The following is a 60,948-nucleotide window of genomic DNA, read 5'->3' as shown; positions in this document are numbered from 1 at the left end:
ACAGAATCAGGTAACTGTCAATTAGGGCACCTTTTGAATACACCAACTATTACAAAAACCCTTCATTGTTAAAGCAGGCTTGGGTAAAAATCCACACATCTTTTTGTATTCATTTTATGAACATTTAAGTTAAAAAATTAAACAGCCTCAGCATATGCAACAAGGGTGCATAATAAACATGCCATTTTACTGAGGCCACGAGCTTTCTGAACACTGTTGACAGGTCTGTGTCAGTAAAACACAAGGTAGTGAATATCTTTTTCAACTGTATGTAAAACTGTATCAGAAAAATGCTGAATTTCTCTACAGGATGCTGGCTGAATGACCAAAAATATCCTCTTTCTAGCTAAGTAGAGAGAACAAGGCACATTAAGACACAAGGAGGCTACTGCTGACCATTATTGAGTTCAAAGGGTCAGCTCCTCAGATGGAGGCTCAGAGATCTTTCTAAATCATGGAGAGAAAAATCACATCCCTTGTTCAAAAACTGTCCACTACTAACATCCAAGGAAGCAAACATTCTTCTGAGATCACCCTGTGCATGCAGGAAGACAAAAAGAATTTCTCAGCTTAAGATGGTCAGGCAGGTTAGACAGTTGTCATTTTAAAAAGCAGAACCTACTAAAGAAAAAGCAAATTAATTTGTAACAAAACCCTACAGCAAGCAATTAAGGACTCCACAAAAACTAGCTAATGAAAGATGTCTCCTTCTTTAATATTGTGTAATACTTTTCACAGAAACATAGTATTTACAAATATACACATATAGACTGCTGATCATAAAATGTTACTGAGGAATTAGTCAAAAAAATCAATTTACAAAAACCAAAAACTTTCCAAAGATATTCTGCCTGAAAAAAATTCCATGAAATTTCAAGGAGATGCTTCTGTACAGAAAGATAGGTTTTAGCTCCTTGAGTTCTGGTAAATCAGACGAGTTGTGAACCAAGTGAGCCAAGCTCAGCTGTACATTTGAGATGAGGCAGTTTTTTAATTGTTCTTTTTCACACAATTTCTTGATGATCAGTTCAGCAGGTCTCAGGAGGCACTAGTTTGGATGTTTTTGGAAGCTGCAAGCATTGCTCTCACTTTGGCCATAAGATCCTGTAGAAAATAGAAGGAAAATGGTCAGTGGGTGCCTGAGCTAAATCATGTAATTGCAAAAATCTGCATGAAAGGGGTAGTTTATGTTCCAGTCACACTGAAAACCTGGATTCCTGATCATCAAATGTTAACAGTCCCTAGGCTAAATGAGTGAAGTAATTTGGAGAAAGTTCCTATGACAGCAACTGAAGTTGGGATTTACTACAATGCTACAAAGTGCTCTGCATAAATATTTAGAGCAGTTTCTACACAACAAAACACAGAAATCGCATCAACTGAGATGGAAAAAAATCTTTAAAAAACCTCCCGTAATGAACACACAACTAACCACTGGAGGTTTAAAAAAGGGGAAAAAAAGAAAAGAAAAAGCGAAAGAGAGATGCTAAGAGGTGAATGTCACAACTTCTCCATAACAGAAAGCTTTCTTTGCTTGCTTTGTAAATCTGAACCAAAAATCTACACAGCAGAGGCATTTTCACACATGACAGTGACATATTCTGAATTTGTCTATCTGTACCTGAGTGATTTTACTCTGCACTGAAGACACGATTGCTGAAGAGATTTGGCCATCTTTTTCCTGAGAAACTCCCCTAAAAAATAAAAAAGGATTAGGAATTTAGAGTAAATGTTTTAAAAATGCATTTCACTCACCACCACCACTTTGGGTTTTATTGTACACCTCTCTCACATGTGAAGTCAACCATTCTCTCATTCAACTAGAAGCCATAAGTCAGAGTCAGAAGAGTCACTTGTACAACTGATCAGGCACATCTGAAGAGCAGGCTGGGAATCTTTTTACAGGACTGTTCTATATTCTGTAGAAATAATTTAATTATGAATCTTGTGCATGCATTACAATTCAAACCACTCTATTAAAGTTCTACTTCAAAGAGTTATCCCATTTAGAGCAAGTTTCCAGTTTCTAACTCAGAATGAGGTTGCAGAATTTTCTGCACCAGTTTTACTGTAAGAGCACGTAGAGATGTTTACTCCATTAGGTGACAGAGATCCAAGATGTTCATCAGACTGATGCACACGGTGCTGTGCTCCCAGTGCCTTCTCCTTTAGATATGAATCCACTGCACACACACCAGGTTTGGTCAAAGGACACACTCACAGCCAAGAGACAGCAGCACTGCAGTGGTGCAGTAACAGGGCACGGTACCTGGAGCGTTCCTGGCTGGATTCCCTACTCTCCACAGGAGAGACACTAGCTGAATGTACAGAATTTTTGTGTGTGGATGGTTTGCCTGGTGACGTGGATGGCGAGGGAGACCTGGCTCTGGATTTGGTACGTGATCTGGACCGCCTCTTCTTCTTCTTTTCGTGGGGACTTCTGTGAGAAGAAAATATTATATTGAAGGATATTTAAAGCAATATTACACTGACTCAGCTCAAGACACTTTTCACACTTCTGAAAGATGATGTAACCCTCTTCCTCAGGATATTCTCATGCATTCAGCAAGCATTAGTCTCACCCCTCCCAAATCTTCGTTCGCAAAGCCTACCCATGAGTCTCACCCCAGTGCTCCACTTCTACAGTTGTGCAAAATACTTTCTCAGAAGCTCTTTTTAACATATTACATAAGGGAACTACTAACTCCTGAGGTTCTCACTTGGAATGCTGCTTCATGGTACACAGGAATTACTGGCTAGTATTTGACAGCTTGGAGGCTGACAGCAAAAAGCCTTTCACTGGAGATTTGCAGAATAACTTGGTTAGAGGGAAGTTTCTTCCCAAAAAACATCAGACACTGAGAATGTAATGAGAATTATAAGAGCTTATATCCCTTATAATTTTCCTAGCTCATAAATAAACAAAACATGGAACCATAGCTATGTAAAATGTACCAGGCAAATCCATGGTTTGTTTGGTTTTGAAAAGAAATGGCTCCTTTCCTTGTGATCCAGACTCCAATGCAACAAACCACAGGCTCAAAATTATCAACAGCCTGCTGTACTGCACTCAAACCAACGTGGACCTGGCAACATGTCTCAAGTGCAAAATGTTTGCAACTTGGAAATGAGAGACACAAATATTTGTCACTACAAGAGCCAAAACAAAGGGGTTATGGGCACCTGATGTGTTCATTATTGACAGAAAGGGAACAGAGGTATCCACCTCACAGGCACTATTAAGCTTGAAGATAATTCAATTAGTAATATATTAAAGACAGAACTATCACAATTTTTTACCTGGTTATGAACTAATGTCTGTATGATTTACATACCAGTATTGATATTACTATAATTAGAATAACTAGAGTAATGCTTTAATTAGAGTTAGGCAATACCTCATTGGAGGCATCTCTCTCTAGTGTGTACTGCTAGAAGTCTATTCAGAAGAATGGTGTTGAAGTTTCTAGAACATCTTAGAACACTGTAAAACTTTAAGCTATCTTTTAAGTATCACATTATTTGTTCCTTTCTTTTACAACTCAGAGTGACATAATTCTAAAAATACTTTATGATTTAAAATGCTGAATGGTCAAGCAGGAGACACACCAACACTGCATTAAAAATAGCACAGGGCTGTGAAAATAATTCTTTTGTGTGTTTATAGGAGGAGAAACATTTTAAGCTTCCATATCTTTTCTGCTTAACCAAATTTGCATGCTGAATTCCACAGAAGCCTCTATTATCTTCACTTGATGAATGTTAAAAACTGAATCACTGAAGTACACTTATGAAGTTTTCAATTATACCTACAACACATCAATTAATTAGAGGCTGTCAAGAGATGGAAACTTATTTTAAGAAACAATAGGAATTTTTTAATAAAGTTGAAAGTGATCTCTTTGCTTCTTACTCCACAAGAGACAGGCAGAAACAATTTAAAGACTAAATGCCTTTTTGGTAATAATAGGTTAAAACAGACTATACGTAATGTGGTCTCAAAAAAGGTACCTTGATTCATAGTTCATGTTCCACTCTGTCAGTAAAAGAACTGCAAAATGTAAATCAAACTCTTTGCTAAACTGGGGTTACCCTTATTTGTGCAGATATGATGTGATGTCAAGAAAGACGACAGCACACTTGCACCATGACCTGTGCAGGTCATACAGCTTGCACAAGCACAGCATGAGAAAAATGACCCCACAAGAGGGAAATATGACATTCCAAGTAGAACCTGAGCTCCCATGGCCAGGAAGCAGCAGTGTATCAACACTCACCAGTGTGGCTGTACATTTGATGTTCAAACACATGCAAGAACAGGGAAGAAGAACAAGCGCTTCTATTACTATATTTTCTCCACAGAAGTTATTTTCTATCGAACTAAACCCCCAGAACACAGAAAGGTAAGTTCTAGCCAGGGAGTCCACAGCACACCAGGCAATGTTTAAGTCTGCCAGGTCCCAGGCCCATCCAGGCCTGGGCACACTCACTTGGAGCGGGGTCGTTTCCTGCTGTTCCCAGGACTGTTGCTGATCCGATAGGCCGTGGGAACGCTCCTCTCATCCCGCCGCCTCTCTGGGCTGTGAGCCCTTCTCCTGGGCGACCTGGATCGGGACCTGAGCAGAGAAGAAACACTCAGAAGCTTGGTTTTTGTTACTTATTTCATTACTTCTACCTCAGTGGAGTTGTGCTGTCACCAAATGCAAGTAGAACACCTTTCAAATGCCTGTTTTATACCAGCATGGGGTATTAAGTCTCCAAGACTTGTCAGCTGCATAAAAATTTCTTGCCCATCCAAGACATTTTAATCTCCCAACAGGGAGATTAAAAAAAAAAGGAATTATTTTTTTGGTATTGTCTGTAATGACAACTTCTGCATTAGTTCTCCTTTAGTCCAGCCGCCTTTTGTGGCAACAGAGACTTAGAATAAACCAAAAGGTTGTAACGTGTCAACACTTACTCCTGTTAGTGCAGGTAAACAAACAAGGAAAGCACATGGAATATATAAGATGAGAAATTTTGGCACACTGCCATTGGGGGCTGGAAGCTGTTTTTCAGGAAGGAGCATGTGCCAGAGGCATGGCCACAAAGGGAAAGCAGTGTATGATTCCACATGCATCACATACAGCCACAGTGACTGCTCTGTGACAGGGCATTCAGATGTGACAAATTTTACAGACAGCAAACTGTCAAGATGCCTAAACCCAAATAGCTTAGATGCAATTAACAGTATCAATGTAACACAATACATATCATCTTATAGCTGGATAATCAATATAGTGTATTTAATCTCGTTAATGTAAAGAGTTAAGTGGGTTACATTCTTGTGGTCTCTCCCTCATCAACTCTGTTTTCACCCTTCTTGAATTCCTGTCATATTTCTCCTGCAATTCATCCATCATATTTTTTCACATGCCACCCAACTGCTTTGTTTCCTTCTGAGCTTTGATGTTCAACCATCCAGTTCTCTATTCCCTATCTCAATATGTCTAGTTATTTTGCTCCAGCAACAGCCACAAACTTATTAGCCAAGTTCTCTTCTTGCTATCATCACATCCCTGCATATTATCACCAGGTATTTTACAGACTAGAGTGAAGAAGAATTTATGGTACAAGTTTGCACTATGTAATTAGAAATTAACGATTCATTATTTCATTAAAACCACTTTCAAAGACCTGCCACAGTTTATGATATTTATTTATTGCCTTCAAGTTTACTGTACCAATGCTTATGTAATGGAAGAAGTGCAAAGATATTTTAAAGAGATATATAGCAAAAAAGCTTGTTAGCCAATTGATAGCCAAAAGTTTTAAAGAGATATATATCCAAACACAAAGAACATAAACAGTATGTTTGAACATAAAGAACATGTTAGGCCTCCAAACCCACCTTGAATGCCTGACAGTTCTATAGGCAGTGGGAAGTGAGTGCTTTGCTTTTGAGTGTGATCTAGACCTGGACTTGGATGATGAGTGATACTTGAATGGTGATCGAGATCTTGATCTAGATCTTTTCTTGTGTTTTTTCCTTTTCTTCTCCTTTTCTTCATCCCTGGGAAGATCCCTGCTTCTGCTTGAAGGTCTTTCTGTTTGTTTAACCTCCAAGGTGGGTAAAGTTCTGACTGCAGTCACAGGACATGGTATACTGTTGACAGTCTGAAATCAAAGGTAAACAAAGAACTGTTCACTTTTCAAGTTAGTCGTGCTTCATGAGGATTATGTAAAGTGTGCATAAATAAGGCTGACATCTTCAAAAACATCTATCTAGCAGAATTTAACAGAGGCCTGTACAGTTCCCCAAAGATACATATGCAAGTTGGTATATGCATGCTAAGACTGTCAGCTTAACTAGGACATAGTTCTGAAGTTTTCATTTTTAGTTCTTAGAAGAAATGTGTTCTAAAAAGTGGGTGCTATCAGATATCTTTTAGTCTACTTATCCCCTTTATGTAAAAAAGGATGAACCTGAAAATACAATCAGGAACTTCTGACATTCAAAGTTAAGTTTCCTTTCTGAACTCTGCAAAACAAACGTGAAGGGCTGGGAAGACCACAAAAATTATTAATCTCAAAACAGGTCCATGCACAGTTGATGATCAGTGAGTAATTCCAACTGCAGGAGATTAAGCAAAACCACACTGAGACATTTTCAAATTATCAGCTTGTACCCCAGAGAGTTCTGCTCAATACCTTGCTTGGAACAATTCAAGTCAGGCATTATAGATATGCTCCTCATTTCAAAGCCTGTCATTCCCCCAGCTGCCGTTTCAAGGCAACTGGAGAAATCAGTTCCCTCTGTCATAATTTCTGCTCCACCTGGTCTGACACTTTCACTGTTTGATACAAGGATACTCACCATGACTGGAATAAAAAGGAACACATTAAAACCTGAAATAACCAAATTAGAATCAGGTGATCTTTTCCTTTCTTTTTGCCCTTCTCCTACCCTGAATGTATCCAGGTGACAACTGGCCACATCTGAATAGTCAAAAAGCCAGCTCTGCTTCACGTTAGAGAGCTGTGACACTTTTCTGTGCTGTAACTAATAACTGCTGTCACAACACCCACAAAACCAGCAATAAAGCAGCACTAAGGTAGTTTGCTTCAAAGACTATAAACATTTTACAGCAGGATCATTTGAGTGACTGGTTTACCAGAGGCCCATTTCCAATTTCACATATTCCACATGTAACTGCAGACACCTCCTCTCCAAACTTCAGAGTTTCCTAAGAGGCCACCACTGCTGACTTTTGTTCCTTGACAATGTTATTCATGTCTTTATAGAGCACCTAATCCTGTGCTTTGAACACTACTGAATATGTAATAGCCCAGTTTGCCTTGAAGTAGACACCTCTAATAGCTTGAAACAAAATAGCTGTAGGCAAAGTAGAGTTAAGAGGAAAACAAGAGAGGGAAGAAAACCCCAAAGGTTTTCAGTGCCCAAGTTCATTTGGTCGCATAAAACACAAGCTCTCATTAACTTCCTTTTTGGCAGAGGGATAAATGAGTGACACATTTACCTGTGCCTCATACAGAGATTCTCTCAGCAACCTCAACAAAAAAAACCCACAATGCCAAGCCCTGTTATGTATCCACCAAAAGCATCCAGTGCTGACACTGTGGGCTCTCCTTGGCTTTCAGGAAGCTGCCATTAAGGAGTGACAGTGCTGTCCAGATATCCCTGAGAAGCTGCAGGATGGCTGGAGATTCAGACACCACTGCTCCAGGTCACGTCTGGAAAGCCACACAGAAGTTTAGCTACCCCAAGGTGAATATGCAGGTTCTGCAGTGAAATACAACAGGTGACACACAGAGGGAAGTCACCCCCCTTCACCACTGTGTCCAGGACACAGTGACAACTGTCAGGCCACAAGGACGTGATCACCTGAACAAAGGTGCTGCTTCCCTCAGTGGCAACTCTGCTTGCCTTCAAACTAAAAAAGCAGCAGCAAAATGACCTGATTCACCATCAGAGCAGAACAGAGAGCTCAGTGAAAGCACGTCAGCAAGTTGCTAAGCCACAAAGAAAGTTTCTAGGTGTATAAATAATGCCGATGAGTAAAAACATTTGGAAAAAAAAATAAACCGTCTGGAGCGTCTGGCAAAGAGACAAAGTTGTCAGTGGTTTGTATTTTTACTAGTGGAAGCTGATCCAGGCAAAAGAAGGTAATGGGAATTCAAATTGGAGGCATGAATGCAGAAAAAGATAATTTAAAAAAAAAGAGAAAAAAAAAAATCACATCAAGCACAGAAGCATTTCCAAAAGGCAGAAACACTCTGCTTTACTGACCAGGCTCTGCCAACTCGCAGCTCAGCTGAAGAGTTTTGGAAAGCATGGAAACAAACTGGTTACCTGATGAATTTTATTATGCATCTCAAGGGATAAGAGATTGACATTTTTTTCAGAGCTCTTGTAAGAAGTTAAACTGCAAATGTTCAGATAGCATTCACTAAACCTCACTTGTCGGTCCATTTTGGGCAACAGCATATTTTTTTGGCCATTACTAAATGCTACAGTGACAGACAAATTCACTGGCAGAGTTGTTCTTCAGCATTTTATTTGCATGACTGAAGCAAGTCTGACTAAAATAATGCTAAAAGATGATTTAACAACTCTTGTTTAGCAGGAATAGGTTAGGAAAGAGCTCTATAATAAGGAGGATTTATAGCTATATGAGAACAGAAACGACCACTTCAGTTCATTACAAGTCATTTGCATATTTGCAGTATTCATAAGCCCAGAACATACATTAGTTATTCTGGGGTTACACTACTTAATCAATACACAAAGCCAAAATTAGAAGCGAACCAAAATGTGCTCATTGCAACAGAACAAAACACTAGTATGTTCAAACAAAACCAACTGGCAAAGAGCATTGTCCATAACATTACTAACACTTCTATAATTGGCTAATATTTCTTTTCCAGTAATTTGAATCCTATATTAGATCAGCACTGAAAGAGTTAATCAACAATTCTTTTACTTCAGTAAAATCTGAAAAAACTCCAGATTCTTTTCTACCACTGTATCTTTTTTTACTGCAGGTTCCTCAAAGCTTATGGTGAAGTATTCCCTGACTGAGAATTAATAAGCAACTGTCCATCAGAAATAGGAGTGTATTATATTTTGTATTTATTGCTCTGTGCAATAAAGTAAGCAATTACATCTTTTTAGATGTTTGTCAGTTCTAGTCTCAATAAACTGGCCCAAAATTATTAAACAGAAGAGATAAAAATATTTCCTATAGAACAAATTCAATACTCAAAGACTCAACAGTTTCATCAAGGTTAAGGTGCTGCACTGAAACCCAGCTATTGACAGTACACTGACCATGGTAAGGTCTTCAAAAGGAGACAAAATTTGGCATCCTCAGTTTTGAAGAGCCAACTGCAAAGAAATTAGTGGCTGTGAATCAGTTTGCTATATGGATCAATATGCCTTTGTATCTTGAGTGCTTTGAAGACTAAAAATCAACACATAAACATTCTTAACTCCTCACCTATCTTAATTAAAATGGCAGATCCTGATATTTACCTTTTTTCTCCCTGTTAAATTATGATTAAAGAATTTATACTACAAGGAATTACAACTCTCATGCAGTTTTTGGTTATTGCAATAAAAAAGAATTTCCAAATGCCATCAAGTTATCCATCCCCCAAATGCCAAATTAGTATGTGACATTTTATGCTTTTCCTTTATCTTGCTTTTTCAAAAGGACAGACAGATTTACAAGCAAACAAATTCATCTTCCCCTCTCATGCTAAAAAGAAGATATAGATACCTATAGACTCTGAAAAAAAAAAAAAGGTAAAGAAGCATTTTTTCTTTAACTACTTACTGGATGGTTTTCATTAGACAACTACATTTTGCTCCAAAATTAACATAAAGAAAATAGGCAAACATAGAATGGCGTTCACATTATTTTTCCAAAAAGAGGAATGCAGCAGTATCTGCAGTCCACTGCTACAAAAGTAGGATCAACTACAGCAATCAGTGTGAAAGACATGCACTGTCTGCAGTGGTTGATTACCTTGTTATGCTTGACAAAACTAGAAGAGCATCTCATTTTTAAACATGGCACACTTCTATTTCACTCGTAAACAGACTACTTTCCACAGGAAAAAAAAAGAATTGTTACATACAGGACAAAAGTAAGGACAAGCCATCTAAAGAAACAAATGATAAAACAGGGCTTCAAAACAGAGAAGATGAAAGAGGCAAAAGAAGGAAAAGTTTTGCTTTGTGCCACAGAATCTTTATATTCAGAGGCACGACAACAGATGACATTTGGGATAAGCCATTAAAACAATGTCACTTCCAAATCATGTGCTTGTCTGGTTTTGCAGCATCATGACTGTGGATTTCTCTTCTTGTTTAAACTGGACACCAAGGTTTATACAGGGAACAGTTTGGGCATAACCAACTGTCTTTGACATGCCTATCAAAGCACCATCAGCCCTAAAACATTTCTGACTTAGGATAAAATATGAGAGATTAGCAGAATAATCCATACCAAGGCCTACTACCAAGGACATACAAATATAATCTTATAGTTTTTAAAATTTCAATTATTTTTAATAATTTTGAATAATATTTGCGTTTCAGATTATGAAACACCTTCCTTTATTTGTTTTTTAATGAAAAAAAGCAGCACTCCAGATAACCTGGAGGGCTCCAGCTTGGCATGTCTAGAACTGCAGTTGTTGAAACTACAAGTTGCTTGTGTTGTAGGACAAGGAACCTGCTCTCACTGCAGAATGACAGCAGCTCCTCTTTAGTGACACTGACAGATGTGCCACTCGGTGTGATTTTCTTGTTCCAGAAGAGTGTACCTGAATTATACATGTAAACACAAGAAGGGAAATGTCACCCGGTCACTGTTTACCCACGTCCTGAAAAAGGGCACAGACTTCACCAAGCACAAGGTCACTGGGAGCTGCTCAGCTGTGGAAACTGAGCTCAGCTCCACGTTTTCCAACTACTGGTTTGAGGAAATATTCTGCACCACTGTACTGTTGTAATAATGCATGCAAGAACAGTGAGGAGCCATTTGTGAAAAGCTGTGCTGCTTCACTGCTCCAGCTCATTTTTCAGCCTTTTTGTGTCTTTCTCTTGCTTCATTTCACTTAAAGAAAAACAGGAAACCATATAAAAGAAATAATTCAGCTATGGAAAACGTAGAACTGACTATTTTTAAGATTCAGCTGAAGCCAAACCAGCTTAAAAGTGCTCTGTTTTATGGTATTGACTGTCCTTTACCTGCAGTTAGAAGAATCGATTTGATTCAAAGATATAATGTATACCCAGTACCAGCCTTTCTTTCATGAGATACAAGGTATCAGGAAAATCCCAGAGAGGTCACAAAAGCTTTGCACATTTAATGCATTTCTGCACAGTGTGATAAACGGATTCTCAGCACAAATGTACACTGTGTGTACACATAAAGAGCATTACTAGTTTTTATACAGCTATTAGGCTGGGGCAGTGTCATGGAAAAAATGCACCTCCCATGGACATTCTCAACTCCCCTTCACTCTTTATTATACATCCCAGTCATTACTCAGTTTCTGAGACACGTTTTAAGCTACAAAAATCACACCACTACATTAACTCTAAGACCAGAGCATATCAATCTTTTCTTTCCTAGACTCCTCATTGGATGTTCCTTCCCCCAAAACAGGAGATGAAACACAATAAGTGACATCTTCGGTGGATGCAAATATTTAATTTTTCCCTTTGTTTTCAGACTAATTAATTTTCTGATTTAATTTCCCCAACTAGTTCCACTGGCCAAACTACAAAATTAATTTTACACATCTTTCTCTCTTGCCTTTTTACCATACTTCCTTTTTATTACAGCCACTGCAGTCACCCTCTTGTTACTTTTGCAGTGAGTGTTTTCAAATGCATCTTGTTTCTGAAACACAACTGAAAAAGCTTAAAAAAACCAAACCAGTGGTATGGATTTATTTACAAGCTGATTTAGACATCATGATGCTGCTTTCTGGATTCTCAGGGTGTATAAAACAGAGGTTAACAAGTCTGCAATATGATTTCACTCATCTTTCACCAACACAATTTCTCAACTCAAATGGGCTGTTACAAATAGGCAAAAGCAGGCAAGGAGAGCAAAAGGCAGATTATTTGGAATGAATGGAGATGGAAACTTTTTCAAATATGGCAAATGGAACGACAGCTTGAAAAAAACATTCACGTTCCAAAATAAGTTTTTATATGCAAAAATCTATATGCATATATCTACATAAGCATGCCACTAAGCAAACCACACTTAGCAGGAATATTACTTCCAAAGGCATGATGGCATTTTGGACTGTTTATTAAAACAGTACTAGCACTCCCAATGCAACAGCCAATTTTATTTTTAAAAAGCAAGGTCACATCAGAAACATTTAAATATATAACTGAAATTCTAAAAAAGTCCTTTAACAAAGAAAGCACCTCCAAACCATTTCTATTGGTAAGAAGCAGTGAAACAGGTTATTTTAAAATTATCAAATACACTGGAATTTTTTGTGTAAGAAAAACAGATGCCTTCTCTGAAACTGTACATATGCAGGAGATGGAAAAAGAAGTTTCTAGAAAATCAGCTTACTGAGAAGTGGGATAGGGAGTGGGTTTTTGTTGAGAAGTTCACTTGCTTTTTAGTAAGTTCAGCTTAGAACTTCAGTAAGTTCAGATGTGAGCAAGAACATTCATCTGCTCTTCTGAAAAAGAGTCAGCTGTCACTGGTTATTTCAGGCATTCTCTTAAAGAAAAATATCAAAAGAACCTTAGCTTGGAAATATCTGTCCTTGACAAATTCCCTTGAGAAGGAGAGCAGAACTGTGAGTCTGGGGAGTTTTGCATTGTCATTGTCTCTTTGCATTCAGTCTTCAATATATAACTGAGAAGAAGTACTGAACATCTGTGCCAGGGAAAATTGGTCAGCAGTAGCAAAGAGAAACCCAAAGCAGATCTCTTTTGGGATGTGACCACATATAATTCTTACATCTGCTACTCTGTGCTGTTAAGGATCAGCTAAACTGCAGGTATGTCCCTTTCAGTTGTTCTCTTGGAAGTGTTTTCATGGCTAATCCATGATTTACTTGGGGAAAAAAAAGAAAAAATTGAGAACTGGGCAATTAATTATTTGTTAGGTACTGGAATTCTTTCTGTGGAAAAGAAAATTATGGAAAGCCATGTCATTTGTTCTTGTAACCAGTCTGTCACAATCAATATCTAAAGTTTTTTATCTGTATCCAGAGATGACATTTGGCTCGATTAGTGCAACTGGATTCTTTGTTTTACTGCCTTTCCTGGAAGCAATGTAATTCCAAACCCAGGAAACTGAGGTTCTACTTCCCAACAGTGTTTGAATTTGCAACATGCATCAAACTCATCAATATGTACATTAAATAAGCATCACAACTGATATCCCAACACTCTTGAAAGGTGAGCACTCTAATAGATGGACCACTAGTACAGAGCTTAAATGTGGAAGGTCCTTTTCCTTTCTGTATCTGGCTAACTGACCTCAGAATTTGTGCAGCACATTTTTCTACCAGTTCTTTAATGACAGATGACATATGTAAGATAACTGAAAAAGATTAACAGTGTTTAAAATTCAAATTTCTCCCCATTTCGAAAACCTTCCATCTCTTCAGTCAAATCCATAACACGCTGTCAGATTCACACTCCAGAGGAAAGTTTTCTGACAGCTTCTTATGGAAAAGAGAAATTTATTTCCTGCTTACCTCGTTACTGAAGGAATTCTCTTCCATTTTCTCAGTTTCTGCCTCTGCCAGAGGGTTTTTCAGGGTCTGTAAGAACAGTGCAGCTTTCCTTTTGCGCTCTGCTTGTAGCTGCTTCTCCTTGGATTCTTTGGAGGCCTGTGCAAGCTTCTCCCTTGCAGCAGCTGCTAATCTGTCCTCTAGTTTCTGCTTTGCTAAGAAAGACAATTAAGCAGAGAGTGATTCTGGGGGAACTTGGCTTTCCTTGAAATAAAAACATACAAAAATATCACAAACCAGCAAACAGCCTCTCCAGCCATTCTCAAGCCTTTCTAATATATCCATTCAATGACATGATAAAGATATATCAGATTGAAATTAGGAAATTCCAAGCATCTTAATTCACAGATATATCATCTGCTTGATGAAAAGCAGTACAGGGGAAGTAAAAACTTTTCAACTTAAAAAAACCCCAAATGATAGGCCCTGGGGAGGAATGGGGGCAATTTGATTCTTTTAAAATATCTTTTCATTCAAATTCACACAGCATACCCTTCTGTCCTTTCCTAGTAACAAGAAAAACCCACATGAAGACTTAATGGCATTGCATTATAAGAGTAACAAAACATCAACTAGGTGATATTAGTCTATATGGGAGTGCTATATAACTGAAAAATAGCTTGAAGCAATTCATTGTTCTCTGAAGAAAATGAGAAACAGATATGCCTTTGCTTGGCTCTGTTAATGCAATCTGGGAACTAAAAGGTTAGTGTTTTACTCAAGGTTGTAATGGAAAACAAAAAAAATATTCAGAAAGATCAGGCATTAGGGTAAAGCACTTGACAGCAGTCCATTAAAAATCTGATTTTTGCTGAGCAACTAATGAAGATTCGATTCTTAACAATAAGAAGGAAATAGTGGTAAAAGAAAAGAATTCTGATTGCTGTTAACATGACACAGAAAAGATTCAACACACTAAAATGTCACACATTCACATGACAGTTATGCAGTTTCCCTGAAGGACTCAAAGCTTCATTTAGTTTTCAGTGCCACATGGAATACCTTGTTTAGCTTCCAACTCCTCCTGTGTAAGTTGAGGTTTTTTCTCTTCCGGAGCAGCACAAGGTGTGGTAACTGCTGGAGTATGGTTTGAAGCACTGTTAGCAGTCTCTTGGCCTTCCTTTCCCTCCTCCTCCTCCTCATCACTGTCATCATCTAATTTAACACGGTTTTTCTCCAAAGGAAGAAGGTCGTTTTCTTTGGCCTTGATTGCAAAGCTTATTGGAGCAAACGATGCTGTGAATGAATGGGTGAGATTTCACACATCATTAGGCAACACAACCGGGTTTTTTTTGAACAAATTTGTTTTTAAATAAAGGTTGGAAACTTCCTTTGTCTGTAAAGACCTGAAAAAAGATACAGCATTAATTTCTAACCCATTTATCCAACATGAAATTTCAGTGAATAAAGAATGGAATTTCTCACACATTTCAAGCAAAGCAACCTACTACCATATGGTCTGCTGCAATGTATATCTTCCTCAGGATGCCTTTTGCATATATATCCTATAAGATTTAAATATAGTAATTAAATTACATACCAAGGTTTATTAAAATACATGCTTTGATTCTGGTAATTCTGGGTGCAGGAAATATGCTCAGAAACAGAGAACTCAAGCATTCCAAGAGAAGTGATAACAGTGATTTTCCAAATTTTTCACGTGACAAAACAAATCCTAAAATGAGATTTTACTTCCTCAGAGGCAGAAGAAAAATCTAGTGCCAATGTTATGTCTGTCTTGCAGCCAAGTACAGTATTTAGGTTACAATAAAGTGGTATTTGTACCATATTAAAGGAAATGAAAATAAATATTAATAGGAATGAGACTGTCATGAAATGACTCTCACTGGTTATATTCCATCATCCGAATTTGAGCAGATTACTATTATGAAAGCACAGGCTCCAGTTTGCCATTTATTAATAACACAGAAAGAAACAATACCATTTTCTGGTGAACACTGTGTTCCCTTAACAAAGCACCTCTGAAGACAGGGAGAATTGCTCCTTCCCCAAGAAAGCTTCTCAAGCTGCCCAGGGAAGAAAGGGAGTAAGGACAGTGAGGAAACCACAGCAACGAGCCTGGAGCCTGCAGGCCCTGGAGGGAATGGGAGTGCAGTAAGAAGCAGGAAGAGAGAAGAATTCCAAGGGACCACAGGATGTAGATAAACTTAGGAGCAACTAAGTGAGGTGGCAGGAAGGCAGCTTCCATCCATGGAAACACAGGTCAGGAGTGGGTTTTCTGTTTCTTCTTTTTTTTTTTTTTCTCCAATGGCTTTCAGTTCTGGTTAAAAAAATTAAATTTCTAGTTTTTACTGCAAAAAAGGAGAATTTTTAAGGTATCTTTTCCTGATAGGCCAGGAAATCAGTTCCCAGATACAAATAATCTCTACTCAGGGCACTAACAGTGTGTTAGCTGACTTTGTTTGACTGGCTTCCAGAAAGATCTTCCCCTTCTGTCCCCCTGCTGCTACGACTACGAGAGGAAAAACATTCCACTGAGACATGAAAAGGGGTCTTTTTTTCCAGCATGACTAATGTCCAACACAGGAAGACTGAGCAACAAGCCTAAACTACTTCCTCCATATGTATGCTTTCAAATCAGACCACTGCTTTTATTCAGAACAAATGACTTCTTTCTTGCACAGAGCTTGTAACTGCCAAATTCAAAATGACAAAAATAAGATTCTGCTGGGGTCGACGATGAAAGCCTTCAACTTAGCACAAAACCAAAGTGAAACCATTTATTTTGTCAGCCCATAAACACCTGATAGTCTGATAAGAAAGAAATATGAAAGCAATCAAATTACTTATTTCAGTCCCTTTTTGATGCCTTTGGTGCAAATGTATTTTTCGCATGATGAAATTCTTTTCCTCTCTCCCACCTTCTTTTTTTTTCCTTATGTACCTGTTAACAAATACTTTCATGCCCAATAAATCATGTTAACATACCTTTCACCAGTTTGCCATCACTGACAGCTTTAGGAGGAGGAACATCCTTTTTAGTTCCTGGAACTCCTTTAGAGCTTGGCTCAGAAACATCTTCAGGTGCATGTTCATCTGCAAACTGAGTCTCGCTTGGTGTATCGCTGGCAGTGTCTGCTGGAACATCTTCAGAGGAAGATACTCCCTTTTCAAAAGAAATGTGCAGAATTACTAACTGGGTGGTTATGAAATAATTAATGCAGCGTCTGTGGAGCTGCAGTTTTGCCAGCCATTTCAAAAATCACATTATCAGCTAATCACATAACAGCTATTTTTATATCACTGAGCACTCATGACCATAAGTCTGCCTCATGTAAACCCACTGTGGGCTGTAAAATCTACAGACCTACTGTAAGAACATTGTTATTTTACAGCAAAGAAAATGTTCTTCAGCTGATACACTATTGCCAAAAACTGCTTTAAAAACTATATTTTTAAAATTAGACCCTAAAAGCATATCCTTTTTTTCCCAAAGTATATTCTTTAAGGTCTTGACCTTCAGGGTCCCAGACCAAACCCATTAACGTTGATTCCCAGGGACAAAATACAAGCTCACAACACGTTTTTCCTAATGTACAATTGCATGATAACTTCTTCAACAGAATCAAGTTTTACAGGGGTCAACATGGGTTGATTTGTTCCAACATCTTGCTGAAGAACATTGGGCCTAGCAGTGTTTTTTGATACAGTGCAGATGTGCTGAGATTTCTCAAAGGAGTAAAGAATTCCTGGTTGTGCTATTACATGACTGAATCATTCAGGACCATCTCTGAACTCACAGTATAAAAATTTCAAGACGGATATTACAGAACATTCAAAATATTTACATGGTGAGTCAGGTGATGACATTAAGTAATTTAACATTGAAATGTGCCTCTCAATAAATAGTTTGGTTGCATTCCACTGCCTGTTGTTAAGTATGTTTGATGTTGAAATTGAGGCATTGAGCAGATCTTCCCTGCAGCCATTCCCTGACCAACAGAACTAATTTCTGTAAAATCCTCAAAGGGGAAAAACACAATGAAATCAAAGACTTCATCGTGTATTTACTGAGGCCAGTAGTACAATTTCTTATTAACTTTAATGGCCAAAAGGAGAAGCCTCAATTGCATTAGTTGCCTACACATGTATTGCTAAAGCATAAAGATAATATTGAAATCATTATTTAAAAAAAATGAAGAGAATGGCATTATCTACAAAGCCATGCAGTACAAAAATATGCATTGCTACACTTGACCTCGAGGGACTTAAGTCAGCTTCTGGTGCTTCTTAGCTGTACTCATTTGAACATTTAAAATGAATCCTTTATTATTATGCTTTGGTTAGTGTACAATTTCCCCCCCAATAAGTGTTAATAAGTCCCTATTAATTATCTAAGTATTAAGAATTCAACCCACTGGTTTGCAAATAAGACATTCTAGAATAACAGTCAACATTGTGGCACAGGACAATTTTGCTTGCAATTTATCAGCTGAGTAAGATAATATTTACCACAGCTTATCTTTAAAAATAGTTTTTTCACAACATTTTTCACTATTAAAACAAAACATGAGACACAAGTGTTTCAAACAGCAATGAGTATTGAATTTCTTCATTTTCCACAAAGCAATTCCGAGGAGTTTACCCACAGGCCTACCTTCTTCAGTTTAAGGCTCCCCAATCTAAGCCTTGAGATGACAAATGACATAGGGCCTAAAAAAAAAATAGCTCTTTCCCATGAAAAGTTAACATCAGATAATGTAGTTCTGATACTATTTGCAATTTTCTTTTCAGTAAGAGAACAATCTAATTAGCTAGCACGAGAACAGTTAAAGACATGGATGCCAAGGCTGGCTATCATCTTCTAATAACATGGACTAGGAGAAGCAAAGCAAGTAGGAAACTCATGTGAGATTCTGAAGCTCCAGCATTGTTGCAGTCATGACAGGACTCTTAACAAAACCTCCCTCAGAAAAAAACCATGTCAGAAAACTAGTCCAGCCTCTGTGCTACTGTTGTACAAAGAACCATGAGGCACATGAGAAGGTGTGGGTGTTAAAAGCCAGACCTCCCCTTTCTGACAGCACAATGCTGATCACAATCCTACAAAGCTCTAAACCTCCACAAAGCATACATTCCTCCTATAGAAAGCCCAAAGATTTTCAGGTGGTCATTTTATATTGCAACCACAGTGAAGTGGCTTATACTGAAAAAGAATTAAGCACCACGCCACCTCACATATCCTTACTTAAATGCCATACAAAGCTAAAAATCAACAAAAAAAGTATTCACATCCTTTACTGAATAATTTCTCCATAATTCAGTGATCCATTTTTAAAATGTCTCATGGTAACACAACAGATAAACCAGGCCTTTTCTCACTTTCACTGCATTTTTAGTAGAAGTATATACAAACACACATGTACCTGGCAGTTGTCACTGCTCTCTTTTTGAAGGAAGAACTGTTTTTTAAATTCATAATAAGCATTATATTGGTGCCATGGTTGCAGGAACTCAAACCTGTGAAAAGAAAACTGCATATCTGAAAATGCACATGAACATAGTGAATACCAACAATCCTTTACCATCTAATTTTCTCTAGCAAATGAAACATGGAAGGACTCTTATTTATGCTTAAACTTCAGAGGATACATATTCAGAGCATGCTTACTGGAGACATTTTCAATAGGCTGTTTTTTTTGAGAATTTGGGCAATAATGCTTTGATCTTACTTTTAAGTAGATCCCTGAATTTCAAATTAAAAAAAAAAAGACAGTACTTATCTACTTGAAACCCACATGCCCTGGTAATATATTTAAAAACAAAACTGTCAACTTTTAAAATACAAGTTTAAATAACATTTTCTCTTACCTGAGATCATTCTTGGCACGAACACTGGTTTCAAATTTTACCCCATTCCTAGCAACATACTCAGCCAGCTTATCAATGACAGGTTGGATATCTGGAGGTGGAGGTATAATGGCAACCACTGGAGCAATTGTGCTGAAAACATCAAGAGTAAATGGTTTTCATAAATAGAACATAAATATCTTTCAGACTCTTGCTTTAATAACAACAAAAAACTACACAGAGGTTTGTTCTCTGTATGCATTTAAACTTGATTCAGTAACAGAACACTCCATATACTAAATATTCCATACTGAAGTGCAGGAAGAGCCCTCCAAACAATGAAAAAATCTGCACAAGGTACCTTGTAGATGTTGTGGTGGAAGTCAACCCACTGCTGCTGTCACTTGTGTCTGGGGGAGGTGGAGGTGTGGTGCCAGGGGGAGGAGGCACTGTTGCTACCCCTGTAGTGCTGGACACAGTCACCCCTGCAGGCAAGGTGCTGTAGTAGGTGGCAACATCTATTCCTGGAGGTGGAGGTGCCAGGCAATAGGTGCCATCAGGGAGCATGTAGTAGCTGTAATACATGGCTGCCACCGTTGCTACAAAAAGACACATTTAAGAACAATGTTCTGATTAGAAGAAAAACACCCAGTTAGAAAAAAAGTTATTGCATCAGTACTAACACACTGAGAATTCAGATTCACAGCACACACTAAGAAATGGCACCTGATCTCTTGTGTAAAAAACAAACAAACAAACAAAGAAATAGAAGGTGGCTCATGTTAATGCTCTTAGGATGACTGAGAAATATGTGGAGTAAGGGACAGAATGCAGAAGTACTGAAGGTTACAAGTAATAAAGAATGCACCTGCAAAGGCTCAGGAGACTGAGGAAGAATAAACACACAGGATCAAGCATGAAGCCAACGTATTCTCTTCCTACCAGCACCCACACACAATTCATCAAGACACTCCAGCAGCTGCCTAATCACAAAGCACTTACAATCAGAGGAATATTCTGCCTGGGATGTCTGCACAGCTGCCCCGTCTGTCGACTGTGGTGTGGATGAGTTATTATCTGACTGGGCTTTGCGCACCAGTGCTGCAAGGGGGTGATCAGGGTCTACCACCTTCAAAGGCTGGAAAGGTTTTCAGAGGAGAAAAAGAAAAAGAGATTAAAACTGGAAGTCCATATTTAAGGTATAACTGCATCAACATATTTGGGAAAGCAAATTTATGTAAGTTAATAGATCTGGATAATTCTGCGCAAACTTCTAAAAGAAGTTAATCTTTTTGTAGCTCTCATGTCAGAATCAACATCTCTGAAAATTAGTGGAAAACAAACCAAAAGTAATTCCATCTGAACAGAAGTGCATGACATAAAAAAAAAGTGGTTATTACTGTTAGCCATGTACTGCCATGGCTGGGATAAGCCACAGAACCTGCCTTGTCTAAGCATCAGGCAGCACCACAGCCATTCCTCTGAAAGCCTCAAATACATCCAACCATCTGTCAGTCCCAGCCCAGACTCAAAAAATAAAAATAACTAACACATCCAGCAAAATTTACATGTAATGAGTAGTAAATTCTAGTGAAATATTATTTGCTGAAAGTGTCATTTCATGTCAACATTTTATTTACTAAAATCTAAAATGAAAACATTCTCAGCTTATATACAGAAGGCATTAAATACCTTAATCTCTTCTGCTTCAACACAGGTTCTGTGGGATAAATCCTTGAGTGATGCCCTCAATACCAGAGGGCATCAAAAATAGAAATATAATTCTTACAAATGGAAAAATAACAATTTATGTACTAGAGAAAAGATAACTCAAAAGCCTATCAAAACAGACCTCAATGACAGTCTGAAAAAACCCCCAAACCTTTGTCAATAAAAGACCTGAACACCTGCATATTATAATTTTTGTGTCCATGAATCAGGTGTTTTACAAGACAGAAAGTAATTTTAATAGGGTCAAGTACCTTCATGAGCTCTTCAAGCCTACTGCATTTTTTAGATGCAAAGAGACTCGGATGCAGATAATTTCCATCATCGTCGTCGTCATCATCATCATCTTCCTCAGACTTGACTCTCGAGTCTAAACAAAAGCAATGTCTGAATTTTAGCTGGGTTTGCTATGAGTTTGCATTGGGAGAGAAAGATGATACAGCACTAGCATGAATTCTTAAGGAAGCCTCAATTATATAAATCAGTTTATTCACAAATACACAGATACAAGAAGATATTGCCAGACATCAATAACACTAACACTTAAGTGTTGAGTCCTTCTGTTGGGCTTGAGCTTTATGAGTTTCTAAAACCTCCAAAATCACAGCAGCTGCTATAGCTGAAAGCTTTCCAAAACAGCATCTTTTCAAAAAATCTCCTCCAATTTAAGCAAAGTTTTGAATCATCACATCCACCTCAGCTGGGGGTAACACCAAAGAGACGTGGCTGCTTTACCCACGACCCCAGTGGCCGTTTCACTGACTCCCCGCCCGAAGCCAGGCTGTGAAAAGCAACAACTCACGTTTCTTCTCGTCCGCTTTGCTCTCGGAAGGGGCAGCGTATCGCCCCTCCTTCATGGCCTTCTGGATGAACTTGTAGTAGGGGTTGAGGTAGTGGTCGAAGCGCAGGAAGTCGAACTGGGAGTTGCGGGCCTGCTTGGCCTTCAGCATGATCTCGAACTGCGCTCCCTGCTTGCACACGAAGTTGGCCGTCCGCTCGATGATCGCGTGCATTTTCGCTGTCGGCGGCTGTGGGAGGGAAATGTCATACATTTGTGTTTTCATAAGCGGCTTGTAAAGGTGTGTTACAACTCCAAAGGGAATTAGAAAGAACAGGAGCTCCCTGCCCTTCTCAGCTTTCTCTGGCAGCTCAAGTTTCGGGATCTCTCACAACTAGTGAAAGCACGTCAGCACTACAAAATAACCAACACAGTCCCAAGCTGCTCGTTCAGTTCCTTTTGCAAGATCCTCTCCTTCCATCAGCACAACTATTTCTGCCATTGCACATCAAACTGAAAGGGGAACAAATCCGGGGTGAGTTCGGTGTTACAATACCTCAAGGCTATCTGAAGACTCATAATAGATGGTCTTCATCCCCAGAGCTCTCCTTAATTCTGTTACCTCTGAGTGTGCAAATATTGTTCCCCAACTAGAGAAGTTTGTTACTTTGCATTTGCTTGGAGGGAACATGTTGTCTCTCAAGACCAACATAAGAACTATAATTCCTATGTGCTGCCACATTCCCCTAAAGAGTCATTGAACGCCCTAACAATAAAAGAAAAAATAAAATTAATAAAGTTACACAGCATCCATGCATTCCACTCCTGAAATCCCATCTAGGGAGCACTACCATATCAAACCCAAGAAGAGAAGAGAACAGAAGTACAGTAAAAGAATGAATGAACATCATTCACTGTCTTTAATTTCATACTCAGATAGCTGTTTGTCTTGTGCTTACTAACTGTAGAAACACATACTCTGCATGCCTGTAAAGACTGAAGTGTCACACTAATGATTTGTTTTAGCTTTGCAATTTTATTGGTTTAAATACAGAACTATGTTGCAAACCTCAGAAAATGGTTTTCATTAGACTGGAAGCATGGTGCTTCACGTAGGGAAAGACATCTGAATATTATCAAACAGCCCATTTTTAAAGGCTGCTTTCAGACAACTGGATCGTCTACCAGGACAACATGTCCAACATGTAAAATAACTAATTGTTACAAGTTTTACTTGTCCCTTTAAAATCCTAACAAAGATTATTTTAATTAGAGGCAATGAAGTTTTTAATAAACTGGTAACAATTTGTGCATTATCAGTTTCACACCATATATCAAGTTTTTCTGTTTCTATCTCTCCTCAGAAGTTATTAACTGATAATTTCCTCTTACAGTCCACTTTCATAGCATCCGTAGACCTCTTAAAATGCACTGGTGAAAAAGTCATCTCTGCCCATAATCACAGTCTGAAGCAGTGGAAGACCTCCTGCATCCTGGACACAGCTCTCCTATTCCAAGTTGCAGAAGGACATTAGTGCTGCACTTGGAGTTGCCACACAGTGAACCTTCCCCAGCTCACTAGAGCCTCTGGACTTTTTATGCAGTTGTGCTGACTCATCTTCAATATCACATATTTGCATTTTGCATTGCTCTGTATTACAGAAGTTATTTCATATCTGTCTTTGTTGAACTGCACCTTGGAGGTTGTGAGCAAGGTCTCCACATTAGCAAGCTGACTCTCAAATTTTAACTTAGTTCCAAGCAGCTTCCTCTCCAAAATGATTCAAAGTTTACAAGTGACCTTTACCAGGCTTCTATTCCTCCCAGCAGTTGAAATAAAAAACACAGAATGAATATGTTCCCTGGTAAAGCTGAATGACTAGAACAACAAAAACAAATCAAGGCTTGTAAAAAACCAAATTCTCACAATTCTCAATCCAAGGTCAAGTATACACTTGTATACATATACAAGTATATGACTTGTTTTCAGAGCTGCTGTCTAGACATTTTGATGGTTGCTGGTTTTTTTTTTACTCAAAATCAAATATGCCTATATTTGCTTTCTGTTCATGTGAATACACTGGAGTTCAATAACTGACTGGGAAATTACTTTGGTAAGTCCCACACTGCATTCTGCAACATCCACAGAAAATACATCTTAAGTTTCAGAACAAAACCCAAGCCAAGCAGCTGTCTAAACCAACAGTCTGTCACCTCTCTCACCACCAGTTACTGCTTGGAAACAGTATCCAAATGCAAAATAAGCAGCTTCTCTCTGAGAACTCAAGGTTCTTATTATAAGGCTAAAGTATAACTCATTATTTAAAGGCAGCATATAAAAATCTTCCCTGAATTTAGAACTAGGTTGGTAAGCAGCTCACTAATGAAATGCATTATAGATTGTAGAGAAGAGGAAGTAAAATTAAAATAAATTGCACACTAGTTTGGTTAAATAGCTCTTATTTCATGTAAAAAGACCACAACAGGATAAATATTTTTAATTAAAAGCTAATGAAGTAGAAAAACACTCTTACACAAATATCCTGTGCTCACTATTATTCTAGCAGAGTGCTTTGAATCTTTAGTGACCAAGGTTATCAAGCTGAAAATATCAAGTTGAGCCCATATATAAATTAACACTTTCGTGACTACAGTTATAGAAAAAGGAATATTATTTGACTTCCCAGTATCTTCTATAAAAATTGATATAAATTGAAAACCCTCAAGGTTAGAACTGTACTCAAGCAGGTGTCTGTTCAGCAAACTTCAGGAGGCAGAAAAATACGCATGTTGCAATTAAGTTTAAATTATGTAGCAAATTCTGGTGACATCACACAAAGGAAAGAGCTTCTACAAACTTCTGGAAGCTAATACTTTGAAGTTATTTCACACTTAGGCTAGTTTCAAAAACAGCCTTTACACTTGGTCAATTCCTATCCCCTTCAGATTGGGACTCAATTAAAAAGAATCCAGAGAAAACCTCCTGAATAGAAGCAATCTTTTGGTTTAATGGTCCTTTACGTTCAGAATGTCAGCCTTGACATCTCGGCAAGAATCCATTCCAAGAACAACTGCCCTTTCTCTGCATTATCTAAAATAATATCACAAGTGATACTAAATGCACTCTGTACAAGCCCTGCAATCATTTCACTGAGAAAAAAGAAGATTCAACAGTGTTCACAGAACTCAAGAATTCAAGAAAGAACATTTGAAATGAAGCCGCTCTTTTAGAATAATTTAAAATAAACCGCAGTAAAGTTAATGGAAAAAACCCCAACCCAGTCACCAAACAGTAGAGCACCATCAGCTCCCCAAAAGTTGGCACAAGTGTAGCTGCATTAAATGTACACACATACCAGTTCCACATCAGAGGGGACATTCAGTCCCGGAGGGGCAACAAAAGGTTCTTCATTTTCTTCTATATTTTCTGTCTGAGCTGCTTCTACAAGAAATGACAGAAGAAAATATATAAGGTCAAAAACAATTATTAAAATAAAGTATGCCTAAAAGGATGTGCACTCAAGGAATTTATCAAATGCAACTATAACCAGCATTTGCACTGAAGACATTTAAATATGGTTATAAGGAACAATTTGTTTAATGTTCTGTTATTTGCTACAGCAGAAACGTCCCTCTGAAAATATTTTGCTTTACAAATTGTTATAATAATTGAAAAGTTTACTTTAGAAAGTAACTTACTGTATTATCTATTCTATTGGCTTTAAGAGAAATTGTATTCCAGGTTTCCCCTTACAAACTAGACAGGACCAAGTGCATGGACACCTGACCACAGGAACTCTGGGCACAGCAGAGCAGCCTCATCACACATGAGATGTCAAAACAATCACTGCTCACAAACCATGCAACAAAGGGACTTTTTGGTTGCTTTCTGGTAGGTTGTTTTTTTGTTTTGTTTTTTTTTTTTTTTGTAATGAACTTGAATAGTTTAACTCCCCAAAGGCACAGAGAAATTTCAGCATCAAGGAAAGAAGGAAGAAGCAGACAAATCAGAATGGGAGTGCTTCTTTTGGCAGCAGCTCCAGCTAACACTGTTTGGTGATGGAGTCTAAAACAAATGAATTAAACCCCAGAAGAGACAATGCAATTCAGCATCAGATAGAGCACAGAAAAAAACCCTTTGTGGAATGTAACACAGACACTGCCCTGACACAATCTCTCAAACACAGCAGCAAAAAAAATGAATAAGTTTTAGCACCTAAAATGATCCTGCACTGCAGCACACACATCTTGGTAAGACAAGCACATCTCATACCACAGTAACACATCAATACATAGTTAGGCAACCCAACTGTTAATTAAACACTTTACTAAGACATAGTTCAAAAACCATTGAAAGTTTGCTTAAGGCTTCATGCTAAAAATACAAAGTTACTGCAATTAGAGGTGGGAACATGAGAACTTAATTCTGTACTTTTTAGGTCATGGAGTGGGCATACTGTGTTGAAGACAGACTCATTTCTAATAATTAAGATGACAAAATCTAAATTTAAAAAATACATATTCTTATTAATTACTATTCTGTTTACAATTATATTTTCCTTCTTGACTAAGAAACACAGTGTCAACAGACAGCCATGTGAGGAATTACTAGTTTTTTCTGCATAAGAATCTGCAAGACAGCAGAATTAAATTCCCTGACTAATGCAGTATTGACTGTGCTGTAACAGAAAACATTTAAGCTCATCAAGAACAAAGTCTGCAAAAAGTCAGTAACAGAGTCCCATAAAGACTTTGATGAAATGCTTTGAGAATTTTTAATTGCATTTTAATGACACACACATTTTCAGCCTGCAACTGCAAGACACAGAGGTGCAGTGTCCTCCCTCTCAATTAACCCTTGCTATTTTTACCCCTTACCTCTTTGTTTTGCAGGCTGATGCTCCTCCTCCTCAGTGGGTTCTGAAGGGTCATAGTAATCACTGCCATAACGGAATCCCACTGCATTATAGGTACCATCCTCTGCCAAAGCTTCACTCAGTCTTTTATATTCCTCCTCTTGAACAAAAATGCAATTGCCAACATTAGAACATATTTGGAAGCTAATTGATTAAAAAAAAAAATAGAAGTAATAATTCTTACTTTAGTTTTAAAATTAGAAGCTTTCACCTGATCATTTTAGCTTTCATTAAAAACTGAACAGAAAAACACAGCATGTAACACATGCTGACAACTTAATTCTTCTGGAAGAGACACGGGCTGCGGATTAAGACATTCTAATGGAATTATGCACGTAAAGCACGGAATTTCACTTATACAACACTAAAAAAGAAGCACAATGTGTTTATTTTGGGGCATTTGGGGGGGTCTGAAATCCCAGTCTGCCCTCAGAATCTGGGCAATTTCTGTGTGGCTCTACAGTTAAACTATCCTGAGGTCCTCTCACATAGGCAAAGACTCCCGCTTTTCGAATCCACTGGGTACTGTCAAGATAACATCAGAAAAAGAGAGTATAAAATTAGGAGTAAATTTAATTTCGTAATAATTTCTTTAAACATGTGCTAAACCCAGGAAGTTTCCTTGAGCAAATACCTTGCCTTGCCTCCTCCTCAAGCAAGTCCGTATGCAAGGCTAAATACCTCTCTTCATCACAGAGGGCTTCTATTCTAGCCTCCTCTTCGGACAACTGATAATCTCTGTTCCACGTGGAATATTCAGCATCGTATTCAGAAAGGTCATGCAGGTGACCACGCCCATCATACCTGCAGGATGAAACAGCTGGTCAATGCAAAGAACTTAGGGCTTGGGTTTATGTGACTACTTAAAATACTTACCCATTAAAAATGAAAAAAAAAATAAATACTTATACGTTAACGCAAACTGCCTTTTTTAGAAGTTACGATTAATTTTGCTAATCATTTGTCGCCAACTATCGAAAATTTAACAGTCTAGACTCCTCTCAAAGAAACTAATAAATTATTAACAATTAAAGGCAAAAAGGTATCCTTTAATATTTTTTTTTTTTTAAGTGGGATCCATTTCCTTAACAGCTTCTTACCGTACGTGCTTCAACCAACCAATCAATGTCACTTGCAAAATACGTTTTTCTGGAAAGTCAAATAGCTTACATTCACACAAACCCGAGTACATAAATACCTATCCGTAAGAACCAAACGGTCGAAATTTCCTCGCTTCTTTCTGCTAGTCCCGAACTCTCAGGAGAAATCTTCACCATAGAAACTTGCGTCCATTGGAGGTAAAATCATGGCTAGGCTCGGCCCCTAGCCATTTGGCTGAGGAAATAAGTTCTGGGTTATGTGATAGAGAGACACACATACATAGGAACAGTAACATAAACATGCAATTTAAGGAGGTTTCACCGCAAAACCGGCAGAGATCAATGACGGACAGTTCCCGTCTACCAGGAAACGGTTTGGTTTGCAGGAAAAGCACTGCCCTGGGATAATGTTTGTGCACCAGCAAGAGAAACTGATTGGAAAAGTAAAGTGACAGTAAACTCGACTCCGCTGAGGTGTCTTCCCACACACAACTCTTGACTTGTGCCAACTCGCTAGACCAAAAACAAAGAAAGTAAATATTCTTGTAGCAAAAAAGTGAATGAAACACACAGGTCTGGTTAATCAAGCTCTGTCCACAGGCAAACTTCAACCCAAGTCTTCTCATAGCAATGTGCTTTTCTCAAAATGGTGACAATGGAGACTTCCTGCTGCTGGAGATAAAAGGAATCTAAGCTTCCAAAGGAGTTTATAAGATTAGCAATTGCAAGCTGCCTTAACTCACAAACGTCCGTTATTCAGGTGTTTCAGTACCTGTGCACTGACAAGCACATACTCAGTGTTTGCTCCCTACAATTTCTGTGCCACCTGGGAACGGGGCTGCTGCTGCACAGGACCCCAAAACCGGCCTCTACCTACCCACGAGATCTGTCACAGAAGAGATCTGGATCACAGGTGTGCAACGTAACACTTCCATTCTCACGTAACTGAGAACGAAACACAGCTACAAACACTTCTGGTTGTTTTTTCCTGTGTTTGTGCTTATTTCAATTTATCAAACTAATTTCAACGATAAAAAAATCATTAACAGTACAGACACCAAAACAGTGCAAGGGCACCTCTTTTTTCTCCAGTCTAATGGAAGGGAGTGGAAAGACCTTCCTTTATTGACCATTTTCCAAGCCAAATGCAGCTCTTAAGTCATAACAAGAAAATCAAGTCTAGCACCAAAGCAATGATGAAATTGAGGGAACAAATATCTACAGTATGTCATGTGATCCTTTTCAAACCAAAATCCTTCAATCTTTCCCACTGAGGTTTTCAGGGTCAGCCACAACTCTTAAATTATTCTTTCAGTGCTCCACTCAAATATAACCAACCTGACCTCCTATCTTCCCTCTCTCCAGCAAAACATGCAGAAAACTCTTTCTGAATGAATTAATTTCTAAATCCCACCCTGCACTGCTGAAACAACTCAGAGACCAGAAGGAACATCAAGGCAGATTCTATTCCTCTCTCTGGCCACGAACCCGAACCTACTGCATGAACAACCACAAAAAAAAAAGCCACCTCTCACATAAAATTTGAACAGCAAGCATCCAAAATCAACTCCATTCTGACTAATACAGTGACTCATGGCACAAGGAAAAAGTAATTAGGCCAAGAATTACTTTTGGGGTGTCCCACCAACAGCCTGCAGCCAGATTATGTAGGAGAAATAAGAAATCCCCATTTGCTCTGAGGTGGGTAAACACCTCTGCACTGTGTTCTCACCTAGAGAACACACAGCGTGCCTAGCAAGGTATTCCCAAAGCAGTCGGGCTCCCTTGGACTGACTCCAAGTGAGAAGCTGAGAATGTTTGTGGTCCGCACTGAGAAGGAACAGCCCATTCCCGCTCTCCGCTCCGCCCTGCGGGGCACAGGGACCACCGCGCACGGACGGGAACCTCCAGCGCCGCCGGAGCGGGGAAAGCCGAGTTCCCGCTGCCGGGGGGGCCCTGCAGCGACACCAAAGCAGCCCCCGGAGCGCTTTTCCAGGGGGAGCTGCCCTCGAAGAACATCCCCGCTGCTCATCCCCCGCCCTCACCTGCCCACAGCACAAGGGGGGGAACAGAAAGAGGCTATCACAGGAGGAGGGCTCGCAGCAGAGTCTGGGGGGTTGTGTTACACCGACCTATCGATCATGATCTTGGGGTCTCCCATCCAAGGAATAAGGTGTCGCCCCTGTTCCTGGTACTGAGCCTTCTCATCATCCCGAAACAGCTTGCAGGCATAGCCGAACACCAGCAGCTCCACACGGCTATTCCCGCCTCCACCTCCACCTGCTCCGGGGGGCCCGGGCACCGCTCCCCCGCCTGACAACAACATTAGGGGCGGCGGGCCTGCTTCTTCCGAAGTCCGTCGAGACCCTCCGGCCCCTCCGTACATCCCCGGGGGCCTCAGCGAGGCAGCGGCAGCTCGCAGGAACAGCGACTGTCCGAGCAGCGAGTCCCCGCCAGGGCCGGGCCCACGTTAAACCCTCCAGCCCAGGAGCGCCACTGCCGCCATCACCCGAGACAAAATGGCGGCGCTTCCGCTTCCGCTGGCGGCGCAGGGGCAAGGCCGGGCTGGCTCTCGCGAGCAGCAGATTCGCCTCAGGCTCCGGCAGCCCGGGTGTGAAATCCGGGGGAAAACACAGCCCAGCTTGCTCCGTAGCACCGGAGAGGACACGGTGCGTTCGACGACAAGGGTCTCGGGGCTCGGCGAGGTCGGCGCGGGCGGGAGCAGGGGTATGGCGAAAGTGCGGAGCACGGGGGGCGGAGCGGCGCGGAGGCCCCGCCTCCACCGCACGGGGGTTCTGAGGGGCCGCCTGAGGCGGCTCCGGGGGAGGGGTTGGGGGTGTGCTCGGTCCGTGTGGGTCGAAGTGAGCCCGTCGGGGTTAAAAACAACAACCGAGAACAAATTTTTAATAAACAAAAATTCCCCGGAGCCCACAGGGGAGCGGGAGGCTGAGGGGGCTCGGCCCGTTTCGGGGCGGCAGAAAGTGGGGATTTACCTCAGGCAGCACCCGGGAAGCTCAAAGGGAGAGGAAAGCCTGGGAGCCAAGGAGGGAATCGCAGGATCAATTATGTTGGAAAAGGCCTCTGACATCGAGTCCAATCTTCGACCGATCACCACCATGTCAATTAGACCATGGCACTGAGTCCCAAGTCCAGTCTTCCCTTAAAAAGAAGAGGGCACTGAGGGAGATTTAAATATATATATAAACATATATATATATATATATACACATTTATATATATATATATATATATATGTATGTATATATATACATAAAGGACTATTTTTGCTGAAGTTGTGTCACCTGGCTTGAAATTTTCAATATTGTTTACCTCAGGGTGGTTACTTTAATCACTCTTCCAAGAAGTAAGAAGGAACAAATTGCTTTGCATATTTTACATACAATTCTGTCAAGAAACAAGTTTTTAGTGATTCACGGTGGAGGTTATTCCACAGCCTTTGTAACCAAAGGTTGGGGGTGCTCATAAAGGCAGGCAGAGCTGCTGGGGTTTTCCTGTGGGAAAAATTTCCTGGCTTCATTGTACACAAAGGAATGAAACATGTTAAGATAGTGTGGGGAAAACAGTGCAGGAGCAGTGGAAGAGACATGGATAGTTTGTATCAGCATCTAGAAATACCTCCTAGCGTGCGAACTTGCCGAAGGAGGATACTAGAAATGTCCTTGGATGTTTTATTCATCTGGAGTAATGAAATCAGAAATAATAATGTGTGGGAGTTCCTCAGTATCTTTCAGAGTGAAATGCAAAATCTGAATAAGCTTTCTAATGATGCTTTTAGGTAGCTGTGATGCATACACAGTTCCACCTGCCATTCCACAGCCTTGAAAAGATGGTTAAAATTCTACTAAAGTTAACATCTCTATCCCTGAGTGTGTGGAAGGTACTAGTAATCATCTGATACTTCAAAGTTATCAGTGAACAAATCTGCTAAAGGTAGATGCTTCAGAGAGATCTTAGTGTTTGATAAAAATAATGACTAAAGTTGTTTTAACAAAGACAGAAGTTCTAAGTGTAGCAAATGCCTGACCTTTGAGGAACAAATACAGACCTGAACACCAAGTATTACAGGTGAGAACACGCTTGACTATTGTGCAACAATTTTATACCAGCTGGAAAACATTTGGAGCAAAGAAAAGAGCAGGAAAAAACCATGGAAAGAACTCCAAGAAAAAAAAAAATAAAAGTTTTTGATGGGGGGTATAAGAAAGCAATATATGGTGAGGATTTTTTGACTTCCACGAGTCCTCTGGTAACACAAAGGATTCAGCAGAAAGATGGTGAGGCACAAAAAGAGCTCTGTGCAGCTGAAGTGGCAGCGTAATAGGATAACTCCAGACCATTTTAGTGAGATATCAGCGTTTGAGACAAGGACATGAACTGTGCATGAGTCAGATAAAGGACAAAATGGAAAACTTAGTTACAAAAAATGCAATTAGAGAGAGATAGAGGGAGTGATCTCTTTAATGATGAGCTGGCGTTTTCCAGAGCTGAGCCATTTGTAGAAGAACTAAGAGGCAACCAGAGCACTCAGGAAGGATAAAGCACCAGGTGTTGATAATGTTCCCACTGAATTATTAAGAACAGAAGGGGGTAATACTTTAAAAATTAATTTGTGTTGGTTTGGTAGTTTGTAAATAATGTAAAGAAATGGAAAAGGGGAATCACGTGTCTGTTTTTGGGAAAGGGGACAAAATGAATCCTGAGGCCCAGGGCAGCACCTTGCTGTTTTTTACAGCATGGGATGTTCTGGGCTGTTTGTTCACACATCATTAACCTGTAATCAGAAGAGAGATTCAGAGAGACTTCTGAAAGAACAGGACTACAGCACCATAGTTCTTTTCAGATTATTGTGTAACTGGGGAAAAGAAATAGGAACATAAGCAGACAACTTACAGGGATCTTCAATGTCTTTCAGAAAGCTCATCATAGTACATTATGAATTCACATTGGTATAAAAAAGCACCCATCCCTTTCCTTTTTCCTTAGTGTAAAAAATTAAACTTTTTTCCCTTTCTTTTTTACTCTGCATCAATGACTGGGGTGGAGTAGTGGTTAAGGATTTCCAGCCCTTTTTATTTAGAAGTTTGCTGCAATTCGTAGCTTAGTTGCTCACTTCATATGCAGAGTTACTTACCTCTTGCATGAATTGTATAAAGATTCTATTTACCTCTTTCTCTTAAAAAATGAGGTAAATCACTTCTTTTTAACACAGTGTTTTTACCTATTGACCACCTTTCTTATTCTTTTTTTTTTAATTTTCTTTTGAGTTTGTGTGTGTATTTCACTGCCTGCCAATTTCTATGACTAATTTATTTGGTTACTGTCTTTAGACCCAAGGACTCCTTTCTTGAGGGTGTAAGAAGCATAACTGCACTTAAATATAAACAGAAAACAATACACAAAGCTGTCTCTTTTCCCTTCCTGGTGCTTTCCTTTTTTCTGATTTAAGACAATCTCCACTGCTGTACTTTATAAGGCATTTTATTACTGTGTGCTTCAAAAGGGTAAATTAAAGCTTCTGAGTAGCACCAACAGTCGGTGTTGGATTTGCTCTTGAATTCTCATGGCAGTACCTTTGTTTTCTTATAATTTTTCCCCAAAAAAGTGCTTGTGTAAGAGACATTTTCAGCTTAAGTTTGCAACAAGCAATTTCAGTTACTGTACGAGAGGTTCTTAGAAGAAATGTAATAGTCTTAAAATGTAATCATTTTATAATGAACAAATTCTTTATGTTCAGCTCTAATCATAGATTTGGTTGTGTTGTTACTGTGTGAACCCTGACACAGGTTCTATAAGGAATGTGTTGTGGGTTTGCTTGCAAAGCTTAGTATCTCTGGAGAGTAACTTACATTAATCTGGCTTTTAAGTACTGTTCTGTCTTGAAGATAAAATAACCAAAATGAATGGAAACTTTGTTAGCACTGTTACACTTTGCACTGTTTGAGTGCAAAGTCAATGGTGTACCTGCCCTAGGGCAGGGAGGCTTACACTAAATTCCTCATGCAATGAAGCAGCTCACTCTGTGTCACAGCCTGGCCAATTGTATTTAATTTCCTCTTAGCCATTAAGGGGAATCCTCTCTGCAAAAGGAGAAAAGGCTTTAGATGAGCAGGTTTACTGAATACAAAAATAAACTTATTTTACCTACGAGCAATACCATTTGTCTAATGTTGTGATAGCATTCCCTGATAGAATTTCTAACTGAACCTTGATGATCATTGATCTGCTCCTTGAAGAGGAGAGTGCCCACTTGAGACACAAAGAAATAAATGCTTTCTGCTTTTTTTTTTTTTTGTACATTGTATCATTTGGAATACACAGATATCAAAATGTCAAAGTCTGCCCTTGTGTAACAGCCAGATTTATGATAGTGGCATACTAAAAGAACCTGAGACAGATTCATAAGCTTTAATGGGTTGTCAGACTATATTTGTTAGTAGAAACAACAGGGAAATACCGATTATTAAAGACTGTCATTTTATATGACAGAATGAACACAGAAACTAGTGAAAGGCTTACTTGCAAACTTCATGGCTCTGACAATTTGGAGTTTTTGCAAATGAAGCAAATGTTGTTCTTCAGCAGCCACTGCTTTCTTGAGGCTTCTCTCTCAAATGATGCTAAAGCACTCCTGGCCCTCTGTGTGCTTTAGAGAAATCAATACTGCACTCCTGTGTGCAAATAATTACTAAAGATATGGGCTGGGAAGACTACTAATCATTCCTGGAGGAAAAAGGTGGATCAGCAGCAGTTTGTGTTTTTTGCTAGCTTCTTTAATGTTCTGCAATCTTCTGTTCTACAGAGTATTTTTTGAAGATTTTATTTGCACGTAACTTTTAAATGCTTTACCAAAGGTGAGTCTCTCAAGATAACACGTGGAAAAGTTTCACAGGTAGGAGACATCAGAGGAGCTTTTAGGCCTCCTGTGGTGGGGGCTATACTGGGTGGTGATCTTGGTTTGCTTTTCATGCTGGTAGTTTTATGTCAATAAAGTCAGTTCATTAGTTCCTTTAATCCATAAGAAAAAACACAGGGATGTATAAAAAGATAAAACAAACCACCAAAAATTATTTTCCCCTCCCTTTGTTGTCCTACTGTTTGTGAACAAGTTGGAATATGATTTGCTCTCCTTTAGCTTGGATTCTTTCATTATTTGCCTCACAATTACTTTCTAATTCCTGAGAATGTTCTCCAATAGCAATTTCTTAAGTGTATTAGTCTGTGCAGAGTCATTTGCTTGCTAGACTGCCATTCCTATCACTGGGGGGTTTGTTGATCCATAATGGAAAGTAAAACCTTCAGTCCATATTATAGCACAGGAGCCTTGAATACAGTTATAATTTACTTAGGTTTGATGGAAAATTAACTTAAAATTTGACTGGGTTGAGCTGTAATGTTGATTTTGTCAAATAGAAATCAACTGTTCCTTTGTGTGTGGGTGAAGAGGAAAGAAACCTTTTGAAAGGAATTGCTGATGGAGTCTGCCCAGACTGCAAGAATCAGGACACAGGCAGTTTATCTAATAAGTCTGTGGGCAGCAATGTTGCTCTCAAGCCCTTGGTGGTTTACATGAGATTATGTCATCATGTGGACTTTGGAGGAAAAGTTGGTCTGTGTGAGATCCTCAATAAGCAATTGCTGTAACTGTAATATTTCATACATGCTTTTTTTATTAGATCTTACTGCAGCAAAATTTATAAGTCTAACACGTTTGAAAAATGCTTCTGGAAACAAACATTTCTTCGAGTCAGAATATAACTTTTAAAACTGGTAACTTTGGGGGAGACAGCTTACAAATCACAGCAGGCTCCAGTGGACCTATTGGTCATGTAACAGTAATGGCTCTCCAGGAGCGTGACAGCTGTCCCTGAGAGACACATCAACCCAGGGTCAGATGGCACAGTGGGACAAGAGGCTGTTTATGGCTCTGGGCATCCTGAACTTGGTTTTAAAATTCCTTTGTACAGAGGCCTCCAGCAACACTGTCCTTTGTGAGGCCACACAGAGATGCTGAGGATGAAGGCTGAAGTGCCTGCATATTGATATTGCCAGTTCAAGTAATCAAACCCAGTTATTTTTTTTCTCTCTAAGAATTTGAATTTTCTTGGATGAAAAGCCCTGAATTTTTTCTTTCAGTCTTCACTGTTTGGCTTCCAAATGTCTCAGCAGTGTCAAGTGTTTTATACTAAGCAGCTGCTGCTTTCAGAGTGTGCTACACACTGTGCCTTCAAAGCAGGCAGTGTGAAGACATATGTAATTTGCCAGGTCCTTCATATGTTTTTTTTTCTCTAGTGCAACTTGCTGTCATCCCTGGCAAAACTCTTGTCTTTCCTGTTCACACATCAACTGGGATCAAGTGAGGGACATGGGAAGGCAGTGGGACTGTTGTCCTTCCATGGTGGATCTGCTGGGTGCAAATATTTTGTGTTTCCATGATGGCAACACCTAAGACTTGAATCTAAAATATAAAAAAAAGGCTCAATGCCACTCTTCATTGAAGTGTAATTAAATACCTTAACCTCTGCTGTATATGACTGAGATAATGTCCATTCCTGAAGGTGGATGAAATTGGAAAAGGCACCTGAACTTAAAAGTGTATAGTTGGATCCAATGATTTATTTCAAATACTTCACTCTGAGATACATCTGAGTAGAAAATGCTAATTAAGAACTGAAAGAGACATCCTATAGTAGAATTTATTAGTCTAAAATTCATTGACTTTTTTTCCACAGTTGTGCATGTTGTGCATGCATGTTGTGCATGTTTCTTCCTCTATTGATGTCAATTCCCACAGCTGCTTCCTTTTTTTGATGCTGCTTTTGGTAATACATAGTACTATGTGCAAGGCTCAGGATATTATTGCTCTTAGGGGAAAAACCTGAGCTACCAAATTTGGAAGCAAACTCCAAAGAGCTCTCGATGCTTCATAAAGACCCTTCTCTGCTTAATGCAACCATTATGGTTTTTCTAGTTTGAAACTCTCAACTGCATAAGACATTCAGTCAGTACAACTTGTCTGTACAGGAGAAGCCAAGCCAAATACTTCTTTGTGCTGGGTGAGTTATTAAAATCTGCTCAGATTAGTCAAGACACACAGACAAGGCATATTTGCCATCTCCATCCTGTGTGCAGTTGTGACATAAAAGGAAAGTACACACAGTAGGGAGATGAGGTTGATCAGCACGATAAGCTGAAGTCTCAGCACAGAAGCAACCCAAGTCTTGTGATGTTTTTCCTATTTTTGTAGGCTTTCTAATATAAGAAAACTTCAAAGGCAGAGATGTCAGCCTAGTATCTGCCTCTATGCAGCCAAAATGATCTGTGTATCAGTACAGCTGCTCAGGCTCATCTGTGTGCTGGTCTAGTCACAGGACAGGACTTTTAATGGTGTTTTCTTTCTGGCTTGCTGCTGTTTGTCATCCTACATCTTTATTTCTTCACATTTTGTATGGGAGCACACTCATGAAGACATTAAATTATATCTCAGAATAACTTGATTATACTGTCATTGTGGTTCTTGAGTTATCTAGTGGGTCAAAGAAAAACTTTACTGGCAATAATTGTGTTAAAGATCCCTTTGTGTTACACTGAGCCCAAAGGTTTCTGCTGCTCTGAGCCTGAGGCAGAAAAACTCAATAATTATTATTTTGTTGCCTCTATTCTGATCTGCACAATCTTGGTCATGTCCTATTGTGTTAAAAAAATGTCAGACTGAAGGAGAGCCCACCCAAGTGTTTTAACATGAAAAGGAAATAAATACTGCTCATCATTCAGTCATTCCTGCAGTTCCAGAAGTAGTTTACATTCGATATCATGGTGGCTTCTGTTTAAGAACTTAAGGGTTTGAATTATTGGATCAGACAGCTGGTTCCTGTTTCAAAGGAAAATAAAGTAATAACATCCTATAAGGGTTTTTTATGTCTTGGGAAATAGAATTAATGCCTTAGAGATCTAATTTATGGTGCAAGTGGCAATATTTTGGTGACAGGAACTCAAGTTATGATGGACAAGAATAACATGCAAACTGAAATGTGAAACTGCTTTATATCTTTGTTCTAATGATAACAGCGAGGAAATAGAATCAGCCACACAGTGACTCCTAAAATCTGGAGTAATGAACTCCCCTGTGAGGCTCAGGGTTGATATTTCATAGAAAAATTGTTATTTTCCAGGACAGTTTACAAGCACGTTGATTTTTTCAAGTTTCACTCCATGCAGTTTCCCTAAATTCAGTTTCTGGAAGGGGGAGTATCTTCAGAAGATTATAACATACAAAAATATGAAAGGCATGCAATAACTGGGCATGGATTTGCTTAAGCCTTGAGCAGTTTGATCTGACTTCATAGTGACTCTGCTGCCAACAAGAGATTGGACTGATAACCCCTCCTGAGGTGTGTTCTGTTCTGAGTCATGCCGTGAATCCAAACATCTCTTCTGCTGACACATCCTCAGGATGAGGCATAGGGGATCCCATTAATCTCAAGAGGGTCTGTCTGTCTGTCCTTTAGGGATGCAGGCGGTGTTGGGGACAGAGTCAGGACTGTACTGCCATAAACCCAAAATGTGCATTTTGTCCACTTTCAAGTTTTCCTTTCTAGCCACTGTTCCACTTGTTCTCCAGCATTTTGGCTTGGGTTGTGCTGCCCTTTATCATCAGGGTTTCTTAAATGTGTCATGCAGGAAGCTGTCATTGTTGAAGGCTCCTCATGTTTTTCCCACCTTTTTGGTGCAGTTTGTTACTCTTTCCCGGTCGCATTTCCTGGGAACTCATGATGAGATGACAATCTTCAAAAGCCTAGTGGCATTTCATTGAGCAAGACAGACAATACAGCTGTGTGAATCACACTTGCACTCTTGTGCCAAGAGTGGATCAATGAAAAGCTTTTAATTTTAAATAGGATGTGTGGGTGTGAACCTGCGTGTACAGGAGGTTTGTGACTGCCTTGCCAGCAACAGAGAATGAAAAGCAATGGCTTTCTTGAATTTCTGATCTTTTCTCATAATCTTAGAGTAGATTTAAAGGGCCTTGACAAGCAGTGCTAGAGGAAGGCTGTGGGGATTAAACTGAATTAATTATTGACTCTGTTTGACTTCTGTTTGACTTCTGTTCCAGTGCAGAGAGCAGGGAATTGAAGGACTTTGAGCTAATTGAACATCAGATAGTCTTGATCATTGAATTGAAGGTAAGAGACCTGAACCAGGCACAGAACAGAGCTACTATATGCAAACTATAGGCAAGGTGTAAACATTAAACTGAAGACTTAGAAAATATTTTCTTTTAAAACAAAAACTCAGACTAAAAAGCTTTGAAAGCCTTTGTGGGAGAAATTTGACAGCAGAGTAGGTGTCTCAAACATAAGTTTATATCAGTTTATGTAAACAGGACATCAGGATTAGAGAAATCCTAGGACTCCTACAAAGGTAAAATCTTCACTTTGAGCTCAGACACCAATGAACTCACACTGGAAAAAGAACTTAATGCTGTCAAATCTAGCATTTGCTTAGCAAAGCTGAAGGAACCAGTATTTACTGTGCTTAAAAAAGCTACATGGTTTGACAGAGGTGGAAGGGGGATCACCTTCGTGCTGCAGCAGGGCAAAGCCAATTCTTACTTTTTTGGTTATTTATTTTCTAGGTGACTCCTGATGACCCATTGTCTTTATAAGTTTTGTCTCTGAATCACGCTACATTAATTAATTATTGCCCTCATTATATCTGCAAAATGTCAGTGGGGTTTTTTGGAACTTGTTCTGGGAATGTGCTGCTCCGTTTGCAGTAGGTGACTCTCTTCTTCCTGCCTAGTTCCTACTGGTTTATTTGGAGAGAGAAACAGTGCTTATTAAAATAAAGTCAGACTTTCACCTATGTCAAAAATACTCACTGGGAGCACTTCAGTGCTTCGTTCCTCATTGTTTTCCAGGGGTGCTGTTGCTGCAAGAGGAAGCTTGAGAAGGTCCAACACAGTGTTTCAGAAATGCAGGAAGCGAATGCCATTGTGTTCTCAGATGGAGAGTTGTCTGCAGAAACCTCCGTCTAACAAACCACAGCACAGAGTTTTGCTGTTAAACAGGATTTGACCACACAAACCTTTCCCAAAAGCCTGCTCTGGGCAGGATTATTTAGGGCTGACTTTCTCCTGGGACACTTGTGTCAGGGCAGGCTGGTGAAGAAACACTTGCCTTTCCCCCCACAACAACCGATTCTTGATGTAACTTCCCCAAAGTTCACTTTGGGTTTTTTATTGGTAATTTTATTAGCGTTCTTCAAAGGTTTATGCTCAGCAAAAAAATAGGTTTCGTTATCCCAAAGGAAGACTTCTCTCTATTATGAGTCTTAAAATTCAGGCTGCTGGAAATATAATGCCAGAAATGACTCTGTTCTGTGCCTTTCTCATGTGTGATAATCTGCTCCCACCACTTTTTTGAAGTCTAGTAAATTTATTCCTTCTTTGAGACCTGAGCATCTCACAAGGCACAGAAAATGATAATCTTTTCATCCCCCCTCTAAATCAGTTCCATGTTGCATCTGATCTTAATCTTCCTTTATAAGCAGTTTATTGATTAAAAAAAAGTAAAAAAAAAGCCTTAAAATACATCTTTCCTTTGCTGGTCTTTGTATTGTTCTGCTATAAATCCAGTACAACCCACTTGCTCCCATAAGAGCATATCTTGCTCGGATGTAATGAAACCCACTCACAACAAATAAAAATAAAATTCCCAAATGATTCATTGTATTGAACCAACACAATGTGACTACTTAGTGTGAGACAGCACTGTGGGCTTTAATTATTTTCTATGCAATTTTTCTGGCATTTTTACCTGGCTCCCTCCTTAGGCAAAAATCTGTGATGTTATTGAGGTACTGCTGAGAGAAGCCTGTGTATGATACAAGTATAAATAACTTCAGATCTGAATAACTTCACTTAATATTATCTGAAAAACTTTGAAATTCCAAAACAATAAAAAATGTGTTACATTTGCCTTAGACTGCTTAAAAATTTATCCTGAAAAATAATTTTCAGCTTCAAAAACTGTTGTATGAAATTTTCCTCTTGCATAAGATTTCACCCTGAATTTTTGTTACCAGAAAACTGGTTCAAAAAGGGAAGTGGGACATAGGTTGGCAATTTTTTAAAAAAAATATATATTAATTTTTTTCTTGGGTAGTAATATCCTTAAGGTTTGGGAGAAGCACAACTTAGAGTTTGTCAGTGATGTTTCAGAATGGTAAAATATTTTGCTGTGAGACTCATCCATTCTTGCTGTTAGAAGCCCTTGCAAAGCACCTGTTTGTAAAATGGCCTGAATATCCTGTGAGCCTCTACCAAGTGCCAGTGCCCTGCTCCAGGCTAAAGGGAAGATGAACTCCATGATACCTCTTTTGTCTGACTTTAGGAAAAGGACAGCATAGCTCAACGATGTCAGAAGGGCTGAACGTGTCAGTGAAGTCCTGTAATTGGAATATATTGCACATTTAGCTCTGTTACAGAATAATTCCATGCTGGGCAATATTCAGGGCTAACAGCACAACCTAATAAAAAGATCAATGGCACTGATGCTTTCTTGTGATTGGAGAAGAAAAAAATCTGTCTTCTAAGACTATGGGAAAGGGCTTATCCTCTGTCATAGTTTCCCATGTGTTCAGAAGTACAATTTAGTTCTCCTGGGCTATTTTTTCATGTATTATGTGCCCATGATGTTCTGCTGGTCTGGTCAACAAACTGCAATATTGCTGAGCCTTTATTTATGCCTTCACAGCAAATAGCCTGTCCTCAGCCAGATTGAATTAATATATACATTTTCACTCCTGTTTCCTGAGTAATAAAGGGCAGAAGTTAGATGTTTTGGAAGAGAGGAAGGCATAGGGAATTTTAAAACTGACCTGTAAGCTTGAATCTCTGAGATGCTTCTCAAGATTTCACTGCATTTAGTTCAATGGCTTGTCCTTTTTTAAGTTCACTGTGAATCTGCTCAGTAATTAGCAAAAAAAAAAAAATTAAAAAAAAGTTTAAGCATTCATGGGGATTATCTACATTTTCCTTGTGAAACAAATACTTGATTTTCCTTCTGTGTTTCCACAGAAATCCTAAGAGTATTTGTTTCTTTCCGAAGTGTTTGGTAATACAGGATTTCTCATGTGATGATTTAATCCCCTGTATGGGGAGGAGGAAGGCTTGGCTGGATTTCCAGAGAGATGGGAAGCTGTGTAGTGTAGCTGCCAACTCTTACAGTTTTTTTTCTCTCCCCCTCAAACCATTATGTTTCAGAAATATTGCTATAATTTAATAGTGCTTCATGTGGGACTATTTACAGAAGGAGTCAGTATTTCTTCATTTTAGCCTTGGTCAAAGAGGCCATTGAGAAGGTAACCATTGCTTTCAACTTAACAGCATAAAGCAAAAAAAAAAGACCAAAATTGTTTACTAAACTCTGTTATCTAAGAAGAATATTCAAGCTGCTGTCCTTTTTTGATAACTTTCCATATTACATCTAAATTATTCCCCTCAGCTGCCTTTGCCAAAAGCCAAGGTCTGAAAAGCATTTTGTCAGCTTCAAAAGAGAAAACTCAAGGTACGTTTTTTTCCCTCATATCTCAGAAGAAAGGCAAAAGTCCTAGACAAAATTAAACGTTAGTGTTCCTCCACCCTACCCCCCTTTCTTTCTTTGTTTCCTGGGTGAAAGTTATTCAGTTTTAATAAGAGCCAGTTCCTGTGTAACAAAGGATACCATTGTAGTCTTCAGTATAAAGGAAGTACTGCTACTAGAGTGTTTTCTCTGTATCAATGAATCAGTTACTCTTGGATTTCTTTTTAACTGTTAAAAAAATAAAGCTCTTAAGCAGAACACACCTTTCTAGAATGTGTTGATAACTTTTACTGCAGGAGGAGGAAAGCTATTAAAGAAGCACTTTTTCTGTGTCACAAGGTTAAATATTAAGAACTTGCTATTGTTTTTGTGCTTTGAGGGAGTTTCAAGCGGCCTGTTTGATTTTTGGGCTATGTGGGCCCTTCATATTCTCTTCTCCAGACCTTAGATGCCTAGAAATGTCCAAAACCTTATCCAGATGTGGAGAAACTTGCTAACTTAGAGGGTTAAATTATTTTGCCTTGACTGTGGGCTGATCATTGATGCTTAAGAGGGCAGAAAAAGCACTAATTTGATCCAACATTCCTGTGCCTGGAGCACACAGCTGTTGGGATTGCACCAAAAGTTTAAAAAAATCAACCAACCAAACAACCAAAAAACCCCCAAACCTGACAACCCCACCCAAGCAAACTAACAAACCCCAACTCAAGTAATGCACAGAAAATACCTGGAAAGTAACTTAATTTGCTTCATTTTGTGTTTCTCTGAAGAGCTCTGTTAGCTATTTGGGTAGGTCCCAAAAAAACCATGTGTCCCTATAATTAGCTACTTCATTCTTTGATGTTTTTTCAATTAAATGTAAATTTAAGGGCAGAATCAACAGTGTTTTCAATTCAATTAACATTTGTATAGCAAATATTTTCATGATCATACTTCAATGTATGCAGAGCCAAATTTCAGCGTAAATTTTTTAAAACACCAGATAAAAGTTCCCAACTAGAAAGGAGTAGTTTATTAACCAGTCATGGCTTCTTTTGATTTTGGAGGAGTAGAACTGATTGCATCCTTAATATATTATTATGGAACTGCCCTGTAATTAAATGCTTCTTTAGTGTTTGAGCAATATAAAAGCCTTTACTAAAAAGGCAGATCCTGACAATGTGATGTAAAAAGGTTCTGTTGTTGAGAAAGACTTCCTTTTAAATGCAATAGGTGAGAATTATCCTTTCTTGTCCCTCTAAAAGCCTCCTTTTTACTGTCAGCTCTGGGAGCAGGGGCCATCACACAGCAGCCCACAATCCAGAGCTTTTGGACATAAGTGGGAGGAGTGGCCGATAGCCCAGAGTGCTGTGCAGCCCTTCAGAAAGACCTCAACAGGTTGGTGAGAGGGGCAGAGAACTGCCTGGAGTTCAACGAGGGTAAATGCAGGATCCTGCAGCTCAGCAGGAATGACCCCAGGCACCAGCACAGGCTGGGGGTGACCTGCTGGAGAGCAGCTCTGGAGAAGAACCTGGTGGTCCTGATGGACAACTGGCTGCCCCCGAGCCAGCAGTGTGTCCTGGGGGATGAGAAGGCCAATGGGATCCTGGGGGACATCAGGAAGAGCATTGCCAGAGGGTCAAGGAGGTGACCCTGCCCCTCTACTCGGCCCTTGTGAGGCACACCTGGAGTGCTGTGTCCTGTTCTGGGCTCTTCAGGACAAGAGAGACATGGAGCTCCTGGAGCAGGTCCAGAGGAGGAGAACAAAGATGATGAAGAGACTGGAGCATGTCTGTGATGAGGAAAGGCCGAGGGAGCTGGGGCTGTTCAGCCTTGAGAGGAGACACTGGGAGGGACCCTCACCCATGTCTGTCAGTGTCTGCAGGGAGGTTGGACCAGATGACCCACTGTGGTCCCTTCCAACCTGACCCATTCCGTGTTCCATTCCCATCTCCCACACTGGGAGCTGCTGCTTATGGCTTGAGACCTGCCCTCACACACACACACTTCCTGTGATGCTGAAAGTGGCCCTGTCCAGCCAGTGGTCTGCACTGTTCTACCCCCTTCTCTCCATGGGAAATTATAGGACAAAATACCTCTCTTCAAAGCACCTTTAGCGTGCTCTTACTCACCCTGGATGTTTGTCAATGAAAAAGAGTGGAATAATCAGTAGTTATTTTGCAACCACTCTGCCTTTGTCTCTGGTCAGCTTTAAACATACAAAAAGAATTAAAGGTTTCCCTGAAATTTCCACCAGTGTCTGCCAGAGCAGTAAATGCTGCCAAGCAGCACCATCCCTGTCGTGATCTGTAAAGATAACTGTCAGCTCCAGGCAGGACCTGGTCAATCAGACATGCCCTGGTTAGTGCTCTTTTACCTCCAATCACAGGAGTAACTGCTGGAGCATTGCAGTGAATGCTTCTAAGCATCAACTGGAAACTAGTTGTTTGAGGAAATAAAAACATATTTGCATAATCCCAGTGTGGGTCAGGAGTATGGTTTGGAAATGTGCACAGTCAAGATTGCAAGTGTAATGGGCTGAGATTTTCAATTTTTAGTGCATGTACTTTTTACAGAGATTGAGAGATGTTTCAATTGCAATGAAGTAGTATTTTCATGCGAAAAGAAGTATTGGGTCCTAAATAGTGTTTTTGTAGGGATCAGCAGATGGAAACTGAAGCAAGACATATGCCAATTAAGAAAGATTGAACATACATAACAACTGCTGCAATAAATCCATAGTTCTATGCTCTGAAACACCTTTGAACTGAGCTTAAGTATCTTTTTGGAAGATTAACTTTAGCAAAATATCTGTTAAGCTTTAGTCAAATGTAAATAATTGCACTAAGTCTAAGAGTGATACTTATCCATAAAGCCATTTGATTAGACTTTCTGGATAGCTGGCTCAGGATGCAGAGCAACTGCCTCCAAGGGGGCTGGGAGAGGAGTTAAGGACTCGTGGTGTCAGGGAGATGCATGATTCTGAATTAAAAGTGTGTTTTATATTAGATTTGAGTAAAATGTGAGTGGAAAATTGTGATGGGCCCCAGGATGGTGCTGTGTGTATGAAGCATCTAATCCAAGAGCATTTTGGGGAGGCTGAGCGATGTACATATTGCACACCACGCAGAAATAGTGTTAGTACTGCTACCAGGCTAATAACCTACTGTGAAAACATCTTGAACGTGATGGGTGATGGGAACACTGCAGCTTCACACTTGTGTAAGCTAATGCAGTCCCCAAAACAGGATTCTTCCCCATCAGCCCTTAACGGCGAAGAGCAATCGCACTGTTCTAGAGACTCCTTTTCCCTTTACGAGTGGCAGTAATTGAATGGCAGGCATTTGGAAGACACAGAAGGAATTTTTACAGGTTTGTCTGTGAACCAGGGCACTTGCTCAGCTCTTCTGCTGGTGATGTGTTCAGGCTGACTCAGACTGTACACACAACTCACCTCTGTAAGAGGGTGTAACCTCTGCTACCTCTGCACAGCCTTTGATTTGACTTTTGTGTCCATAGATCTAAATATGTCAAATACATCACTGAACACTATTTATTCACTGATGATTTATTGGTCTGCATCCTCCAAGCTGTACTCAAGAAGGCAATAGCATAAATGTAATAAAGGATCTTAAGGTGCCCACTGGGGCAATTCAGATGCCTCTGTGCTCAGACAGAGCAGCTGAGGTGCTGTGCCAACACCCACTGTTTTGTTTTTATAAAAATGTAATCTTGTGCTCTGAGCTACTCGTTATTGTCTTCAGTGCTGATAGCACAGGGAAAGAATGGTACATTTACCATAAATCAGCACATGCTGCTGGCTTTCTGTTGGGAGGAATATTGTTTATTAGAGGAGCAGTTGGCAACACTTACTGGCAACTTTTCCCATCTGTTTAAGTGATAGATAGTGGAAGTCTTCCTGCATGGCCAGGTGCATCTATAGTTGTGTTGTTTTGTTCTTTGTATAGGAATAATGTATGGTTTGAGTCACTCATGGCTGTGTTGTAGTCATCTATAAAAAACAAATTTCCCAATAGCTGAAGCATATAATTTCTTTTAAGGTTTGTTTCATTGATACCGCACAACTTGTGGGAATTAATGCCTTGTAAACAATGTAGTGATGCTTTGTACAGAGAAATCTGATTGTACAACATGAAAATACAACAAGGCAAATATATTATCTTGGGTAACTCCCACCTGCTTGCTATCAGTGATACAGCAGCTGAAGAGAGTTCTTGTGCTGCAGAAACAAGGCAGGGTCTAACCAGGAGAAAGGAGACTTTTATTGTCTTCCTTGCTCAGAATATGGTGTTCAGACAGGAAAATAGAGGACTAGCTACAGGTTTTAAGTCCTGGTCCAGTAAGGCTAGTTTGGTCAATATTTCTTGCCTGTAAGGGGATGAGCTGAAGGAGATTAGCTGGCAAATAATCAGTACTGAAATGCTTGAGTTATGGGAGACAGAATTAACTGAGAAAGTTTGAGTCTGAATCAGCCAACTCCTTGGAAACGGGAGCATGAGAGTCTCTGCTGGCTGGGGGGAGTCCTCTGGGAGGAAGGAGCTATTAATGAACGTTGAATTGCTTACTAGCTATGGATTTCTTGTTTGGCATGATGCTTTATTTGTGCCTCTCTTACAATCTTCCAGTCAGACAAATTATGATCATGTTGAACCCTCAATCATAATCATTGCAGAAAGAGGGGACTAGTAGAAATTTGCATAATTGCTCTATGTGGTGGATCAGGAAAAGATTTCATTATTTGAAGTACCAGCTGAGGTACAGAATTTTGTGTTATCTTAAAGAGAAGCTTTTGCAATAGGTGTAATCTGTTCCTGTGTATACATTATACATCCATACAGCAGTGACATTTCTTAGGCATGAAGTACCTGAAAATATGCTGATTATAGCAGTATGTTTGTCTGCAACAAAATATTGTACTCTGCCTGGGGGTTACATATTAAAGGACTTGAATTAGAGAAGGTGAATTAATCTGGAAACATGCAGATTAACACTTCAACATGGATGATACAGTGTTTATATGCTGTGGTGCCACTCTGACCCTCCTTCTCAGTTCTAGTCTCTCTCTCCATTGCTGCTTTTATATCTACAGCCTAATTATTGTGTTTGCAATTCTACAACAGGGGCAGAAGCCAGTGGTAATTCATGACAGTATTCTGGAGTAGTTTGAAGCTATCTGAGTTATTTATAGTAAGAATGAAATCCTGATTTCATTAAAGTCGATGGCAAAATTCCCATTGATTAAAGTGGGACCTGAATTCTCATTCCAAATAGGAAATGAGGTGTCCTAAATGGACATACTATGAATATGCAAAGCACCTCTGAATAGCTCAAATGGCATAAGATTGCAAATAAAATATCTCTTTAGTATCTCACGAAAATTATTTGTGTGATACACTTTTTAAATAGCGTTGATTGATAACCTCTCTTTCAGAAGTGTGTGGGTTGTATTTTTCTTTGTTCTGCTTATTAGGTTAAATAACCTTGATGTGATGACAATCCATTCACAATCTCTTCCAAATAAATGGCTTGAAAATACAAAGTACCTTTAATCTCATTAAGGGTGACCACATGGGGAAAAAAATTGCCCTGCCACGTAATGCAGCTGTCAGTGACGTCATGTGGAAGGTGAACACTGCAGATCAATGCAGGTTGTTCTTACCAGCATTCAGGAAACAATTATGTTAAAACCTGGCAGTGAAATCTTAAAATGTAGACAGAAATGAATTGAATTTTGAAGCTATTAATTTCCCTGTCTTCCAGTAACTAGATTTAGCTAGATTTGTACCAAGCCTATCACTAACTGCAGAAGGGAGAGCTTTGAACAGGGACATCGAGTGTCACAGACTGACACAAATGGGAACCAAACTGACATTTTATTGAATTTCACAGCTCCCCAGAGTCAGTGGTAGACCTGCTCTGCTTTCAGGTGCTGTATTGTGCACAGAGTAATTATCAGCCAATAATCACTGTTCACATCAGTGTATAGTGCTCAAATGAAAAGGACTCAGAAAAGTGGCATTAAAAAAATCACATAAGTTTTGTAGCATTGACTTTTGAAGCTTTGTTTCTGTAATGGGAATTTCCTCTCTTCTTATCCTTTACCTTCATAGCTTGTTCTTGAGCGAACTATGGAGTGATTTTCAACACCTAAAGAAAGTACCTCATGATTGAATACTGAATAAATAAGCTTCTCTGAGTCAAAAAGCTCAGAAACCATTTGAATGACATCCTTGGAATAACTGTTCTTGAAATAACTAAATAGAAATAGCAAGATGACTTCAACAAATAAATATTATGACCCTAGAGGTGGAGTCCTTTCCCCCCCCAAAAAGGTGTTTATTTCTTGCATCTTGTACCTATGAAAGAGGTCAGTTGGATTTACACCTTTATCTGCTGTTAGTTAGGTGATATTCCTACTCTCCTTCACATTTGTCTGCTTTGTATTATGATAAACCTCTCATATTGTTATGCTGTAGCTCAGCAGCATTGCCTTTCCCTCTGTGCCCTCCTAGGACTGTAACTGTAGAAGCCACAGCTCAGGAAGGAAGAGCATCTGAGCAAAGTGGGAACTGGCTGATCCTGCAGAGTCCTGTAATGAAAGCAGCAGAATCAGGACTCTGCCTGTCCCTGCGACCTTCAGCAAATGTTCCTAGATGACAAATAGCAGATCCACGGTAACATTTTGCCCTTTAGTTTAAATTGCAAAGGGCTGTTTTGTAAGAGTTTTATCTGAGCTCAGATAAAAGGGTTAATAAAGGGTTCTTTATTTGAAGGAGTGATTGCTGCTTTCAGCTCTGGAGCAGTGCTTGTGTTATAATCACTGTGGTTCAGATTTGATAGGTGCATCTTTGTGCCCTTATGCCAGGGTGATGCTTCAAAAAGTGAAAATAAATAATGGACATGTGAACACAAGGAAGGGAGAATATAGCAGCTAGACACTCCTCTGTTTCTTTGCTAAGGGGGTAGAAATAGATCCACTACAAACATGATTGTGATGCTTACCAGTTTTATATCCAAAGGACTTTGTGAGCTTTACCTGAGCCTATTCACAGGGACAAAGCTATGGTGAAGTAGGCTAGGAGGTGAATTGGAGTATAAACCCTTCCTGCCCTACTGCATTGGAATGCTTTTCCACTGGATGACATCTAGAAGCCCAGCCTGCTTCTACAGCTGATCTGGACAGAGCGTGCAGGATCACCTGAGCCATCGGAATAGTCCTTTTCTGATCCTTGTCTTATCTTGAGACCTGTGTTAAATCCCACAGCTCTGTGGGTTTTCTCTGTAGAAAGACTACAGAAAAAAAAAAAAAAAAAAAAAAAAAAAAAAAGGCAAGAAAGTAGAAACCAAAAGGCAGGGACATAACTGGGACTTCCTCAGCTCATTTTTGCAGTGCCACTCTGGAAGGGATGAGACTTGAAAATCTGCAGGGGCAGGCTTGGCTTCAAATTCTGATATTCAATAACACTGATGAAGACATGGGCTAGTGTACAACTAGAGACCAAACTTCGAGGCTTTCAGGATGTAGCTGTCTGGTAGATCCAGGCTTGAAGACCACCTATGAGCATGGCCAAAGCCAAAGCTTCTTTCTGCCGTGTATCCTTGTTGGAGAGCACTGAAGTAACTCCAGACAGGCTGGGGCGATGCAAAGCTTTCCAAAACAGCAGAAGAAAATGCAGTGCTGTGGCTCAAGAGAAGCAACTTTGCTCTTGTTATTTCAGAAGCAGGATCTACATTCAGTTTGTGCTGGTTTAACCACTTCTATCCTGCAGTGTCTTTAACTGAATTCATGTCAGCACAATATACAAATTCCAGTTGTTGCTGCATTAATGCCAGGAGGAGAGATTGGAATGTGTTGGTTGTTCACGCTGACACCCACACAAACTCACACCCAGGTAGAACAGATTGGCAAAGAGCATCACTAGTTTGTGAAGAGCATCACTGCCCTCATCACTTGTTAAGTGGGTTAATATTTCCCAGGCTTTGTGGTCTGCTCCAGCCTGCTTTCTTCCCTAGGATTTGCAAAATACTTTGTGCACTTTAAGAGTATAGAGGTGATGACTTTGCTATCGAACTGCTGTCACTTGTCAAGCAAAGTTTGACAGCTGCTTAGCTGCTGTTAGCAGTATTGTAAAGTGCCAGGTAGCAGCCAGAACAGCTGCTTACACACAAATGGAAAGCAGCAAATAAATAGCAGGTAAATTTCTTAATTAGAAATTTAAGATCTTGCTAGAAGGAAGTCATACACTGTGATGAACTTAAATGTCAGTGTATGAGCTGTTGCATAAAACAACATAAATCTTTTCATGGAGTACTTAGCTTGATGGATCTACTATTTTTAAAAGTAATTTGAGATCCTTAATGGGCATCTCAAGTATCCCATTCAAAGGGAAACAACATCATTAGCACAACATACAGAATAACCAGACTCGGGTGACAAGTAATTTTACCAGCTATTGTGAGTTAAGAGTTCCAGAAAGTGCTTTACGTGGAGTGTAGGAGCCTCCTACCCATACAGTGCTACCGTCTGACTCTGCTCAGTGGGGAGGTCTGAGTGATTTGTTACCCTCGGCAGTAGGCTGCACGGTTTAGACAAATTGGTCTCTGACTCTCAGAGAGGAATACTTCTTTCCTCCCTGACTGCCAGTTTCTATAACTTCTAAAATGGACACATTTGTAGCCAGGCAATTATCATTTTGTCATTGTGGTTAAATGGAAAACAGCTTTGTATACAAATGACAGCACTCTGTGTGTTTCAGTATTGCTGAACCTAAACAATATGCTTTTCATCTCGTACCCATATCCATCTGTAATCTTCTTTTCCTCCCCTGTCGCTAGAGCAACAACAGAGCAGCTGCTCGCTCACACGTGGAGGGCATGTTGTAAGTCATCTCACTTCTATTCAAATCATGAGATGATGTCCTGCTTGCAAAGCAGAGGGTTCCTTGGGCTGAAAGTTTGCTGCAGGCTCTTGTGTAACTGGAGACAGCACTGCAACAATAGTAAATTTAGGTTGGGTTTATTTTTGTGAGTAGTTATTTTATGCTTATTTGTTCTTAGATGGCAGCGTATCCGAACAAAAACCTGCCATCATAATCTTTACATAATCATAATCATAATCTTTACAAAACCAGCATGCACTTAATAACTAAAGGGCTCTCATCAAATGAAATATTAAGAGCCAAAAATGCTTCGTCCCTGTTGTGATCTAAATTGTCACAGCTCTGACCTTACAGAGCACTGATCAAACAGCAGCAACACATGTGAGACACCTGCTCTAACTACAGTTTAGGCAATATTCAGTGAGGATACTGATGGAATAACTCCAGGCAGGAGCTTGCACTGATGCATGTGCTGTCTGCATCTGCTGTGGCATTTGGAATAGCTGGACACAGTCACACCCTCCACCAGGGTGTTCCAACAGGTGTTAATGACTATTCCTTCTCTGGGAAGGAAGATGCTTCCACCCTGTAACACTCCTTACTCAGTCTTACCTCTCAGCCTAGTGCTTGCATGTCTGAAGGTTGGGTGGGTGGTACAGAGGTGCTGAAGGACCTGGCTTGGAGCAGTAGTGTCCCTGTTCTCACCCACTAATACTGCTGTGGTGCTTTTGGGTGCCAGGCTAGTGCTTGGGCATGCTGCTGTTCTGGGCTGTGCAGGCTGTTTTCTCAGTGGTCCTTGCAGAACCAGACTGGAGTGGCCCTCAGAGGAACAGAGATTTTCACTAAATCTCTGAGTAGCAAATGAATTTTAAATTTAGTAGAACAATTCTCACTTATCCTCATTTTTAGGAGCAGCTGGAGTGATATGGGCAGTGAAGTGTTAGCCTTCCTTTTGACACTTTGGCTTTTATCAAGTTCTCTTGGGAACTAACAACTGCAGGGAGGCAGAATTTATTAAAGCCTTGATGGTTATAAATCCCTTTCCAAAGGTGTGAGCTAAGTGTAAATTAGTTCCCTGCTGTATGTATCTCCTTTCTAATTCTTTTGAATCAGAGAAATGCAGGAGCTCTAAGGAATTATATATATTTTCATGGTCATCAAGAAGGTCAGAGAGAAATTACTTCTCCTCTTATGAGTAATCACTTCAAATGAGAAACCCACTTCAGCTTCAACACTGGCCCCTTAACCATGCAGTGTGGCACAGAGGCAGGAAATATGCTGCTTTGTGGACATGAGAAAAAGAGGGTGGGAGTTCATGGCAGAAGGATATTGGAACTGTTGCACTGTTTAGACCTCTAGATCCATGTTGTGTTCAAGAGCAGATGGAATGGAAGGAGAGCACCAGAAATTCAGTACAGCAGCTCAACTTGGATTAACCTGGATCAAGAAGTATAAAACCCTACAGCCCATATTGGTTATGATTTGTCTGTTTTTACTCTGAGACATATGAACCAATTCTGTCTCCAAAACTCCTTTGAGGCAGAGATGGGTTTAATTTGGTTATCTGTTTTGTAATGCACAATGTTGTCTGAGCATGTATTTAGTTACAAGAACATCCAGAGCAGCATTTTACAATCCTGTTAAGATCTTTCTCCATTCCCTTTTTTTTTTTAAAGCTTTTTAATTAGTAGAGCTATTTATAACATGTGAGAAAGGAGTGTAAAATATCCAAACAAACCACAAGCCCCTCAAAAAGCCACTCAAAACAACAAAAAGACATTGTACGAGGGAAAAATAAGTTCTTGCAAGTTTTGAGTTTTTTAAAATGAAACGTTCAAAGAAGATCTCATGACATTAGAAAAAAATTATAATGAACTATACTAAATTTCCCAAAACTCTGTGATTCCTACTCCTTTTATATTTTTCAATAAAACTGTCATCATGCTGGAACAGCACAGCTAAGAAGCCTTTGGTAAATACCAAGTCTCTTTGTTTCAGCTCCCTTGGAGAGGACACCAGACAAGTGTCTGGTCTGGCTGTAGCACCAGCAAGGCCCAGTCCCTGCCCTGGGAAGGTTCCAGTCTTCCCTCCATTCCTCTTTCCCGCTCAAGGGCGTGGAGGGAAATCACTTCCCTGTGTTTCTGTCATGTCCCAGGCAGTTGGCAGAGGTGGGAATGGACTCAGATTTCCTAATGCCACTTCCTAATGACAATGTCCTCCCCGCTGTGCCTCATTGTGCCTCATTTTGCCCAGGATGTGGTGGGAACGGGCCCTTTGGTTCACTGGGCACAGTTGTTGACCCTACAATCAGCTCAGGGGGTGCAACGTGCCTGCTGAATTCCAGGGTTTGCTTTTTTCATCCTGCTGTAGATATGTCTGTGTAATGAAAACTCAATCAAATTTTAATGGTTAAGAAAGCCCCAGACAACAACCCACCCCTTTCATCATTATCTCATTGCAGGCAGGTCATGCCAGAGTGTCACTGGCCCAGAATCTAAACAGCATCTAACCAGGAGAAGTCATTCTTCAAACACGAATCCCAGAATGAGCCATTGCATTATATAACATTCATGAATTATTCATTGGCTCTGGTTTAACATTCATCCTGCCACTGAGGCTGAAGTCAGACATGCACTTGCTGGTAAAAAAATAACAATTTTCATTACAGTGGATAACAATGCAAATTGTTATTTTATCCTTAACTGAAAATATAATTTCTGTGATAACTTTTATGTGCTGATAGAAATTGTATCACTTCATACTTTGAAGTCCTCTGACACCCAGTAGTCATTCTTGTGAAGTTATTTTATATATGTGTGTACGTGTGTGTTTTTATATGTATTTACACAGTCACACGCAGCAGAGACTCTACCTTTGGAATTTGAATAATACCAGAGAGGCAAAATAAAAGGACTGTGCAAATAGCAATATATTCAAGGAGCCAGTATTGCATTTTACTTTGGGCTGTGTGCTAAGCAATCCTTCATGTCAGCTTCTCTTTCTTTCTCCATTCATTTTTCAGCATGACTTTCCCCTATGCAGCACACATTGTGCATTCAGCACCTCCTTTTTTGCCATTGCAAATGTTACAAATTATATTCTTTGACTTTTTCCCTTTGTTTTTGCATAGCAGTTGAACATATTGACTCTGAGGATAATAACCTACAGTGGTTGGCTGTGTCTGGACTGCTGAATGTATAAATCAATATAACTGACTGGTGGTATTAATTATTTCAGCAGATTTTCCCAGCCCAGTGTTGCAGCTTTCATTCAATTACGTATTATTTAGTTCTCCATAGTTATGTAGGACAGCAGCAACATGGGTTATGTAACATAAAGGACAAGTTCTTTTTTGCTTTCAGAGTAATTAGAGCTTTCTTCCTACAGTGCAAGGGTCAAACCCTCCCCCCCAGGCCCATTAGGCTGATGACAGAAGACATGAAAGGTGTTGCAGTTGCATTGCAGCTCTCTGTATGTTGGTCCCCCAACTTGAAGAGAGATTTTCCAATTTTGGTCTGTTCCATTACCTTATGGGACCAAAACACAATAAAATTAATTCTCTGCAGTCTGCCCATCTGGCCCCATAGCCCACATCCCCTTCCTCAGCACCTCCAAAAAAATTGTAAAAGTCCTTGAAACAAAGGCCTCAGAGCAAAGAACAAAACCCTAATAGATGCAGATGGAAGTGAGGAACAGTGCAATGTTTGCCTTATCAACCAAGATCTTTTTTATTCTAATGCTACCTAGAATTTATCCAAGATCATCTAGAATTTATCCAAGATCCCCAAACACACTTGGTATGACTTAAAAAAATAAAAAATTGACAAATATGGTTGATCAAGGTCTCCGTTTAGTTGTGCTGGTGAGCAGTGGTGGTGAGGGAGACCATCACAGCTGTTTATTATGCTTTTTTCCCTTGCTTTCAAAGCAGCCTACTTGTAGTTTACATCCTGAGGGATTGGTTCCCTTAAACTCTGGAATTGGATGTCGCCAGTGCCTATGCAGACTATCCAAACACACCTTTAGGATTTCAGAAGAGGGCTGGAAAATGGGGAGGATCAATCGTTGTCAGGCATTAGTGAGACCTAAAGTTTAACACTAATGGGCCTTGATGGATGAAGCAGTGAGAACACCCTTTGGTGGCAATTCAGCTCTCTGCTGTTTTCCTTATGAAGTACCTGCCACTTATGCACATACTGTGCATATCCACTGATTAATTGATTTCATTCTTTCCACAGTTTCTTATAATTCTGTCTTTTCATTTCTTTTTTTTTTCATCCTTTGCCACTGGGCTAGACCTAAAGTTAACACGGGGAACTTTAGAGAAGTGATAGATATATTATTATGAATTTAGTCCTGTACTTTACACTTCAGATCAAAGCTATGTCACTGAGGGCGTTGCAGGCACAGTTCCTGTCCCAGAGGACGTGGTGTTACTGTACAGGCTCTAAGCAGGGGGACTGTGATGGGACATTTGGTTTGGTACCCTGCTATAATTTGTTGTCACATCCCTGGCCTAAGGGTGCAGCTTTTGAACATGCCAGATATTGTCAGTGCTTTCAACAAAGTGGAAAAAGTCTTAAAATTTTCCACAATGTTATTCTATGCAATTGCTCGTTATGGTAGGACTATAACTCTTGCTAATTAAAACGGGTATTAGCAATTAAATTAAACAATGCCTTAAAATGCTCAGCTTCACATAATATTCAATAATGGCTGTTTCTGCGGGGAATACTTTCTCATGAGACGATTATGACATGATTTCCTTTGTTTCAGAGCAACAAATTCTTCAAGGGCTTGACCAGAATCTCAACCTCCTAACAAGTATAGCAGAAGGGGAGGAGGGGAGGAAAGAGTCAGCAGGTGGAACAGCTTGGAAAATAAAACCAAGGGGATCACATCCTCAGATTATTGGATAACCACCTCATTTCAGTTTTTATTAAGCCCATTTGATCTGTGAGTCAAGGATATATAGAACATTTTTCTTGATCTCAGTACTTTATTATTCATAAAACAGCCGAAGACTTTTTCTATTATTTCTCAGCTATTATAGTGGGGTATAAAACAGCAGAACATTAGATAATGTGTGTATCAGTATATTTGGAAGTGCTGTAATAACTTTTATGTTATTTCAGATTAGAATCCAGATGGATACCTGCTGCTGAAACATATTTTAACTGGCAAAACTGAAGTTTCTGCAGAAGAGAACACATATTCCAAGCAGGTCTTGGTGTTCCCTTCTCAGTTGTTTCCGAAGTTGCCCACGGAAATGTGTTTTCCCAGTACTGAATAAAATTACATTCCTCCCATCTCTTCAACATACAAAAGGAAGCACACAGTTAGATGAAAAACACAGTCTGACTTGTAAGCTCAGCTTATAGATGAACCATCTGTAGCTACAATTACTTTTTCTGATTGTCTGTCTTCCAACACTGACCTTAGGATTAGACAGTTACTATGGGTTACCCGGTCCAGGTGTCGGTTCACTGATCAAACTCTGCTTTGTAATCTCCTCTGAGTTCTTGCTAACTGTTGCTTGTGTAAATTTAGCATGACTTTTGTGGGTTTAGAACTTCATTAACGCAGGAAACAAAGCTGCAGTTCAAGCCAAGTTCTCCCCTGACTTTTTATGAATGTCACGTAGTTACAGGTGAGAAGATGGTTTACCAAATTTGAACTGAATTTGTGGAAGATAAAAGAGAACTTAGCAGTGTCCATTTTTTTTCAGTACAACTTTCCAGCCTAGACCACCACTGCAAGATGGGGTGAAGTAACTCATTGCTGGGTCCCTCCCTGATGGACCAAATGCTCTGTGTTCTGGGGTTTATGCCAGTATTTGTATGAACCAAACTGGAATTCTGAGTATTGAGAAGTCACTTTCACATCTGCATTTCGCTTCTTCCATTTGTATTGTTTCCTCCTCCCTTTCCAATTGTGTTTGCCCTATAATATGCTGTGTTGTGCCTTCCAGTTCACTGCCATGTAGAATTGAATCCTAGTTACCTTTTTCATATTGCTTTGGAAGCAGAGGCAGCTGCTGCAGCATCCACCAGGAACAACTTGGCACTTGGAATGCACAGCTAGGAGAAACAGTTTCTAAGTGAATTTCTCTACCTTCCACCCCATTTTAAATATTTTGTTTTGTTTCTCTTCTAGATGATCTCCCAAATACACACAGAGTAGAGAAGTTTATGCTAATACTTGCAGTTATAACCTCCTGGGACTCTCAGTATTTCTCTCCTTGCAGACCTGTCCTGAGAAATAAACTGCCCAGCTGGAGTCTCCACTCCCTTGTTCAAAATAGGATTCAGCTCCTGCTCTGAATGCTATTTATTTTAGGAAGAAAAGGCAAAGTTGATGGGTTTTTTATCATTGGGTTTTGTTTTTTTTTTCCTAGATTTATCTGACAGTGAACCCTCTCTTGATTTAGACCACACAGATGAATTCACAGGCATAGCAGCATTTTGCAGAGCTGCACAGCAAGAAAGCAGCTGTCACCCGAGGAAGCTGTTGAAAAGCAAAACCCATCTTTCTGAAGAGTCTTTGCTTTTTGTAAACCAAGATTTTTGTGACTGCTTTCTTGTGCCTTCACTTGCCCAAATTTTCCCCCTCTGTGCTCACTCTTGCACTAATGTAATCGAAAAGCACAACTTTCACTGACTTCACCAAATGGGAATATCAGGTCCAAGAAACTCCTGTCACTGTGGGGGACAGTGCATTGCACACAGTAATTGGGCTGTTGAACCAAGGACTGGGCTCAGCCCTTTTAATCCTGGGAATATGGTGTTGGTAGAGAACGAGGCAGAAGAGTGAGACACACCAGCCTGGGATCTCATTTCATTTGCAGCTCAGGGGTGGGAATGCCAAATGGATTGCAGTGAGGGAAGGTTTCTGGCAGCAGGAATCAGCAAGTGGCTGGTTTTGTGTCTGGCATCTCCTTGGCTCCTCTGCACATTCCACTTTCTGTGCAGTTGCTGGAGAGCTGTGAAGCTGTCTACAGGTGAGAGAGTGTGAATTTACTGCTGCACCATTGCCATTTGTATTTTGGGTATGCCTTCCTTTAATTTTCTATGCCACAAATGCTTGCATCACCCCATCTAGGAATGCTTTATGGTAAAAGCAGCCAATTCTTCCTCTGCTTATGGTTATATTTTTTATAAAAGTGCATTTAGTATGCCATGAATGCCTCCAAGCTGACAAAAATGGTACCCCTTTCATTGCCTGGTGAGTGCTCATTACTGCATATCTTGGAGATGATTTTGCTCTCTGTTTTGTATCACCAGATGAGAACACAACTTCTCCAAGGGAAACATGGATATTAACTCCAAGTATTTGTGCTCTGAATCCCAGAGCAAGTAGCTTGTTGAAAGTTGTGTGCTTTAAACAGGGGTCTGGCACTGCCTGGCAGGGCAGGGATGGGGCCTGTCTTTGGGTTTTACTCTCTGTTAGCTGACAGTTTTTGTTAGGCCTAGAGGCATTCACTTAGAAAACTTTTCCTCCACCAGTTTTATTTGAAACCAGCCAACGGGCTCAGAAATGAGGTGGAAGGAATATTAACAGCACATGAATAGGCAGATGGCACAACTGTATATGTTTAATTTCCTGTGGGAAACCAGACACCATTTTCCATCAGAAACTTGCAGTTTCGAAGCATTTAATGGGAAGTCATTTGAAGCAAACTTCTGTAAATTGCAGGAACTTCAATGTAATGCCCTAATCTTTGTGCATGGTTCAGTCTCGTGTGAATAATACATATACTGAAAAACCCCTGTATCTTAAGTGACTTACATTTTGCTAAATTTATCATTGCCCTGTGCTGGCATTCTCTCTCTGTGAAATGGGAATTGCACTACCTCTTACCTCTTATAGATTGAACTTCACAAAAATCCTGTAAAAAGTGCTCCTGAAAGGCTGACAGGGGAGGAGAATTTTGCTTGCAAACTAGGATTTACCCAAGGTGCAGCAAGAAGGGCCAAATTCTGGGCAATAAAACAAAGATCCCATTCTGGCATTTCCAAATGCCTGAATGCCTGACTTTTTTACTTTACTGACACTTCTGTAAGCTCCTTTGCATGTATGTCAGCATTATAACAGCTGACTTCTTCACCCCCTAACAAAGTACCACCCTGCACAAGAAATACAGAGACATGCTCCAGGTAGTGCAGGAGGTCAGCAGAAACCATCTGATTTTATTCAGCACTTCCATCTCTTTTTCTTTTGTCCTTTAAGGTTTTTCCATGTTCCTGAAGTTGACACATGCTCTGTGATAGAATTGTTTTCTCTGTTCCAGGAAGCAGCCCTTTCCACTGTCACTTCAAAAGGATATATTTATCTGAATCACACCAAGAGCTCTAGCTTTAAATCCAGCCCATCAAGTGACATAATTGGGCAAAACCTTTTAAATCCAGGTGATGAATAGGAAAGAAAAATGGAATTCTTTTAACCCATCTGTGACATATCTTCCTGAACATAAAGCAGTTCCAAATCCAAAATTTCACTGGAACGGTCCAGGAAAAATCTCTGCAAAAGTACCAGGAACACCAGCTGTCTTCTGCTTCCTTATAGCAAACACACTGAAAGCAGGAGCTGTGAGCAGAGTTCTTTTGCATTTCATGGTTGGAAGTGATTTGACACAGCACTGATATGATAAAAATACCTGAGGAACCACGTGCCACAGACACACAGCAGATTTTAGGAATGAATAACTCAGTATTGCACCTGGTTTCTTTATGCCAACAGTTTGTTCAAATCCCAAGACAACCTTTCCAGAAAGAAGTGAAAAAATTAGTTGTTGACTGTGACAAATGGCACGCCATCCTGAAAACACATACTTGACAATTCCCCTGCGTACCTGGAGGGTTACCAAATGTGTCTGCTCTTCCAGGAGAGCTTTGATCTCCCTGGGGCTGGCAAGCCTCATCAACTTTTTAAACCTGAGCCTCATCAACTTTTTAAACCTGGGATTTGGAGATCAGTTTGCTGTGAGAGGAATGATAAACAAGTTCTGACACAGGAAGGAGTTCTCGTGTTCCTGCTCTCATTTGGCTGTCAGCATGTGATGAGGATATCTTGAGAATGCAGGATTTCTTGCAAATTAAATGACTCACCTTTGGCTGGGACCTGGATGGATTATGGACGAGACTGTTCATGTCAATGTATGTCTGTGAAAACTTGTAAGAAGGTTTTCTAGATCTTTCTAGAACATGGTAGGTACAACCTTTCTTACTGATTCAATAGCCAGCTCTTCTGCTGAACACTTCCAAAATTCATCATTGTCTACACACCTGAAAATACGACTGCTGTTTTGCCCTTGAAACAACAGATAGACTAAGTTATTAGCTA

The 60,948-nt window shown here is 39.8% G+C and overlaps 1 protein-coding gene across 3 annotated transcripts; it reads right to left on the bottom strand.

Annotated features, from left to right (window-relative positions):
- Positions 1 to 691: 691 nt before the first annotated feature.
- SFSWAP (splicing factor SWAP) lies at positions 692 to 30,645 on the bottom strand. 3 transcript variants are annotated; one of them, XM_051769131.1, is made up of 18 exons: positions 30,257 to 30,645; positions 27,659 to 27,828; positions 26,987 to 27,124; positions 25,465 to 25,550; positions 22,133 to 22,358; positions 21,585 to 21,700; positions 20,605 to 20,740; positions 19,964 to 20,201; positions 19,624 to 19,755; positions 19,179 to 19,272; positions 16,741 to 16,918; positions 14,794 to 15,027; positions 13,756 to 13,946; positions 5,891 to 6,156; positions 4,491 to 4,616; positions 2,270 to 2,440; positions 1,622 to 1,694; positions 692 to 1,104 (listed from the first exon to the last, which is right to left on the bottom strand). In XM_051769131.1, the coding sequence occupies exons 1-18, from the start codon at positions 30,508 to 30,510 to the stop codon at positions 1,039 to 1,041; spliced, it is 2,895 nt and encodes a 964-aa protein (XP_051625091.1). In that variant the 5' UTR covers positions 30,511 to 30,645; the 3' UTR covers positions 692 to 1,038. The 3 variants fall into 3 exon arrangements, with proteins under 3 accessions (XP_051625091.1, XP_051625093.1, XP_051625092.1); XM_051769133.1 differs by having other exon boundaries at positions 27,706 to 27,828; positions 28,223 to 30,382; XM_051769132.1 differs by having other exon boundaries at positions 27,706 to 30,382.
- Between the last annotated feature and the right edge of the window lie 30,303 nt (positions 30,646 to 60,948).

The sequence above is a fragment of the Manacus candei genome, unplaced genomic scaffold (genome assembly GCF_025592945.1).
Source record: "Manacus candei isolate 608988 ecotype Guabito, Panama unplaced genomic scaffold, ASM2559294v1 h1tg000103l, whole genome shotgun sequence".
In the NCBI taxonomy this organism is placed as follows: domain Eukaryota; kingdom Metazoa; phylum Chordata; class Aves; order Passeriformes; family Pipridae; genus Manacus; species Manacus candei.
Note: the sequence above shows the minus strand (reverse complement) of the source record. Positions and strands in the feature narration are given on the sequence as shown.

Bases quoted from the DNA above. Each gene is read 5' to 3' on its own strand.
- SFSWAP (XM_051769131.1), bottom strand. From the start codon at position 30,510: ATGTACGGAGGGGCCGGAGGGTCTCGACGGACTTCGGAAGAAGCAGGC. The intron at 13,947-14,793 runs GTATTCCATGTG...TGTCTTTCTTAG, and splicing joins GGAGTTGGAAGCTAAACAAG to CAAAGCAGAAACTAGAGGAC. The intron at 6,157-13,755 runs GTAAGCAGGAAA...CTTTGATTTCAG, and splicing joins AGAATTCCTTCAGTAACGAG to ACTGTCAACAGTATACCATG.